The 72,089-nt window shown below is 36.0% G+C and overlaps 3 long non-coding RNA genes across 3 annotated transcripts; all 3 read right to left on the bottom strand.

Annotated features, from left to right (window-relative positions):
- Nucleotides 1-46,155: 46,155 nt before the first annotated feature.
- On the bottom strand, nt 46,156-47,297 carry LOC145107148 (uncharacterized). The gene is made up of 3 exons (XR_013707743.1): nt 47,094-47,297; nt 46,914-47,001; nt 46,156-46,460 (listed from the first exon to the last, which is right to left on the bottom strand). It is a non-coding gene; the product is annotated as an uncharacterized LOC145107148 (long non-coding RNA).
- Nucleotides 47,298-63,851: 16,554 nt separating this feature from the next.
- On the bottom strand, nt 63,852-64,975 carry LOC145107144 (uncharacterized). The gene is made up of 3 exons (XR_013707742.1): nt 64,395-64,975; nt 64,124-64,278; nt 63,852-64,010 (listed from the first exon to the last, which is right to left on the bottom strand). It is a non-coding gene; the product is annotated as an uncharacterized LOC145107144 (long non-coding RNA).
- A 4,684-nt stretch (nt 64,976-69,659) lies between these two features.
- On the bottom strand, nt 69,660-71,044 carry LOC145107139 (uncharacterized). The gene is made up of 4 exons (XR_013707741.1): nt 70,933-71,044; nt 70,256-70,308; nt 69,838-69,977; nt 69,660-69,760 (listed from the first exon to the last, which is right to left on the bottom strand). It is a non-coding gene; the product is annotated as an uncharacterized LOC145107139 (long non-coding RNA).
- Between the last annotated feature and the right edge of the window lie 1,045 nt (nt 71,045-72,089).

The raw sequence follows: 72,089 nt of genomic DNA, 5'->3' as shown, positions 1-72,089 counted from the left end.
TGAATTTTTATATTTAGAACCTTGAAGTATTTGAGTAGTTCAAATTACACCTTATGGACTTTATTAAATTAATTAAAGTGTTTAATTAAAAGAGAATTAATAATTCGATAATGACATGGTTTAAGTTTAATTAAATTAAGAGTATAATTTATTAATAGATTAAACCATCTAATATTTTAAAAGTTTAAAATACACCCTTATACTATATAAAATTAAAAGTTTAATAATTATATATGTATAAGTTAAAGAGTCAGTCTTACCGTTAGTAGGCCTCATTCACGAAGTCGGTCTATAAGGGGGGTATAAGGTTACTGCCTATAAAATGATGGTTTAATAGGTGTCCACTCTCACCCACCGCTTCCTTGACTGGTGGAGGGTCGTTAGCCGAATGGGTAGGATAGGACATTCTCATTAAAAGTATAATGAATACTTTAAGTAACTAAATGTCTTACAAATTCCCAATCTTAGTTACTTAGGAAAAATGTGAATTTGGTGCTAACCCATGAAACTGCACTTTTCACCTTGTTAAGTCGTTAGTGGAGCGCGTGTGGTTAACCGACACACTAATATGGGATTGACAGTGTGTGGCAAAGGGTAGCTTGATGTTAATCATAGATCAATGGAGCGTGTGTGGTTAATCGGCACATTGATTAGGTGATCTGTAACATTAAGTGTACCAAGCTAATTTGCATGGTTATTCACACCTTGTTTGTGATCCGCGACATCCCAGTCACAAACTTGAAGGGCACAATCGGGATTTAAACATGTCATTGAAAAGTTCAATGAATCTCAAAAGATCTAGGAATTTCAATTCATTTAAAACCTAAAGTTCATTTTTCGTTTTTCATGGTGGAAATTGGTAAATCGTCATTTACCTACCTTCAAATATTTTGCAATTGGATTACAGCATCCCTCTTCCGAATTGTAAAATACTGTGTTGGGTCCTAGCCTTAATATTTCATGTTGGGTGTTATATTAAGGACTTAAATCAACTAACTTGAATATTCTCCCTTATAGATGTCTAGTTCTGACAACTATGGTCTACCTTATCCTTTTGGAAAAAGCTTTCCTCATAAAGATGATATTCCACAAGACGATCAAGGTGAAAGGTTAATCCCTTCTTCGTGCTGTAGTGGAACTTCACTTCCTCCACCCCCTCCAATAATTCTCCCTGACCCACAAGTTCAAAGACTTGAAAAGTTCAAGGTCACTCAAGCCCTATTGGCTAGAGAACACCAAGATGGAAGGTCTATGTGTGTACATGTCTTGGAGATGAAGTCACACATTGACAGGTTGGGAATGTTAGGAGTTGATGTCTCAAGGAAGTTGGTTGTTGACCTTGTTCTTTAGTCACTCCCTGAGTCGTATAGTGAGTTCCTTAAGGACTACTATATGACAGATCACGACATGACCTTTATCGATCTTACCTATTTGCTTGTTGCTACTGAATCAGCAATGATTTGGTGTACTGGTAAAACAAATTTGATTGGAAGATCTACTCCCCAAACTTCGATGGACATTGACAATGGTAACACTGGAAGTCCAAAAACTTTCTCTTCCCAATCGAAAGGGATCGGCCATGGTCAAGTCATTTGACCAAATGGTAAAGAGAAAGGCTAAGTCTGAGATAGTCCCGTGTACCATTCCTAAAGAGTCCATATGTTTCTATTTCCAAGAGAAGGGGCATTGGTTGCGAAGCTGCCATATTTACCTGAAAGATCGCAAGGATGGTAAAGTCAAAATGTTTGACTCTGCTTCAGGTAAAACCCACTATCTAACTCTATTAAGTTCCTAATTGGAGATTCTTAATACATGATGTAATGTAATTACATTTTGATGTTTTGTAGAATCGAAGAAATGAAAGGAAACTTAAAGGAAAAGTAAGCTGATTCTGATCGTGAAGAGATGGATTTCGATTGCCTGGTTCGATGATCAGAATTTTGAGCTGCTGCTTAAGAGTTATGATATATTGCTTAGGAATAGATAACAACATAGTTTTCATATGTATTTGCATTGTAAGGACAACTTTTCGCACTTTTATAAATTAAGAAAAGTTTTTTTATTTTTATCTTATTTTAAGTTTCCTTACAATGACATTTGTGAAAATTGTTGCTTATATGTTTCCATTGATAGCAATATTGGAAAATGGACTTGATTCTTTCGTTTGTGGTAGTGTCATAATTCACCAAATAAGGAAAGATTCTCATCACCCAACTTTCAGTTGGATAGAAACTTGGAATCATGCAACTTGTATTGTGTGATGAATGAGAACTTCATCTTTGGGAAATTAAGACTAATCCCTTGTTCACATTTATATGTGAGTCAAGTGAAGGACTAGGAGATCGGGTACACATGGTTGTGCGCTGGTTAGGTCCACCATAGAGAACGATATGACTATTCTTTATGATTTACTAAAGTTTAGTAAATATGGTTATGCTTACAAGATTAAGTGTAATTCTGAATCATTGAAAAAGTTTCAATGTATGGCAGAATGAATAAGAAGAATCAAATTAGGCAGAAAGATAAAAGTTACTCCAATCTGAGAAGAAGGGAGAGTACTTGAGTATCGTGTTTTATGATTATCTTAGTGATTATGAAACCATATCATAATTGATCCTCTAAGGACATAGTGCATTTGTATGGCTAAGAAGAGGAATCGTGAATTGTTGAAATGGTTAAGTCAAAAGGTGAATCATACTTCCAAAATCAAATCTTAGAGTCACACTCCAAGATTGAGCTTTGAGTGACATAATCTTAAGAAAGGTTTATAACACTTATCAAATGTAGAGTAAAATGTTTTCTACTCTTTTACATTTGAAATTGGTAAGTTGTGATGTTTTGGATAAAACAAAGATCAGCTAAGGCCAATTATGTGAAGTGTTTGTCTTGATAAGAAACCGCACTAACTATTGAATATTTGTTTGTCAAGGAATGTTTTTTGACAAGAGAATATTATATGTCAAGAGGAAAGTGGGAGTCTTAATGATCTTGAATAGTTTCAAGAACTAATCAAGAGTAAACCTATTGTTAATCACTAGCACACGACTTGAGGTTGGTAACCTATCGTGTTGACATATTCTTGTTTCTGTGCCCATTCCAGTTAAAGTTGACTATGCATGTGAGTTCTATGAGTGCTCAATTGTTTTCATAACAACTTGGAAGCAATGGTAGGCCCTTGAGTTGCCAGGTGGCAAAAAATTAAGATTGAACAAGTTCAGTCCATATTAGTTTGGATTTTTCACTAGCCTTGTGTTGTGATTATGGTTACGACAAATTCACATGGATAGGAACACATATACCATAAAATCTATGTGTCATAAGGTTTCTCTCCAATTCATGAAAATGATTGTGAGGAAACGCTTTCACTAAGTAGATTTTAAATAGTTAGCAATTGTGATATTTGCATTCTCAAATTCCATTATGATTACGACATCCCTCTTCATAGTTCGAATTGTGAGAAATGGCAAAAGGTCTAAACATTTCAGACTTATGGCTATAAGTTCTAAAATTTTTTAGACACACATGTGAGCTATCTAAGGAAAGGTGTATGATTTTGAGAAGCCTAGATAAAGTCTTATCGAAGAATCTCGTATCAGAAATTTGAACTTTGGTAAGGAAGTCAATAACTATTGATTTATAGAAATCCAATTGATTTCTGGGTACATGACAAAGCTAGTGGGAGCATAAGTGTTATGCTAATAAGAATGTAATCATTATGCTAATGGGAGCACAAATATTACGTTAGGTATTGCAAGTTAGAAATGTTAATTATATAAAACAAGTTTCAATTCAAAGTTGCATGGTTTGACAAGTTGTTTTGCTATAATTAAGGGAGAGGAATTCATACTTCATTTCAAATCTAAAAGCTTAGATTGAGATTTTAGTCAAGAATATATGGAAATGTTATAACAAGAGACTGGTCTATATTATCACGTCTTTATGTAAAAAATTATGTATCATATCCTATATGCTTCAGATATAGGATCGATTACATAAGCTATAATATTAATCTGTTCTAATTTTCCAAATGCCTAGGGCATTAAGAGGGAAAAGGGACTAGAACAAGATATGACTAAAATGGTTAAGCAATTGTCGAGGACAATCTGAGGTTTACCAAAGATCGGTTGCTTATGGACAGTTGGAAGTATATTCTGAATTTTGGAAGGACCATATTGACATATTCTGAAAAAGAGGCAACTCTTGTTCAGAAGTGATAGTCAAAATGGAAATATGGAAATGTTTCCATAAGTGGAAGTTATTCTTTAACGGTATAAGATTAGAAAACTTAATGCAAGAAGGATGTTCAAAGGAATGTACTTTGAATATGATTCTTCGTTTCCATGGAATTGATCTCCATTGGAATACTTTGTAATGTCTGTTGCCAAGTCTCTGTGACTTTTGTGCATAGTCATTACAAGAGGATCATTGCATATACGTTTAGAATCTAAACAGATTATAGCAAATACCAAGAATTTGGTATTCTTACATTTATGATAAGGATTTAGAATTGTGAAATGAGCATCATTGAAATGTACCGCAATCTCAATTGCAATGCCCAAAACAACTATGGTAAATCAACGAATACTCGTGACAATATTTAATTCCAACATTCACTACCAAGAATGCAACCAATTGTGGGCTTTTTAACATAATTAAATATTTTGGAAGTTGGTTCAAAACATGCAAAAGTGAAACACATTATTTGACTTAACAAAAATTTTATAGAAAACTAAAAAACTCTTCTATGATGTATGACTTCCTTTTTAATGAATGTATAAGATTCAACACAAGGTACCAAATCAACTTTATTAACAACTACAATCGTTATAGTTATATTTTACATGTTAAAACATAATTGTGAAACATTTGTTGAAGTTTTCAAATATAAAGTTGAGATACAAACTAGTAGAAGTATTAAAGCCTTTATGATAATAAAGGATGATCTAAACCTTACTCGAGATGATTTACTTTCTAACTGGTGGAAATTATCTTCCTTTATCATTCTCTTAGGATTATACCTTAATCACTATCACTTGTACTTTGAATACAAACACCAACTAATAAGTAGATTAAACATTTTATAAGATTTTGTATGGAACGGCTCCATCCTTATCTTACTTAATGTTTTGTGGATTTGAAGCCTATGTTGGACTAAAGCTTCTAAACCTAAAATCTACTGATTACATATATTTAGAATACTCTAAAAGGTTGCTTAGATTATTTATACAAACCCACCAATAATAAGTTTCTCTTATTCCTATGAAAGCTAAGTTATTAGAAATCAAGCTTTTAATGACAAAGAAAGTGAGAGGAACATGGAACTTGAATCAGCTCAAGAACCATAGTCTGATGTAGCAATAGTTTACACTAGTTTCAACAAGGAATTGTTAAACATGAATAAAATCTATTAATAAAGACAAAATATTCACATATCTAGTAAAAATCATCGGTAACATGAGAAATGTGGAATCTCTCATTGATGGTTTCTGAAAAATTCATCAACTGCTAAAATGCTATGTCAAATCTTGAATCTGATAAATAACCTTGAGTCATGAACACTAAGATATAATCCATGTATTATAATCAGGTATGATCTTGATTAATCTTCCTCCCTATAGTAAGGCTAGAAGGAGTAGGTAATTCTTTTCGAAAGAATACATACATGAATACCTATACACATTTAGCAAAGACTTGTTATAAAAAGATTTTCTCACACTCAAGTCCTTGGATATGGTCTTTATGATACTCATGTCATTGACTACGATCAAACCTTTTCATAAGTAGATGTGATTAGATCACCAAGGATATTATTTACCATAACTGCATATTGTTATTATGAGATATAACAAATAGATTTCAAGAAAAACCGTTTTTCTTAATAGACATCTACTTGAAGATATCTATATAGTTTAGATCGAAGGTTTTCTTAATCCATGCATCATAACAAAATGTGTAAGACTTAAGATCCTTTTTATGGATATATAAATCAAACATCTCAAGGTTGGAATTGCCATTTTAATATGAAAACACAATGTATGCTTTTATATCAAAATGAAGATAACATTTGTGTTTACTAAGAACTTGTGGGAGCTATAATGATATTCCTAATCTTGTATAAATGAGGTGTAACATCCGAACTCCCAGGTATATTATTTATTTATTTATTTTGAGGATTACTGAGCAACACGACGAGTTGGTGTCACAACTCGTCGAGTCGAGTCGCGTGTGGCCACATAGGATTAATGACCTACTCGACGAGTCCGAGTGTCGACTCGCCGAGTAGACGCTAAGTGAGGAAACCCTAAATCCTCAGGTTTGGGACCTATTTAAGGGCACTTATAGCCTCATTTGCGGTTCATGAGCCGCCCAACTTCACTGAGAGAAAACCCTAATCGGCCTTTGAGCTAAGAGTGAGTATTTGAGCTAACCTTGAGAGTTTGGTGCATCTTTTGAAGAGAAGGGAAGGATTCCAAACCAAGGGACGAGAAGGGGATGTTAGATCCGTGGTTATTTCATCTAAGAGCTTATGTGAAAGGTAAGAGTCCACACCTTTCTCATGTTATTGGGTAGATCTCATGATTTTAGAGTTTGGGCTTTTTCCATCTAATATTGGGACCTTGAGTGTATTGAGTTCATAAGGAGGTTTAAACTTCAGATCTGGACCTTGTGAGGTCCCTAGAGTCCAAAGGTCCCTGCTTTATTCAGCCTTAATAGAGCTTTGACTGAAAAACCCCTAATAGAGCATGTTCTTGGCATTTCAAGCCCTAAGTGCCATGCATGGACGTAAAGCTCGTGGCTTTACGTGATAAATGAGCCTTTAGAGTTTAGATATAGAGTTTGGGAAGGTTCTTTGCCTTGAAACCGTCTGAATGAGAAAAGAGTCTGAATGGACTCGCCGAGTCGATGAGCCGACTCGACGAGTCTGTTAGGATTTGTTCCGATGAGCTTGATCATGCGATAGCTCGGCGAGTTGGGGGTCAACTCGACGAGCTGAGTTGGACGTTCTCGAGACTTCTGAGGAAAACGAGTGGACTCGATGAGTCACATGGGTGCACTCGGCGAGTCGGGTCAAACATGGACTGTTGACTCGAGTTTGACTTCTGTTGACTCTAGGGTTTGGTCGACATGAGTAATGGAGACCATGGAAGGGTAAAATGGTCTTTTACCCATTCCAAGAGTTAGAGTTAGAGAGAGAGAACAACCCTTGGTGTATTTTGTGTATGAGTAGAGTATTAATTAGAGACAATTATCATATGTGTTAGGTGGAGGCTAGTTCGAGATTTCTGTGTACGAAGTTGTTACTTGCTAGCTTACGAGGTGAGTCTTCTCACTATACTTTACCTAGAGTGCTAACTTTTGTGTGACCGGAGGGTCTTATGTGCTTATATTGAGTATTGTGATATCCTACATTATGTCTTTGTGATTTATGCTATGTATTATTCCGAGTTCACAGAGTTAGGACCGGAGGGTCCCACTGAGACACATTGACCGGAGGGTCTTACAAAGTTATAGCCTCGAGTGGCTAAAGAGTGTATGTGGTATTTTGGGGAACTCACTAAACTTAGTGCTTACCGTGTTATGTGTTATGTGTTTCAAGTACTTCTCAGGATCGCGGGAAGGCACCGGCTTGATTGTACACACAGCCGTAACTGAGATATGATTTCGGAGGATCCTGGATTTGTGAAAAACAACTTTGAATTTTGTATTAATAATTGATACTTGACATTTTTGGAAAATGTGACATGTGTTTCAATTTGTTTGAAAATGAAAATTTTGGTTTGAAAATTTACGTTGTCACATGAGGCATACATAATCATGGGAAACTATATTCTGACTATGCAAGGCTCTTTCGCCTTGACGTGGAAAGTGTTTCTAAGATGAAAGACTTAGGAAAGAAAAGGCACATTCTTGGAATGTAAACTCTATATAGATAGATAAAAAAATGAATGTTAAAGTGTTAAAGTCTTATGCATATGTTGACAATATCTTAAAAGAGATCAAGATAAAAGATTCACTTGGAGGAATCTTGGTATTGTCACATGGTACCATTTTGAGCTTAACTCAAAATAACCTAGCCCACATGTTTGAGCAAGATAAAATGATTTATATTCTATTTGCTTGGAAAATGAATCCATCATTTATTCCATATTATGCATAAGACAAGGTATATGATCATGTTATAAACATATCATTAGATACCAATAATATACATGGGTAAGTCAATGGATGACTATAAGGACATTCTAAGAGTACTTAATAGGAACTAATAGAATGTACATGTGATAATCAATTTAGAAGAATATCTTCATGTAAGGAGCTACATAAGATGTTAACTTCAAAACACACACACACACACACACACATATATATATATATATATATATATATAATTATGAATTAAAATTGGATTATGACTTCATTATGGAACGACAAGTAATTTTTTTTTGGAATGAGGTCAAGCAAAACATAACAGCACAATCTACCACAAAGTAAAAATACATTGCTACTTTAGAAGCTGAAATCAAATATGATCGGATGAATGAGTTCATTGAAAAACTAAGTTGATTACTTCTATTTAGGGATAAACTATAAATCTTTTGTGAGTTTAGGAGTATACTTAATCAAGCTAAGAGACACTAGATCACATCAGAACACTAATCATATTCTCCGAAATATTTAACTATACTTAGAATACGGTTAAAAATGGAGATGATAGTATTAGTAAAATTCACACAAAAGAAATTTAGTCATAACCATTAATAAAGTCCTTCCTTGTTTTAAGTATGAATGGTCACACTTCAGCTAATAGGACTTCATTATTCTAGAAATGAGATTTTGATTTGGTTTTAGTATTTGGATAATTGAATTGTGACATTCCTATTTTCATGGCCAGAAAAGACCAATTTATGCTTATTTTAAAATCAAAGTTTTAATTTACAAATGAGGAATTCATCCAATAAAATATTCCCGAAGGGATGTCTTTCATTGATTTATTAAAAACACGGGATGTCATAACTGATACAAGAAACATAAGTATAAACGAAGACTTACAATATCTTAATATAGTCTAAAGTCCCTCAAATCTCTCAGGCATCATCATTATTGTTTCCTGTGATACAAAGACGCTGGGTGGGTCAGGTTGGAAAACCTGGTGAGATACATAAGGTTTTCAACCCACAATATTATGATTTTTAATTATATAATCATCATCATTCAAATAACCCAATTACCTCAGTTCCCATCACTCTCACTTACTAATCCTATTATGATGATCTTGAGGGATCTTTCCTAAAGGATCTTTATCAGCAGACAACTATAATTCCTAAGTGATTAGGAACGATGGTATGATAATACTTGCGACAACATGGCAATACATTAGTACTTTTTGTATAATCACGGTAAGCAAGGTAGTACAAAGTACTTAGGTTTAGCACGACAGTACAAAAACACTTAGGTTTAACATGACAGTACAAAAGTACTTGGGTTTAGCACGACAGTACAAAAGTACTTGGGTTTATCACGACAGTACAAAAGTACTTGGGTTTAGCATGACAGTATAAAAGTACTTGGGTTTAGCACTGTAACATCCCGTTATTTTCTATTTTGTAAGTCAAGCAAATCGATCAAAAGTTAGACTTGTTTCTATTAACTTTTAGCTTTGTTAAGGGTCTATTTGAGAGTTCTAAGCCTAGTACACTCAAGGATTGTGTGTTAGGAAGTATTAACTTGAGATCATTGAACTGCAGTTGAGCCGGAAACACCTTCACAAAGAGTTCACGGCCACAAACTTGGGTTTACGGCCGCAAACCTATCATGGTCGTGAACTCCTCATCATAAGTAGGAGTTCCTTCATGATTATTTCATTTCTCACATTTTCAAGTCAAGAACTCTCAAAACTCTCTCAAGTATCATCAAGAACACTCCTCTTTCTCTTCAAAATCATAAGTGATTCTACCATATTCACTTGATATCCTTCTTAATTCACAAGAAACTCTTTGATTTCATCCATGAATTCAACACTTTTGGTTTAGATCTTCAAATCATCATCCTTTACACCAAGAACACAAACTTGTTCTTGGGCCGTAAACCCCCTAAAGACTTCCAAAACGTGAGTAACTCTTCTACACATCTTGTTATACATAAGAAACACTTGATTCCAACCAAGAAACAAACACCCAAATGCATGATCTTCAAGAGTTCAGGGCCGTGAACCCTTCATATGATCTTGAGGTGGCCGTAAACCCTTGATAAGATCATCATGTGGTCGTAAACTCTTCATGAGAACAAGTCTTGGCCATAAACACTTCATGTGTGTGACCGTAAACACCCCTATGTCCGTAAACACATATAGTGTGGCCGTGAACTCCCTTCTTTCAATCACATATGATTGTAACTCTTCATTTCAAGTGTTTCCTAACACCTAAGGTTGTTTACCTTACATGATTAGTTGTTATATACACTAATTATACACATATATGTGTCATTATATGCTTAATGGGATCCAATTGTGTTCAAGACGTCACTTGGCATTCTTAACATCCTATATCGATCTTACATTTAAATCACCTAAAAAAAGGTGAGTTCATACCCCCATATTGTCATAGTTTTTACTGTTTTAAGGGGGGGGGGGGGGATACAAGTCTAAAACAAAGATTTTTTTGTTATAAACAAATGGTTTCAAAATATCTTATCAAAATGGATTTCAGATATCATCAAATCAAATGATTTCAAAGATTGTGTTAAAATGACATCAAGTCACCAAATGTATTTCAATATATTAAACTCCTTTTAAAATGATTTAATAAACTTATATTTTTCCCCAGAAATCATATATATATATATATATATATATATATATATATATATAAGGTTTAAGAGGCTTACGACTAATAACTCACTTTGGTCCCTTTTCCTTGCTAGGATGTGGGCCTATAGTCTCGATTATTTGTCCGAATGTCGTTTAAATCTTACTTATATATAATTGTATATGTATATAAATATAAAAGCTATTTCATTCAGTTCAGATACCCTTTGTAACATGTTGAGCAAGGGGTTGCATTCATGAACACTCAGTATCAATTTATAAAGTACATATAAATTATAATAGGTATAATTTATGATTTACAGAACATTAATTCACGATTCAAGAATACTAAAGTACACTGTTTTACAAGAACAAGGGTTTGATTCAAAACTAAAACAAGAGTATACATCTTTCATATACTAATTCAGGGGCATACTATCAGTCATTCATTTCAGAATGATTGGGTTTTCATAACTATTGTACATGTAATGTATATATGCTTTTTATGAGTCATTTGGTTCAGGTTGTTTAATTCATTTAAACAACATAGTTAAAGTCCTGACATTTTAACCAGAATCTCCAGTCGGGGATCGAAACAATGTGTGTATAGATCTATATTGGGATTGACAACCCCGCACTCAGACTGCTAGCTACAGTCAGGCATATACGCCTACGAGTGACAGTTGTTATCAACAGTTTTAACGCACTCATAGCGTTGGGTTAGGCCATCTAGTAAGTATGGTTATAATAACTCATTAAAAAGATATTAACAGTACGTTACTGTATAATTAACTAAACATAAGTACATTTTCAAAGTACTAGTTTACAAGATACAATTTACAGTATTACATTACAGTTTATAATAACAGCTGGTGGAACCAGACACACTCACTGTTACAAGTTTTACAAAAAGGAATACAAATACAGAACATTGTTATACAAACAGAACGGTTTTATGAGATTAAAACTACTCTTCATATATAGCAGAAAATATAGGATTTTCTGGAACAGTTTACATATTCAAGAAACAGAAAACATACTTCCAAACATAAATACTTATGCACTCACATGGAACTATTTTGGTTTCAATATACAATGATTGAACACATGTAAATACTTATACTTTTTAAATACACTGGATGTTTTTACTTTGATTACTACGATGCATGTGTTGTGATACTACAAATGAAGTCATCCACCCCCAAACGTTTCCGCCGTCTGGTTTGGGGGTGTGACAAGCACGACAGTACAAAAGTACTTGGGTTTAGCAAGGAAGTACAAAAGTAATTGGGTTTAGCACGATAGTACAAAGTACTTGAGATAGACACGGAAAACATAACTTATTATCTTACACGAATCTCTCTTTAACCTATTGCAACAATTTTTTCACACAACCTCTCATTTATTATTTTGCACAGCCTGTCACTACCCAGTCATATTATTGAGTATGTTAAACATACCAATAAATCAAGTAGTAATCATATTTGTACAACTACATTAAACACAAAAAAGATAGCACACATAGCAGTTAAGCATTTAGAATACTTATATCTATGCGTACGCTTGAAAGTAACTATGCATTCACTTGTTAAAGTGATGACTCGAAATTCGGGCAAAGCTTCGCTTCCAGCAACTGACCTTTCCTTTGATGTGACCTAGTATCATTATCACTAAGTCTTAGTCTAATATTCTACACGACTAGAGATAATCTAGACCTATCAATCATTCTAATGAATAGTGATAGTTCTATCAAATAAGGATTAGCCAGGCAGGACAGTCGGGAGGCAGGGCCATTTCGACCTATAGTCTTTCTGAAATCCAATAACCAAGCCGACATGACCATTCTAGACACCTTTCCCGTAAGTAGATCAATCAATATATGACTTGGAATCACTGATAAATCTTAATTATAGGTTCATAACAATAAATATGACTATAATATAAATTACGTGAGGGCAGAGTAAGTGTAGCTCACTTACAAATTATGGATGAGAACCAGGGTCCAAGTAGGCAGAACTCTGACTCAAGGTCTCCTACCCAAAGGCTACTACTCGAAAGCGTACTCCGGGGTGTTGCAGGGCTTCACCTCAGGCTAGAAACAAAAGAAAAATAGGTTTACATGAGGGATAATGGAGAGAGAGTCGTTGTAGGAGTGTATGGAATGAATGAGGGACTTTTAGCTATTTATAGGGACAACAACACATATACACGCCGCAACTAAGGGGTGCATGTTGCGCAATTCAAACATATCGATTCATCGGTTGGCTGGCACGTGTCACTCATCGGCTGGAGCAGCGTGGCTGACTTCACATGCAAGCTACGCGCGTCGCATTGCGCGTGCCGATTTTCAAAATTTAGAAATTGTGTATCTCCTTCATACGAACTCTGTTTTTGACGTTCTTTATATCCATGGAAAGCTCTCGACGAGATCTACAACTTTCCTTTAGACTCCGTCGACTAGTTTTGACTACGTTTTATTTACACATGCTTAGCCTATTAAAGCACGTATAAAATGCATATCTCTCACATCCGACGTCCGTTTTCGATGGTTTATATTTTTGGAATCCTATTAACGAGACCTTCAAATCTCGTTTAGATTGTTTTGCCCAAAAATCAACTGATCTAAAACTCGATTTCCGTGCGCACACTGCTACGCTAAAATCTTAGAAAAATCATAACTTCTTCTATTGAAGTCAGATTTGGACGTTCCCTGTATGAACAAATTCGCTTTTTCCTAATACTACGACTTTTGTTTAGATCTCTAGGGATAATAAGTAACCTATCTCCAACTCACTACTTCCGACATATACTATAACTTTGTTAAGATTATTTATCCTAAACAATCTCTTATTTAAAAGTCATTATTATGTCTTATAATAACTTTATTTCCTAGCCTGAATTTACGAGTGTTACATGAACATTGTGAGAACAACTATTATATTGTTTTGATATATTGGGATATGATCATCACATCAATACTTGTTGTGTTCTATATTAACATGTTTAATCCATGAATAATCTTATTATTCTAAATATTCATAGTCGGTTATAATTGTGGGGGCAATTATAAAGCAAGACTAATACGAATGAGATTGGTTGACTCTCACCCGATGAAAGTAGGCAAGTAGTTGTAACCAAGATTCAAAAGTACATGTCAGAGAACAAGTACTGGACGCAAACTGCATCAAGATCACCTCATGGATTGCTATCACGTGTGATTCTTGAGAAAAGGTGCTATCTTTGTATCCTTTATACATGAGATACATAGTAGGGCTTAAGTGTAAGGAGTGTCATGCTTTGATTTGGTCAAATGTTGATCCATAACCGAGAAGTTAAAAAGGCCATTTTTAGGTGTGGTGTGAACAATGTCAAAGGCTTATGTCGTCAAGATGGGATATTTTCCTCTTATGTATTGAGAGTTAGACATCTAAGGTGCCTTACAAAAAGTTGGACACTTAATGAGATTGATTGTGATTCGTATCTCATGTTCAACTTGACGTCTGTGGCAAATGGATAACTGATAGCTTACCTTATACACCAATTATAGCTTTGAGCTTTTGTGGAATTGGATGTTGATATAATGGCACAAAGTCATATATTACTAGGGGAAGTGAAATGTTTCTAGATGTTCACCACTGTCTATATCAACCTATAAAGAGTCTTGTGCAAGTGGGAGATTGAAATATCTATATGCACATGAGTTATTATAGAATAATATTGCTAGATAATATATGATCCTAAATGTTCACACTAATAACAACATGATGCAATTGATTATTTATTAGAAATTGATTTTAATAAATATTCATAAACTCATAATTAATTGGAAATTATTTATTTAATGGAAATATTAATTTTCAATAGTGATGCGCCTTCGAGTTCACCTTCCATATGTTACAAGGATTGTTGTTCCCTTATCAAAATGGACAACCTAGAGACAACAAACAAAAGATGGTAGGCCGATTGACCAGGATGTGATCCTGGGACAATGCTCCGATGATTAAGTTAGCAAGAGGGATTACTTTATGATAAAGGTGATTTATGTAACAATGAGGGAATGAAAGTAATATAGGTAAGATCGAATGAGGAGTAACCCAATAGAAATGTGTGTACCTGGGAGTGTTCTTCGTCCTGTATTTATAGCTGATATTGAGGGGTCATACCCTCTTCCTACACCGAGCAGGTTTGCTATCATATCGCATTAATGGCCATACCCCCGAAGGTAAAGTTGAATGTACTTGTTAGCTGTTGTTAAAGCTTTAGTTCGTTAGTTTAAGGACCCATCAATCAAAAATCCTTATACAAGCTATTTTCTGTGAGTTCCTATATACTGTTACACTGTTGTGACGTGTTCTAGTACTTTGTTCGTTATTTCACATGGTTCGGCATATGGCTGGTTCGACATATGCATGGCCTGTCATATGGCTGGTTCGGCTTATCAATGGTCCAGTATATACATGGTCCGACATGTGAATGGTTCGATAAGTTAGGGGGATATATGTAGGCCGAGATAGGCTATATCCTATTCCCCCCCCCCCCCCCGGTTTGGATTATTACTTTTAGAGTAGAGTATCAATTCAAACTTTATTTTAGAGTAACCATTAAGGGATTAAACGTTGACGTGATGTTTGACGGCTCGTAGGTTTTATAATTACATATTTTTAACGACCCTTTCACCTGCTCTTGTGAATGGTTTCTGCTTGATCTTCTTAGAAGCAACTTATTCTTCCTGGTTATTTTCATTATTCTCTACAACTTTCTATTTCTTGCTTTACTCTCTCTCTTCTTTGTCACGGTTCAATATGGCTAACAAAGAAGTGTTGAATATTCACACCATAAAATCAAGGCTTTCCCAGAAAACTCTTATTGACATTGTCAAGAAGTATCACATTGATCCTGAGTTTCGCCTGTAACATCCCAAAAATACAGTCCAAAAATTTCGTTTTAAATCATTAATAAAACCATAATTATCCTTCAACATATAAAATCATAAATCGTGTATCTCAAGAATATCATAACATCTGTCAAATATATCAGAGTATAAACATCCCAGGCTGAACAAATGGTGTGTGCACTGCAATCTTCCCGAGCTTTTCTTTTGAAAACTGAAGCACCTGAATCCAAAACTGAAACTATAAGCACGAAGCTTAGTGAGCTCCCCCAGACTACCACATACCATACACATAACATATCACACATAAAACAACTATGGGACACCACCCAGCTGCATCGGGACGAACCCGACATCGGCTTACCCGGCATCGGACTCCTGTCCGGCATCGGGCTCACCCCGGCATCCGACCGCATCGGGCATCGGGCTCACCCCGACATCGGGCTTACCCCGGTACATACACAACATAACATACATCATAAACACATAATATAATCATATATCCTGCATCGGGCTTGCCCCGACATCGGACCGAAGCCCGGAACATATGACATATAACATACAAACTAGCATACATCGGGCTTACCCCGACACACATAACACATAACATATAAACTAACATACATCGGGCTTACCTCGGAACACATAGCACATAACATATAAACTAACATACATCGGGTTTGCCCCGGAACACAATACACATAACATATAACATGCATGAATCACAAAATATAACTGCTTCTCGGGTCCGCCCCGACATCGAACCGCAGTCCGGAAACATATAAACTGCATCGGGCTAACCCCGGCATCGGATCAAAATCCGGAACTACTATTATCTAAACGGGCCGACATTGTGGCCGTAGACCCCTTCCTACTAGAGGAAAACTCACCTCACACTGCTGAGGTCCCGCTGATGAAACCATAGTTGCTGGATGACAGATTCTTGATCTGTCAATATCAAAATAACACCCAATTAATAATTGGGTTCCAACGCATATCCATAAGTCCATACTTGGGGTAAAAGACTACTTTACCCCTATCTTAGCTTGACTCAAGCCCAAGGCCCAATCCAAGGCCCAAAAGTCTAATAATGAACTAGGGCCCAACTATGGCCCAATTTTCCAAATTAGGCCCAACCTCTACATAGTATTGCCTTAAGGCCCAATCATTTATTCTTTGTCCAACAATTGACATTCTAATGGTCCAACATCTCATAATCATCAAGGCCCAAACTATGGCCTTTCTATGGCCCAATTTTCCAAATTGGGCCCAAACCCTCACATGGGCCTTACCCTACAGCCCATTAAATTATTCTAGTCCATTTGATTGTTCTTGGATGACCCATTATTGGCCCAACACAAAGCCCAAGTGAAATTAGGGTTTCACATAAAATGACAATTACGGTTAAATGTTTCTCACTTAACGCATTAAGGACTTAATCCATTAAGTCCATAACTCTACAAAATAAATGATATGGAGTAGTTGGGCTTAATGTACAATCCAATCCCAATGGCCCAAAAGTGGGTCCTAATAAGTCCAAGGCCCACGTATCTAAAATTAGGGTTTTCTAAACCCTAATTTGGGTTTCCCACCCCAAACATGGCCCAATAGGCCCAAAACTAATCTTTAAGCCCATTAGGGTTTCATCAGGTCAATTAGGGTTTGCTAGTGGGGCACCACCCACTACCACCTCGGGTAGTGGTGGTCAATGGCGGCTCACGGCGGCGGCCACCACCTCACGGTGGTGGTTTGGTTCTTCTCATTATTCTTTTTGCTAATTACAATTACAATGCTTTAATCCAAAACTAAATACACATACTAACTAACATAAACACACACACAACCACTCTAGTGGTGGCCAGTGGTGGTAGAGGGTGGCAGCCACCACCTCACGGTGGTGGCGGTGGGTTTTCCTAGGGGTGGCAAATCATGCTATCGTTTCGTGTTTCTGTCTGACACGACACGACACGACAAGGTTTTTTGTAACACGACACGATGTCGTGTTTTTTTAACTACCACGAAAACGAACGAATTAAAAAAGAAAAACACGACACGACACGACAAATAAAACATATACTAAAAACTAGTTTATTTAATGAATACTTTATCAAATATAACACGATAAACACGACAAACACGAAAAACACGATAAAGAACTGCTAAATCGTGTCAATTTCTTGTCGAATTTTGAACACGAACACGACACGACACGACATCGTGTTTTTTACAACTAACACGAACACGAATTCAAATTTTAGTTTCGTCCCAATTTCATTTCGTGTCGTGTATTTTTGTCGTGTCGTGTCATAAATTGCCACCCCTAGGTTTTCCGCCCAAAAATCACAAATAAAACATCACAAATGCTAAAAACAACTCATATACGCCCATTGACACACACATCGTATTAAAACAGAAAACACACACACCCGTTTGCAAAACTCGAACACAGTCGTCCCTCCCCGGTGGCATGCGGTGTCCACGACTTTTGGCAGCAACTCCCGGTGAAACAGTCGCGTGGCGGCGACAGTAGTGACGAGACCCAATAGCAGCCATTTCGACCGATATTCCCACGAGCACAACATCGATCTCGACGGTCTTTTCTCGTCTATACAAGACGTCCGGCGATATCCCGATCGCTTGCAGCCCACACTTCGCCATTTACAGCTCGAAACCTGGTCTCGTTGGTCCTTGTCGCTCACGGTGTCGCCGGCAGCAGATGGCGACCTGGTAGGATCGAAAACACGAGTAGAAGTGAGGTGGCGGCTACCGGAAGTGAAGATGGAGAGGGTGACGGCTGGAGGATACCCGGCGGCTGTGAATAAGAATTAGGTTTAGGTTTAGCATGGTAACGGGTGAAGTAAGGTTATATACCTGGTGCTACTAAACATCATGCCATATCGACATAAACAATCCCTCCTCATGACATTTTCGTTCGAAATAAGGCCAATATTTACCATTTAAACCCTCAGCATCAAATCCATTACAATTTAGGTACCATATTTACCTAACAACCCTCCACCTTGAGAATCTTTGCAAAACTAATCTAGGATTTACCTTTTTTAACCCCTGATTCCATAAATATTTTTAATATAAATCCAGAATTTACATTTTATCCCTTGCTTCCATAATTCCTTTCATATTGAGTCCTAATTGTTACCAAGTAGCCCTGTCTTCAATATTGCTTACAAATTAAGTCCGGATTTTATACTTTAATCCCTGTCTTCTAAAATTATGATAGTTAACTCCTCGAGACCAACACCTTGCTATATAATTATTAATTTTAGGGCTACTATACATTCATTAATTTGTTTATTTATTTATTTAATAAACGGGGTGTTACATCGCCCTTGTCTTCCTGAACCAGGGACCACCATTGTTGATGTTCCGGAAGGCTTCGTTGGTGTATATCGAGTATTTTTTAAGTCTGGCTTACGTCCGACCATGTTTGATTTGCTGGAGGTGGTCCTTGATTATTATCATCTTCATATCGCCTAAATTACCCCAAATGGTTTTCAAAAAATCATTTGTTTTGCGATGCTATGTTCTGTACTTTAAGTTGTGCCTTCACTTACTCTTTTCCTCCATTTTTTGTTTCGATGTCAAATAGAGATTATATATCTTTCTAACTTCGTCATGGCTTAGTAGAAACTTGTGATGTCCTTCCTCCTTTTGTAAAGTGTTGGAAAGAGGAGTTCTTTTCTGTTTCTTCAACTGCTTTTGCTGGACCCATGGCGTATGGTGCTACTTCTGATAGCGTCGCAGATCGTTCTCCTGATCTTATTCCCGAAGAACAAAGTACTACAACCCTTTATCAAAGAATTATGTAAATTGGGTTGATGCCGATGAAATAATGCTTGGCACGAAGTTAATTGGAACAAACTGGGAAAGAAACCTGTTGAAAACCTTGCAGGTCACGAAGTTAATTTGTTGGAATGACTGCATTGCAAATGCTTGGCGGGCTCTGCTTTGGTTACCAAGGAAATTGCTATACCTAATTCCCCTTCTTAATCATAATCAAGTATGGATTCCACAGTCAATATTACTGGTCAAGATACATGTTTTCCCCTTCCTCCTTCCCATTTCGAAAAATGTTGCGAAAACGGAACCAGACAATAGTAAACTCCCACCATCATCCATCAAGGCTGCTCTAAGGCCAAAAAGGAAAGTGGTTTGGGGGAAGGTTGTTTCTATAGAGGGAGTCATGAATCGTCCTGAAAAGGTAATTGACCTATCCTTACAAAAGCGCAAAAGAACCACTCGTGGGAGCGAATCAAAATTATGTGGGCGATCTTCATATGGTGGTCATGATGGGAGCATGGGATAACTATTGTTTTAATTCAAGTATCAAGTTGATTAAACAAAAGATTATACAATGAATAATGTGTAATCAATATGGTGATTAAATAATAAGTGTTTTATTTATATTCATAAGATCTGAAACCATATTGGATTTGATTATTCTTGTGTTTCACTTTGCATGTTTTGACTTCTCGAATAACTAGGTTATTCAAACTATCCACAGTCGATCATACTTTGGAAGTAGGTATTGAGGCAAGACTATCATGAATCTGACTGTAGATTGTATAGGTGTTTTAGACATAGCACAAGTTTGCTGCAGCGTTCATGAGTACTCCTGGAATAAGATTCGAGTATTGGATTAAACCCACGCTCATCTAATCACTTCATGGATTTTATCACGAGTGATTTTGAGACGATAATATCTTATATTCTTGAAACCAAGACATGTGAGTTGTAATTTACAAGTCGGTTGCACATTGACATATGTAAACACACTAGTAACTTGGTGTTATAAAACATATTGATGTGTGTGATTTGATGAGTAAGTACAAGCAAGCATTTGAGTCGAAGTTTATCCATTCCTTTTTTCCCTTAGAGGGATAAAACCGATATCTGTGGGCCCCTCGATGATTTAGTGATGACACCCGAAGCGCTTGGCCATGCCTGGACTGATTTGATTTGTTCAATTAGTCAGTTGTTGTAAATCGGAAATCGGGAAACAACAGATGGACAGAGAGAACGATTATTTTCTGTTATATTTGATGCATGGCTTATTTTTCCAAAGCTGAAAAACTGTTTTGACCGCACCTACTCGACGAGTACATGCTTGGGCTCGACGAGCATGATGAATTTTGCCTTGAAATCGACGAGTCCATAGTTGGGCTCGACTAGTTGTATGACCATATTGCAATTTTTTGGGTTTTTTGACCAGAATTGGATTAGGATCACTACCACTTATGTTTTTATGAGAAGATTGGATTACTATGGTTTTATAATGATTTAAAACGAAATTTTTGGACTGTATTTTAGGGGTGTTTTATTGATTGTTCCCCGATTGAAAAAACGCATAAAGGTCCTCCCTACATGTCGATTCGTTGAGCATTGCCCGAAGATTTTCCAACTACATAATAAATAACAACATATATTAACTTATAAGTTAAATTATCAAACATAAACAAAAACTACCAAAGTACATGCATTTTATGATGCCAAAGTACATTGCTATTTTTAAACTAGAGACAAAAAACCAAACTACATTTCTATTTGTTGCACATAAAATATAAACACTTGAAATGAAATAATTTTACTCTATTTGTGCTAAAGAACCTTAAATACAAGAAATACCAAAGTACATTGCTATTTCTTGCACTTAAAATACAAGAAATACCAAAAATACATTGTTATATCTTGCACCTGGGACAAAAGCACAATTACCAAATCAACATGCATTTATTGATGCCAAAGTACATCGCTATTTTTAAACTACGACAAAAAAGCAAAGTACATTGCTATTTGTTGGACTTCGGACAAAAAACCAATTACCAAAGCTTTTATAAAATAATCACCACAAAAGAAAATTACCAAATCAACATGCATTTATTGAAATTAAATAATCTTGTTTTATGTGTGATGGCTGTGGTGGTGGTTACAATGGCTGTGAAATCGGCAGGATAACAGAAGGTTTCCGGTCGATGCCTCTGATATGGCCACGTCGTTCTCCTAACACTTTCTCGAAAGCAGCTCTTTCTTGAGCGAGTGTTAACTCTCTTTCACCTTCTGGCCCTTGCGTTTGTTCTAAGAGCTCTTCCACTAACCGATTTTTTATTTCCCAAAAGTGATTAATAATTATGTATAAATAAACACTTAATTATATGATAAAATTATAATTAAATACTTACATATTGTTGTTCCGCCTCGACAGTAATAAATACCCCATCGCTATCGGTATGAGCCTTGTGATACGTTTCCACTCTCTTAAGGTTCTGTTTAACATTAAAAATTAGATTATATTTTAAATAAATAATTACATGTATCGTACGTTACCTTGTGATACAACCCCCCACGATTCACAGTCGTTTGCATTTGACACACTTTTTTGTTCCTTTCTGAAGCAATTTTGTGTTCGTCCATTTGGAAATACTCAATTGTTTTCTTCTAATTATCAACATCCATATCATCTGGAGGGGTGGTGGCTAATGCTCTCGGGATATCCTTATACCCTCCGACTTCCAAAAAAAATTCTTTTGCATCAGCTTTACGTTCTCGATAACCTTTTAACAAAGCTGCTTCAAAACTCTCTGACAACATAGGAGCATCTGGATCCTGGTACATCCGATCCAAATCAAACTTTGTTTACAAAAAAAAAAAGTTAACCAAGTAAAAATCAGTCATAATTAACATCCTACTGATACCAAATACACATACTTTCACATACATATACCATATATACACCAAATACACATACATTCACATACACACACAATAAGATCCTACTTATACCAAATACACATACTTTCACATATATAGATAATAACATCCTACTTATACCAAATACACATACTTTCAGATATATATATATATATATATATATATATATATATATATATATATATATATATATATATAATAATAATAATAATAATAATAATAATAATAATAATAACATCCTACTTATACCAAATACACAAATATCACATTCATATACCACATATACACTAAACACACATACATTAATATATATACACCAAACTTACATAGATTCACATAAGTATATCAAATATACACACATATGCCAAATTTCACATAATTGATACAACTACACATATTTTGCAATTAAACTCGAATTTCACAATAAATAGAAGTAAATAGAACCTGTGGTGGCAGAAATCAAAAAAATGGTGCAGTGGTGGCGGTAGTGGAAACTCAATCAAAAACTGAAATTGACAATTTTTTGCAACTAATCACTAAAATAAGCAAAAAATTGATGTTACAAGAGAAAAGGGAAAGGAAACTAAGCTGGAAATACCTACTATTGCCGGAGATTAGTCTTAGTCGCCGAAAATTCATCCTCACCGGTCTATCTCTACTTTGCCCGCACGTATCTTCTTCTATGTGGGCGGAATTCCTTAATCTCTACTTTGCCCGATGGTGATGCTTGCGAATCGACGAAGAAGATGGAAAAAAACGCAGCAGCAGATGGAAGCGAACAAAAACAGAAAAGGAAAAGGGAGTCTATTTTTTTGGGTTAATTGCGTCGACCTTTAGCGGCGACACCTTTATCGGCGACACAAGGGGCTTTAGCGGCGAGTTTTATCAATAGCGGTGACACTTCGGAGGGAATTATTGTCGCATCATTTATTCGACATTTAGCGGCGACAGGGTTAGGTCTTTAGCGGCGACTTGTATCGCCGGTGTTGGTTTTGTGCGTTCCACGAGTACCCCAACCGTTGGATTAGAAACACGATCGAACGGCTCTACCTTACCGGAACGTGAAAACGCAGATCCGTGTCATGGCCCTTTAACGACGACACCAATAGTGGCGACATGTACCTTTAGCGGCGATAAATTGATACGTCGCCGCTAAAGAGCCATGTCGCTGCTAATGTCTGTATTTTTGGTAATGTTTGGGCAAGTTACTTAACACAGTGCCCAAAATTAATTCCTTTGACTCGTTAGAAATCTGTTGTGAGAGTTTGGAAAGATATACCAACCACAGTAAGGATAGTAAGGCAAGTAAAGGAGGCATGGAGTGTTTAACAACCGAAGGAGCCACAAAGCATCACCACAGAAGATGAAACTCAAAATCTGGAGTTTTGCAGCTTGGATGTTGAAATTATGAAGATTTGTACATGCATAAAAGGAAAACTTCTTTAGCTATGGTAAGCTGATCTGAGTTCCAAATAAGTTTTTTTCAAAAACAGCATACTTTAGAATAAGTACTTCAAGACTGAGAAAGAAATCCTTCAAACTCAAGTGGTGGATTGAAGAAACATCTGTCGAGTTTCAAATTTCTTAATTCTTGACAAGAAAATACATGAGAAGGAATTTTATAACGTCCATTTGAATTAGTAAGCATGAGTTCTGTGACACCTTTTCTTGATAATAATTGCATCCACTGATCGCCTTCCTTGAAGCTATTAAGAAACATGTTTGGTATATAGAGATGAAATTTCAAGATTGCACCTTTGTGAAGAGTCAAGACTTGGTTTATGACACTCATAAACTCCTTATGACCAAAAACTCCTTTTTGTGCAAACTTTTGGAGATCTGCTCATCAAAAATCAGCTCCTTCATGTTGGCCCATCTGTACCTCCACTTTTTTAATATAATGCTTGTCCATACGACGTCTTCATATGGGACCCGCTCTAAGATTGAGACTATCAAGTGCTCTGGCAAGTTACTGATTCTATCTTCTCCAACACAAGTTACATACATACTTTTATATTTCTGTCATTAGTTAAAAAAAAAAAAACTTGACTAAGTTATTTCAAAGAAATTGGAAGGAATGAGAGACATGGGCTATGTTTTAGTTACACTTACGCATAATAGAAACATAATACATTCTTTTACATACAATAACAATACATAACCTGAAATTTGTGTAACGTACTCTGCTTTTGTTCATAACATCAATGTACTTATATTTCTATACATATAACAACAATGACAATGTATTTACATTTCCTCACCCATGTACAATGCACTTGCATATTTTTATTGGTGATAACATTATGTAACATGAAACTTGTAATATTGTAAGCATTTTTTTCAAATTTCAGGTTACATATTGATCTTTCTTGGTAAATAAAATCATTAGGGTGAATAATGAAGTATTTGGATAGTAAGGTCCATATTGATTTCCGCAGTTTTATGATTGTTCTATGGCATCTTATATTACATTTTACTATTATCAGTTTTTCTTACAAAAAGTATGATATCTGAGGACAGGAGTTTTATGTTGGTGCTTTCGAAGGAGTGAAGACATAAAACTGGAATGAAAAAAAGAGATCATAAACAACAGAATTCAAACAAAATGTATCTAATAAATGGAGGTTTATGAAGTAGAAAATTACCCATGAGTTGAAGATACCCCTCACTCAGGGCAACCAAGTAGATTATCCCTCTGTGTTAAAATGTCAAAATTCTTAGATGAAATTGAAACTAGGACTCGTATCCATCGTGCAAGTTTTACATGACCGCATATCAATCCCTAAATTAAACCGGTGCCTAAATTAAATATAGACAAATTACATCATGGTCCCTGTGCATTATCATTTTTTTTCATACATATTAAATTATATTATAACAAGGTTCTACGCATAGCTCATATGATTCTTGACAGGTAACTGGTAATTTTTTTTTGTACAATGTGAATGACCTTAAATGATTTGGCTAGAAAATTTAACAATATAATCAAGTAATGTAATAGAAAAAAGGTTTTTATCTTTTCAATCTCGGTGATAGATAAGGTTATGGAGGTTAAGGATCAAGGGCGAATCCAGAATTTTAAAACGTTGGAGGCATACTATGTAAAAAAAGTAATTTTAGGGGGGGGGAAATGCATATTTGTATGTAAAAATTTTTAAACCATTGGGGGCATGCATGTAAGACAAGAGGAATAAAAAGAGGAATAAAAAGAAATAAAAGATAATCTAAATATACTTATAATGACGGAATTATAGAGCTAAATTGCAATGTGGTTGAACATCCTTACAAAATTATGTCTCCAGGTTCAAGTATAATATTTTTGCTTTCGGTGAGGCACGAGGGAACCACATAACATCTTTTGCAATATCAAATCTTTTTTGAGCATCAGTTTTCTGACTTGGTGTAATTGTCAATTTGTCGAGAGAAGGCGAATGAGCAAGAAGAAGCTTTATAAAAAGCAGTTCCGCTTTTGATCCTTCTAAACGTGTCATCTCAACAGTTTGCAACTGATCCAATGTACAATCCAAGCAGTTTGGGGATTCCAAATGATTTAAAGCAAGTCCCACGTCAACTCGAGGCTCCTGAAAAGAAAACATAAAGATGCAACCACAGTTTAGCATCCAACTCTTGTTTTATATATATAATTTTAACACTCTTCACTTTACCATAGAGTGCGTAACAGTCAGTTTTGCCAGATTCGGTGAGTTTCGAAGCGAGTTTCGAAGCAAACAAAGAGCAGCATGAAGTTGTTCCAAATCACCAAGTTGAAAACGGAGCAACCACAAATACTTTAAACTACTAATCGCACGTGGAAGCAATTTAGGAATTTTTTCTGCAACCAAAGACTGTGAGATGAAAGTTAGATTTTAACAATCTAACTTACCCCGTAAACATTAGTATTATTTACATAAGACGTGAAATATAGGACCCCTTTGTGCAAACTACAATTGGGGAAGAGCAAAGGTTAAGCATAAAAAAGTTTACCATCATAAAATTGCTGTCGGTAAAAAAGTATTCAAGTCTGGGCAAGTTACTCAACATTGTGGCCAAATTCATTTTTTCAACTCCTACAAAATCCTGTGTGTAATTCTGTGAAGAAATGAAAACCGAAGTAAGACACGGACTGTCCATTAACCCGAGCAACAAGGCATCAGGACAAGCAATGACAGTCAACTGCCGCAGTTTTCTAGCCTTAATGTTGAAATTGTAAACATTTTTGCACGTAAAAAGGGACAACTTCTTAAGCTGTGGTAGGTTGATCTTATTTCCACACAAGCTAGTCCCAAAATCAACCTCCTCCAGACGGAGTTCTTCAAGATTGAGAAATCCATTAAACTCAAGTGGCGGCTTATAGAGACAGTTTTCCAGTTCCAACTTTGTCAAATCCAGACAAGAAAACACATAAGAAGGCAGTTTATAGCATTGACTTGAATTAGTTAGGATGAGTTCCTTGACACCATTTCTTGATAAGAATTACATCCGTTGACCAATTGCTTGGAAGCTATCAACAAATATGTATGGTATATGGAGATGAAATTTCAAGATAGGACCATTGTGAAGGAACAAGACTTGGTTTATGATACTTATAAACCTATTATGACCAAAAGCTTCATTTTTTGCAAATTTATTGGAGAAATGTTTATCAAAAACCAGTGCCCTCATTGTGGTCCATTTGTGCCTCCACTTTTTTTATATGATGCTTGTCCTTACAGCATCTTCAATCGGGAGCGGCTCTAAGATCGAGTCTATCAAGTGTTCTGGCAAGTTACTGATTTTATCTTCCTCACCACAACTGACAACCCTCCTTTTATTTCTATCTGTTATTAGATTCACAAAAGAGACCAAGTTATATCAATATAAAAAGAAATCTGATATGAATCATGGAGCAATTTGACCTTTCAAATACTCTTCTTAATATCCTTTCATTATCAATGAAGCTTTTTGGTGTGGTAGCATACTAGCATAGGTCATGAGAAACAAAATGTCTCATTCACAATACTTATGATTTAATGGTCGTAAGCATTTTTAAGGAAACGTGACTCACAGGTCACATGACTAAGTTATTTCGAAGAAATTGGAATGAATAAGAGACACGGACTAAGTTTTACTTACATTTACCAATAATAGAAACATATACAGTGTATTACATACAATAACAATGCATAACCTGAAATTTGTATAATGTACTCTGTTTTTGTTCACAACAGCAATATACTTATATTTCTATACATATAACAGTAATGTATTTATAATTCCTTACCCATAGTAACAATGCACTTGCATATTTTCATTGATGATTGTTAATTGTAGTAAAAGCCTCCTTGATTAGGAGCCTTTATATATATATATATATATATATATATATATATATATATATATATATATATATATATATATATATATATATATATATATTACAAAAGGGGTCCCTACACTATACAAAACAGCAAAAACGTATATAAACTAACAATGATAACATTATCCAACATGAAACTTATACTCTTGTAAGCATTTTCCCAGTTTCAGGTTATACATATAGGTCTTTGTTGGTAAATAAATGGAAATATAAGTACTTTGCTATTAGGGGTGAATAATGAACTATATTGCCCACATTGGTATGGGGAGTAAGGTCCATTGCTAATTTTCGCAATTACATGACCATATATATAATAAATGGAAAACCCTAGCTTAACCCCTTCATACTTGCTGCCTTGCAAAATTAGCAACTATCCAGTTATCTTTCCAACACACATCTTCAGAAAATCAGAAAATCGGTTTACTGATTTATGTTTTTAAACGGATATGTGAAAATTGACAAAGAAATTCTAAAAACAGAGTTTATCGTATTCAACTGGAATGAACAAAAGAGATCATAAACAACAGAATTCAAACAAAGTATATCAAAGATGACATGTGCCGGATTTAATTTTCCTTAATAATATTTTCATCTTCTTGTCATGCTTGTAGGATAAGTAGGAAGAACTTGTAGGAGGATATTTAATTTCTCTATATCAAATAAATAGATCATGAAGTAGAAACTTACTCATGACTTGAAGATACCCTTCACTCAGAGCGATCGATCAAGTAGTTTATCTTCGTGTTGAAATCTCAAAATTCTGAGATGAAACTGAAACGAGGATTCGAGGGATCATCCACGTTTTATATGTAACGAGAAGGGTTTTGGAGCTATAATTTACCGCTTATCGATTCCTAAATTAAACCACTCCCTAAATTAATTATAGACAAATTTACATAAAGGTCCATGTACTTTATAAAAGTCATAGCTTCAGTTATTATTATTATTTTTATTTAAAGTGGATGGTTTCTGTTAATGGTATTCAATCTCCCGATCTGTTATTATGATAAACACCATATATATATATATATATATATATATATATATATATATATATATATATATATATATATATATATATATATATATATATACAAGACCTGGCCCTCACTATTTATGGATATACATTGAATAAATAATATTTTATATGACAAACAAACATTCCTTTATTTAAGGGATTAATATCTCTGGATTAATATCTCGTCTGATATACCCCTGCAGTCGAATCGGGAGGGTGGCGGACGTTGAGACTGTTCTTGAAGTCGTCGAAAAGTACGAGAGGTAACCCTTTAGTGAAGATATCAGCTACCTGGTAACGTGAGGGAATATGAAATACACGAACTTGACCACGGGCGACTTTCTCTCGAACAAAATGAATATCAATTTCAATATGTTTTGTTCTATGATGTTGAACCGGGTTGCACGACAAGTGGACGGCGCTTACATTGTCACAGTACACTAACGTAGCTTTGGCCGGTGGAAGATGGAGTTCCAATAGAAGATTTCGGATCCAACAAGTTTCTGAAACTACATTGGCGACTCCACGATATTCTGCTTCTGCGCTTGAACGAGATATAGTCGGTTGTCGTTTGGATGACCATGAAATGAGATTGTCTCCCAAGTAGACGCAATATCCAGAAGTTGACCGCCGTGTATCCGGACACCCTGCCCAATCGGCACCCGTATAAGCTAGAAGTGATGTGAGGGGCGACTTGGAGAGATGCAAGCCGTGATGTATGGTTCCTTGGATATAACGCAAAATTCGTTTCACTGCATTGAAGTGTGTCATGCGCGGAGTATGCATATACATACATACTTGGTGAACCGCATAACTAATATCCGGACGAGTAAATGTTAAGTATTGGAGAGCACCCGCAAGTTGACGGTACTGTGTACCCCCGTCAGGTAGTAAAGTGCCATCGGTGGAGCTTAATTTGGACTTGGTGTCGACCGGCGTGGAAGATGGGTGGTACGAGCTCATCCCAGCCTTTTCTAAAATTTCGGATGCATACCGCTGTTGTGATAGGAAAAATGAATCCTTGTACCGCGTCACTGAAATCCCAAGAAAATAGCTAAGGGGGCCAAGATCTTTCATTGCAAATTCTTGAGCCAGCAACTTCATAAAGTCGTGGCGTAGATGATCCGACGAGGTAACGAGCAAAATGTCGTCCACATAAAATAGTATAAAAGCCGTTTGAGTACCTTGTTTGTACACAAAAAGAGAGTGGTCACATTTGCTATGCTTAAAACCCAATGTAGACACGTAGTCAACAAAGCGTTGATACCAAGCCCGTGGCGCTTGTTTGAGGCCATATAACGATTTCTTCAACAAGCAAACATGGTTAGGATAGCGACTATCACGAAACCCGGGTGGTTGATGCATGTATACTGTTTCATTGAGATGTCCATGTAAAAAGGCATTCTTTACGTCGAGCTGATTAATTTGCCATGCATGCGATAAAGCTATGGAAAGAACCGTACGTATTGTTGCCGGTTTCACCACTGGACTGAAAGTTTCACCACAATCGATGCCTTTTTTTGGGACCTGCCATCACATACCAAACGAGCTTTGTATCGCTCTAAAGAACCGTCAGATTTAGTTTTATGTCGATAAATCCACATACTACGCACAACATTCATGTTATTGTTTCGCGGGACTAACTCCCACGTGTTATTGTCGATAAGGGCCCGGAACTCGTCTGACATGGCCTTATTCCAATCCAGGTTTTGAAGAGCATTGTAAAGGGTACGGGGTAAAGGAGAGATGGATATTGTGTTGTGAAGGTTGAAATGTTGTTTGGGCTTAGAAATACCCGACATGCTTCGTGTGTGAACTGTACGAACAGGAGGTGGATGAGCAGACCGGGAAGGAGTGGAGGTAGGAATTATGATTGGTTCTAAATGGTCCTGGGTTGATAAAGATGGTTGTACCGGGGTGGGGGCTGCGGGCCTAGGCCTACGTGAGTAAGTTTGTAGAGGAGGGGGATGTGAGTTGGTGACAGTAGGATTGGAGTTGTTTGGGGACGGGTTGGGATCAGACCATATGATGGGATGGGGATCCGAAGAGTTGTGGTTTGTTACAGTCGTAGGAGGTGTAGCTAGGGAGATTTTTGAGAAAGGGAAAATAGTTTCATCAAATACAACGTGACGGGAAAGGGTGATGGTTCGGGTTTGTGGGTTGAAGCATTTGTACCCCCGATGGTTTGTTGGGTGCCCCAAAAAAATACAAGGTGTGGATCGTTTATTTAACTTATGGATGGTGGTAGAGGGAGTTAGGGGATAACATAAGCATCCAAAGGTCCTAAGATGGGAATATGTCGGTTGGAGGTTGTAGAGAAGATGAGTGGGAGTGAGGTTATTAAGAAGTTTATTAGGAAGAATATTTAGAAGGTAGGTGGCATGTTGTAAAGCGTGATGCCAAAAATTCAATGGCACGGAGGAATGAGCTAGTAAGGTGCGAATAACGTTATTGATGGAACGTATTTTCCGTTCGGCTTTGCCGTTTTGGGGAGAGGTGTGTGGACATGAAAAACGGAATTGAATACCATTTTCGGAGAAAAAATTATGAAAATGTTGATTATCGTATTCGCGGCCATTATCTCATTGTACAGTTTAATGGTGTAATGAAATTGAGTTTTGATTAAAGAAAAGAATTGTTTGAAGGTTGGAAAGACTTGAGACTTTTTGGCAAGAGGATATGTTCACAAGAAATTAGTTTTATCATCTAAGAATAATAAATAATAACGATAACCATTAGAGCTCAATACAGGTGCTGTCCAAATATCGGTATGGATTATATCAAAAGGCTTGTAGGGCAGTGGTGTTAGGTTTAAGAATAGTATGAAGAAGGTCATTCGAGATGGTGCTATATATCCATTGAAGACAAATAGCATCAAGACGAGACCAGGATTCCAGTTCAGAGGCAGCCTTGGTTTTATCGGCTTCAGTTGCTGTGGAAGCGGGTGAGGAAGGAGGTTTTGAGTTAGGGTCAATGTGGTTTCCGACCTGAAAAGCCCGACAGTGAATACGGAACAATTCTGCCCAGGAGGTGTATTGGCCACTCTCCATCTCTAGGGTAAAGGGTATGAAATTTCTGATGTTGGTGACTGTGATGGCGGGATGGGTTTTAGGATCCATTAGAATATAGAAGATGAAGTATCGAATAGAAGGTTGAAGGAGAAAAGTTTGAAGAATCGGCGCTTAATCGGAAATCAGAGATTTGGTAGCTCTGATACCATGTTAATGGTATTCAATCTCCCGATCTGTTATTATGATAAACACCATATATATATATATATATATATATATATATATATATATATATATATATATATATATATAAGACCTATCCCTCACTATTTATGGATATACATTGAATACATAATATTTTATATGACAAACAAACATTCCTTTATCTAAGGGATTAATATCTCTGGATTAATATCTCGTCTGATAGTTTCTGTAGTTTCAACTTTCAATGAATCAATTCTTTGCGTGGATGATCCTTGACTCTACCCAATTGATTAAAAGAGTTTGATGGGTTGAATAGTTATGTAATTACGTAAACAGGTTAAAGATCTGAACACAACATGGTAAATTTGGATTGGGTTCAAGTTAAATTGACGGATTAGGTCACTTTTTGTCATCTCTAGATGTGATTTTTAAAAGTTACAACTCTATAAAAAAAATAAATCATTTTTCTATAAACTATAAAGAAGTGAAATAGGTTTTTGTTTTAGCCAATAAATTCTAGAAACACAATACAAGACAACAAATGCAAGTGTACCTATTTTAAAATATAATAAAAAAAATAAACATAACATTAAATCCTATTCCTATCATCCCCAAATCAATACCGCTTAAAACTTCATTATGCAAGGTAGACGTGCAAACTGCAAAGGCCATGGCCATTTGCAATGCTGAAATCAGCATGTTGCCTAAAGGGGTAATATAGTGATCCAAAGTATAAAGCAAAAGAATCCATACTTAGCATTTTTATCAAAATCACCAAGGGGAATAAAGACAAAACAAAAATAAGGATGCAAGTATAAAGCTACATTGCAATATAGTTGAACATTCCTCATTACAGAATTACAGATCGGGATTCAAGTAGAACATTTTTGCTTTTGTTGAGGCTCGAGGGAACTGCATAATATCCATCGCAATGTCAAGTCTTTTTTGAATATCAGAAGCTTCACTTGGTCTAATGGTAAACTTCTGAAGATAAGGGGAATGAGCAAGAAGAAGCTTTATAAAAAGCAGTTCTGGTTTTGATCCTTCTAAATATCTTATCTCAACAGTTTGCAATCGATCCAATGTACAGTCCAAACAGTTTGGGGATTCCAAATAATTTGAAGCAGGTCGAGGCTCCTGAAACAACACAAAAATGCAACCGAAGTTTAGCTCCCAACTCTTGCATTATATAAGTAAAATAATTATATAATTTTAGCACTTGTTACTTTACCATTTCCAAGTGCATCCCCAGTGTCTTTAGATTTGGTGACTTCTGAAGCAAACAAAGAGCACCATTAAGTTGATCCACGTCACCAAGTTGAAATTTTCGGAACCACATACGCTTTAAACTATTAACCGGATGCGGAAACCACTTTGGAATATTTTCTGCAGTAAAAATCTATGAGGTGAAAGTTAGATTTTAACTTGCCTAAACTACATGAAAAATACATCTTTTGTTCAAACTCCTTTTGAGAATTATACCTCGAGAAACTGAGCATCGACAAAAAAACATTTAATTTTGGTCATGTTACTTAACATTGTGGTCAACATGGCATCAGGACAAGCAATGACAGTCAAATTTTGCAGTTTTGTAGTCTTAATGTTGAAATTGTAAACGTTTGTGCACTTATGAAGGGACAACTGCTTAAGCTGTGGTAGGTTGATCTTAGCTCCACACAAGTTAGCCCCAAAGTCGATACGTCGGAGAAAAAGATCTTTAAGATTTAGAAATCCTTCAAAATTAAGTGGTGGTTTAAAGAAACAGTTTTTCAGTTTCAACTTTGTCAATTCTAGACAAAGAAACACATAAGAAGGAAGTTCATAACATAGATTTGAAGTGGTAAGACTGAGCTCCTTGACTCCGTTTCTTGATAAGAGTAGCATCCATTGATCGACTTCTTGGAAGCTATCAAGAGAAATGTCTGGTATATGGAGATGAGATGAAATTTCAAGATAGGACCCTTGTGAAGGGTCAAAACTTGGTTTATGATCCTTATAAACCCATTATGACCAAAAGCTTCGTTTTTTGCAAATCTGTTTAACTGTTTATCAAAAACCAGCGCCTGTTTTTCAGTCAATATGTACCTCGAGTTTTTAGATATAATGCTTCTCCTTATAAACCCATTATGACCAAAAGCTTTGTTTTTTGCTATTTTTTTTGAGAAGTGGTTATCAAAAACCAGTGCCCTCATTTCGGTCCGTCTGTACCTCCATATTTTTGATATAATGCTTGTTTTTACAGCATCTTGAACAGGGATCCGCTCTAAGATTGAGGCTATCAAGTGCTCTGGCAAGTTACTGTTTCTGTCTTCTCCAACACAAGCTACAGACCTCCTTTTATATTTTCCTGTCATTAGATTGAGAAACAAAAATGGGACTTGGTTATTTCAAGGAAAATTGAAAGCTTAAGCAATAAGAAACACTAAACAGCTTGACATTTCTAATACTCTTCTTAATATCCTTTTAATATCAGTGGATGTTTGGGAGTGGTAACATAACTCATTATAAAGACAAAACTGCAAAAATGGTCCCTGTGGTTTCTCATTTTATGTGGCTACGGTCCAAACGTTTGAAAAGTTGCAGATTTGGTCATTTTCAACAAGTTTTGTTGTGGTTTTAGTCCCTCATCCGTTAACTTCCCTAAAATGACAATTTTAACCCCAGAGACCATTTTCGCAGTTTTGACTTTTACTATACTATAAGGACCATTTTTGCATACATTCTTTTTTATTTTAATGAAGTATTATATATTAATAGATATTATTTTTAATATATAATATTATATATTAATAAATATTTTTTATTGGATTATTAATTTATTTTAGTTGATTTTTTAAAAAAAATTGTTGGAGTAATTCTTTTTTATTGAATTATTATATATCAATACATATAGTTTTTAATATATAATATTTATATCATAATAAATATTATATTATTGGATTATCAAATTTTTAGTTAATTTTTGTAACTTTTAATTATTTTTTATTGTATTATTACTTTTAATTTATTATTTTCTTCATATACTAAATGTTGTTTTATTGTATTATTAATTTATTTTAGTTATTTATATATTTTTTAATTTTTTTGTCGGAGTATTTTTTTTATTGAATTATTATATATCAGTACATATAGTTTTTAATATATAATATTTATATCATAATAAATATTATATTATGCGATTATTATATATTACAAAACATTATTTTATTGGATTATTAATTTCTTTTAGTTGATTCTTTTTATAATTTCTTTTTTGTTGGAGCAATTTTTTTTATTATATTATTATATATCAACAAATATTATTTTTAATATATAATATTTACATCATAATAAATAATACATTATTGGATTATTAATTTTTGTAATTTGTTTTTTTGAATTATTAATTTGTTGAAATATTACTTTTAATTTATTATTTTTTTAATACAATAAATATTATCTTATTGGATTATTATTTTATTTTTAATGTATAATATTAATTGTTTTTAATTTTATTAGTTTCACCACAAAGTCGTCGAAATACGTAAAAGTGTCGCTTATCATCGTCAAAAATTGGCAGGATCACCTCCAAACACCTTCATTGGAGGATCAATAGATACCCTACCCTATTCCACCTAGCGTTTATGGTAGCCACATGCGACAACCTCTTCATAATCCACTGGAATCCTTCATATCACACATAATGCGCAACAAACCCATATAACATTTATAAGTGGTGGTGGTGACCGAGTGATGGTGGTGGTATTTTCCCTATGGTTTCTCATTATAAGCTAGATTAAATGAAAGTGTTTGGCAGCGATCCTAACGATTTCGATGATGAGAGACGACGGTTTTGCGTATCCCGTGACTTTGTGGTGGAACCAATAAAATTAACAAGAACTATTATTATAATTAAAAATAAATTAATAATCCAATAAAATAATATTTAGTATATGAAGAAAATAATAAATTAAAAGTAATAATACAATAAAAAATAGTTTAAAAAACGAAATTACAAAAATTAACAAAAAGATAATAATAATCCAATAATATAATATTTATTATGATATAAATATTATATATTAAAAACTATATTTATTGATATATAATAATTCAATAAAAAATAATTACTTCGACAATTGTTTTTTTTTAAAAAAAGAATTAACTAAAATAAATTAATAATCCAATAAAACAATATTTAGTATATGAAGAAAATAATAAATTAAATAATCCAATAAAAATAATTTAAAATAAAAAGAATTAAAAATATTAACTAAAAGAAATTAATAATCTAATAATATATTTATTATGATATAAATATTATATATTAAAAACTATATGTATTGATATATAATAACTCAATAAAAAGAATTACTCTAACAATTTTTTTTTTTAAAAATCAACTATAATAAATTAATAATCCAATAAAACAATATTTATTAATATATAATATTATATAATAAAAATAATATTTATTAATATATAATACTTAAATAAAATAAAAAAGAATGTATGCAAAAATGGTCTTTATGGTATGGTAAAAGTCAAAACTGCGAAAATGGTCCCTAAGGGTAAAATTGTCATTTTAAAAAAGTTAACAGCCAACCAGTTAAACTTAACGGATGAGGGACCAAAACCACAATAAAACTTGTTGAAAAGGACCAAATCTGCAACTTTTCAAACGTTTGGACCATAACCACATAAAATAAGAAACCATGGGGACCATTTTTGCAATTTTGTCCATTATAAATAAACACTTTTATTTGCAATAGACAAAACTGTAAAATTGGTCCCTGTGGTATTCAAAAAACTTTGGATAGGGTCCAAAACGTTTTTAACTTGCATGGAAGGTCCAAAATCAAGAATTTCCTTTGGTTTTAGTCCCTGGAGGACTTGAAAAGACTGTTTTGCCCTTTCCATTTCATTTTTTTGTATTTTTTTTATATTTTCTTTAATAATTTATTAATTAAAAATTAAAAATGAAGGAATTGGGTCCACACCCACCACTACCGATACTCTCTCTCTCTCTCTCTCTCTCTCTCTCTCTCTCCCCTAAACTCTCACAGAACATACACACTATTAACATAAACACACGAAAATCGATTTATGGGTTTTCTAGGAATAACTGCTAACATAAACATACATAAATTGATGGATGATGGAACCTAAAGAAGAAGAAGCAATGTATTTGGGTTTGAAATCGGATGTAATCTATTTGGGTTGTGTGGATTCCGATATGATATTCTACCTTTCCCCATGGAAGAAGAAGCAATAAATTTGGGTTATGTTTGCAAGAAACAAAAACCACAAACCACAAACAGATCTGGATTTTTGTTGATGCTACAACCAAACGACGTTAATGGTGGTATTTGTGGATGGATCTCCAGGGGATAGGAGGAAGACACTCTTCCTACGCCCCTGACTTCAAATCGTCATCGATGGTGGATCTCGTCAGTTCGTCATTGTTCCAAGTGATGTTCATCGGGTGTGTTCCAGGTGGTGTTCATCGGAGCTCATAGTCATTTCAGGCGGTGTTCTTCGAGTAGAGTTTTGTATGTGATTTTCGTTTCAGATCTGGCATTCTCCATCACTACTAGAAAAAGGTCAATAGAGTACGGTCACTACAAGAAAATCACCCTTTAGCGGCGACGTTATTACCGGCGACGGAGGCCTTTAGCGGCGACTCTAGAGATTGTCGCCGCTAGAAGTCCATGTCGCCGGTAATAGCGTCGCCGCTAAAGGGTGATCACCCGAATCCGCGTTTTCCCCTTCTGTTACATCTAAACCGTTCGATCAAATATCCAATCCAACGGTTGGGGTCCCTTATCTGAACTAACCTAAATACCGGTGACATATGTGTCGCCGCTAAAGGTTGAAATTGTCGCCGCTAATAGTTCACTAAAAAATGACGCAGTAGCCTTCCCTCCAGATTGTCGCCGCTATTGATAAGTGTTGCCGGTAAAACCCTATTTGTCGCCGCTAAAGGCGTTGCCGATAAAGCCTCTTGCAGATAAAAAAAACGCACGCAGTAGACTTCATTCTTCCATATTCTACTTTCTGTTTACCTTCGCTACCCTTCGCCCCTTCCAGCTTCTTCCGAGTTCATCTTCAATTTGCTTGTTCCATCCCGATTTCTCCCCACATTGTGTCATATTAAGGATATTAAGGATGAAGGTGTGATTTGGGACCGATTTCTAACTCAATTTCTTGAAGAAAGGTAATTTGATTTGATAATTTCTTTGATAATTTCCTTGTTAATTTGTATGTTAACACTGAAAAAGTGTTGATTAAATTTCTAAGATTTGGTAATTTAATTTATATGTTACCCTTGCAAATATTGTTGAAGAGATTTGTGACATCTTGGATGGCTCCCAGGTTTTGTTGGAGGACATTTGACCTTACAAGCAAGGAAAAATCATCTTTACTGTCGATTTGTAGCTTCATCGGGTGAATAACAGTTTTTCCGGCTACATATCCGTTGATTTCCGCCACTACAGTTTCTATTATTTCATTTTTTTGTGAATTTGGTATTTGTATGTGAAAATTATGTGAAAATTGCCATATGTGAAAATTGTGTGTATATTTGATATTTGTATGTGAAAATTGTGTGTATATTTGATATTTGATGTATGTGGTATATGATGTATATTTGATATTTGATGTATGTGATATTTGATGTTATTTTGTGTATGTGAATGTATGTATGTTTGTTGTAAATGTGGTATATGATTGTGGAATTTTTGTATTTGGTATAAATAAGATGTTATTATCTATATATGTGAAATTATGTGTATTTGGTTTAAGTAGGATGCTATTTTGTGTGTATGTGAATGTATTTGTATTTGGTGTATATGTGGTATATGTATGTAAAAGTATGTGGATTTCATGTTCTTATGTATTATGTAAAAGTATGTGGTTTTGGTATAAGTAGGATGCTATAATCGAAAAAAAAATAAAAATAAATTATTGTTATAATTGCAAAATAAAAACACAAAAAAAATGTTATAAAATTGTTAGGGTACTATACCATGGCTGCTGTCATGGGTCGTGGACACGGGGGAGACGGAGCTGAGGACCCACCTATCCCAGGTGGTAGAGGTGTTGGTCATCACGAGCAGGACGGTAAGTCTTATTATGAATTTTTATTTAATATTTTTAATCAATTATTATAAATTAAATATCGTTTCTAATAATTTTTAATTATATTTGTAGTTGAGGAACGTGCCCGAAGGAAAGTTCGAGGCAAAGCGAAAAATATAAAACTAGAAAAAGCAATCTTATGGAACCAGGGGAAACCAATTAGCATGCAATATGATAGGGATATCACATTTGATCCCGTAGGAGAGCCGAAAGACATGTTTTCCCGAGAAGTTGGAAAAACAATGTGGCAGATGGTCCTTTTTGACAAATGGACTTAGAAAAGAGTTTCCCCTTCAATACGGGACACCGTATTACAACATTTAGCGGTAATTATTTATTTAAATATATTTTATATGGTTAACTATAATTGTTTTTTACTTGGTTAACTTTTTTTTTTTGTAGACAAAGTTTGATTTGGATCAGATGTACCAGGATGTACAAGCTAATCTGTTCACAGAGGGTTTTTAAGCAGCTTTGTTAAAAGGTTATCGAGAACGTAAAGCTGACGCAAAAGAATATTTTATGTTAGTTGGAGGGTATGATGATATCCCGAGAGCATTAGCCAATCCTCCGGAGGGTATGCTAATTGATAACTGGGCGAAGGCAGTTGAGTATTTCCAAACGGACGAACACATAATTGCTTCAGAAAGGAACAAAAAAGTCTGTGAAATGCAAACAAATGTGAATCGTGGGGTTCGAGCTCGTATAGCAGTACTTGCTATAAGAAGGTATCGTACGATACATGTAATTATTTATTTAAAATATAATCTAATTTTTAAAGTTAAACAGAACCTTAAGAGAGTGGAAACGTTTCGCAAAGCTCATACCGATAAGAATGGTGTATTTGTTACTGCTGAGGCGGAACAACAATATGTAAGTATTTAATTATAATTTTATCATATAATTAAATGTTTATTTATACTTAATTGTTACTCACTTTTGGGAGTAACAGAATCGGTTAGTTGAAGAGCTGTTAGAACAAACTCAAGGTGAAAGTGAGTTAACACCCGCTCAAGAAAGAGCTGCATTCGAGAAAGTATTAGGAGAGCGACGTGGCCATATTAAAGGCATTGGCCGTAAACCTTCTGCTCTCCCGCCGATTCCACAGCCTTCGCAACCATCACAACAATCATCACAACCATCACAGGTAAAACAATCTACTTTGGTTTTTGTCTCAAGTGCAAGAAATAGCAATGTACTTTGGTTTTCTATCTTTGTTTAAAAATAGCAATCTACTTTAGCATTGTAAAATGCATGTTGATTTGGTAATTTTGGTTTTGTGGTGATTATTTGCTAAAAAGTTTGGTAATTGGGTTTTTGTCCCAAGTGCAAGAAATAGTAATGTACTTTGGTTTTTCTATCTTTGTTTAAAAATAGCAATCTACTTTAGCATTGTAAAATGCATGTTGATTTTGTAATTTTGGTTTTGTGGTGATTATTTGCTAAAAAGTTTGGTAATTGGGTTTTTGTCCCAAGTGCAAGAAATAGCAATGTACTTTGGTTTTCTATCTTTGTTTAAAAATAGCAATCTACTTTAGCATCGTAAAATGCATGTTGATTTGGTAATTTTGGTTTTGTGGTGATTATTTGCTAAAAAGTTTGGTAATTGGGTTTTTGTCCCAAGTGCAAGAAATAGCAATGTACTTTGGTTTTCTATCTTTGTTTAAAAATAGCAATCTACTTTAGCATCGTAAAATGCATGTTGATTTGGTAATTTTGGTTTTGTGGTGATTATTTGTTAAAAAGTTTGGTAATTGGGTTTTTGTCCCAAGTGCAAGAAATAGCAATGTACTTTGCTTTTCTATCTTTGTTTAAAAATAGCAATGTATTTTGATAGTTTTTGTTTATGTTTGACAATCTAACTTATAAGTTTATATATGTTGTTATTAATTATGTAGTTGGAAAATCTTCGTGCAATGCTCAGCGACCCGGCATGTAGGGATGAGCTTTATTCGTTTTTTCAATCCCAAAATAATCAAGGAAACGATGGGAACGAAGATGATGGTATGTAAGGATGCGTTTTATTTGCATATGTTGTCACGCTTTAATTGCTACTTGGTAGATTGTAAAACTTTGGTTGTTTTTTGTAATTACCGGGCGACATTATTACTTTTTATATTTAATCGGATATTATGACTTTTGATATTTAATTGTAATCGAATGTTTGTTTTGTAATTAGCGTTGACACTATTATTTTTGATATTTAATCGAATGTTTGTTTTGTAATTAACGTCGACACTATTATTTTTGATATTTAATCGAATATTGTTATGTAATTACCGACGACATTATTACCGGCAACCAAAATCATTAATTAAAAAAAATTAAAAAAATGAAAACTGTTATTACCGGCGACACTATTACCGGCGACAAGACTCATTACCGGCGACATAGTTATTAGCGGCGACACGACTCATTAGCGGCGACACGGTCAATAGCGGCGACGTTTCTCATTAGTGGCGACAAAGTGATCAATAGCGACGAAGCAGTAGCGGCGACTCAGTACCGGCGACAAGTCGTCGCTATTAGTATTACCAGCGACATTTTGGACTTTTACTGGCGACTTTTGTCGCCGGTAATGGCCTTTTTCCTTGTAGTGGGTTGAAATCATGAATATAGTACGTACATAGAGGGCGTATTAGTAGAGGGGTGTATTAGATTACATGCATAATATAGTACGGCTATTTAACCGTACTATATGTATCCTATACCATCGCATACAATCATTACATACAATCATCTAATACGCCATATATACACATCTAATACACCAATACACAACCGTACTTGATGTCTCAAGTATCATCTAATACGCCATATATACACATCTAATACACCAATACACAACCGTACTTGATGTCTCACATCCCCATTCCTTTCAGCCATTTTGGCTTTGCATTCCAGCCTTATTCCAGCCTTTCCAGCCCATTCTGGCTTTGCATTCCAGCCTTATTAATCAACCAATTCCACTCCATGGATGCTGCAGCACACATGGATCACCATTCCAACTATTCCAACTGAAACAAACTCTTCAATTTCTGCAAAGCTTTTACCATGTGAATTGTAACCGAATAATCAATCTCTACAAAATACAAACCTACTATATGATTCCATTCCAACCATAAGAAGTGAGATATCACTGATCATGTTTTCATTTTAAGAAACAGAAAAAAAATTACAATAACCATTTAGTTCATTAAACATAAAAACATTAATATTCATTCAGACTACAATCTATACAATCTAAAAGACTGTCATTTGTATATCTAGTTCATTAAACATAAAAACATTCTTAAATTTGTTAATGTCACACCTCTGACCTCTCTTTCTCTTTTGTGGCTAATTCATTGTATGCCTACAAAAACAAGAAAACTTAGGATTCAAAATCTCAAATAACTTTTAATGAAGAAAACTCAAATTATAGGACTTTCCTGCCATTAACAACTTCATCTATAGCAATACAAGGGTGAAAACTTCTCCACAACATAAAAAATATGATCAAATACAACATGAAATACAAGGGATGTTTGTGTACCTCCATAACAGCAACCTCCATAACTCGAAATCTGCAAACTTCCACAATAAAACACAAAATATAGCATCCTACTTTTGTATATCTCATTTTCCATAAAAAAAAAAAACTTTCGTCCAATTCCTCACTAGAAAATGGTTTTTTGAAAACATAACCAATTATAACAATGTATATAGAACTAACCATAGAATACAACTAATATCAAGTTGTTCGTTGTTCAACATCTCCATAATGGCCTCTGAACTAATCTCGGTTTCAACACTCAGAAAATGATGAGGGTAATGATGTGTTAGAGATTATGACTTAATCCAACTAATGAGAAGATTATGACACTTTTTTTATATATGAAATGAGAAGCAACTCTGATGTTCTGTATAATGTTTGCATAGAATGTTTTGGTAATTCAAGAATCCATGAAAGAATCTTGAAAAAGATGCATCACCTAATCTTTCCACATACAACATCCAAAACATAAAAAAATCATACCAAAAAAGTGTGATATAGTCATTTCATTCAGGTGAAAAAGCACTTGTTTTCAAGAATATAAACAGTTCACTTGCAGCATGGAGAGGCATAAGCACGCTTGTAACAGAACTAGCAGTGATAACAGATTGATCATACCAATCCGTGGACCCCACTGACCTCCCACCTTCTGAGAAAAGATCACCAAACAAAGGTGTTCTGAAACACAATGCTGTTGCAGAAAATTGTGTGAACTAAGTGGAGAAACGCCTCCTGTAGCAACAATATAAGGCTTTCGATACTGAACTCAGTAGAAACATTGTTTGTGGCAAACTCGTATCTACTTGCAAACAAACTAGACAACAAGTTGATAAATGATGCAAAAGATCCCAACAGCTTAGCATAATATTCAACATATCAAGGAGACAAGGAATATGAAGGAAACAAAATAGAGTCAATGATGTTTACAAACTATATGAACAAATGTTGGATGCTAATGCCACTCCAAAGATGTACAAAATAGAGTTGATGATGCTTTCTAGGGTTATCAACCATCAATATGAAGTAATATGTCGTACACAAAGAAGACATTGTCATAAACACAACATTAATCAACGAATCAATCAACTACACCCAAAGGCCGATCGTACCTGTAAACAATGTGAAAGAAGGAGGAGGCGGAAGCATCTGTAGGCCAGGGTAGGAGACTTCGTATGTGTCATCGACCGGAGACCGGCGACGGAGGCGTCGTTGGCCGAAGGCGGAGGCGTCGTTGGCCAGAGGCGGAGGCGTCGTTGGCAGAAGGCTTCGTCGTTCTCGTGATAAGCAAACAAGTATATGCAAAAGTGAGGAATTGCAATTTTGAATTTTGGGTCAATTTTGTTAAGTTTGAAAATTCTTTTTACCCTTTTTTTCTTTTGTATTAGTAAATCTTTTTTTTTCTTCAAGGAGCTCAAATGGTCTCCTTATTTTTACGGAAATTTTATTCCAGACAAAAAAACCCACAACTTTTATTTCGAGTGTATAATTATTTTGTTCGAATCTAACTCTTTTTGTTTTTTGCATGTTTATTGTGATATTTTTTTCTATAATAGTTTAATAATTAATTTAAACTTAAGAAACCCCCAACAAAATATTTTTAGTTTTCTATATAACTTTAAACATAACCTGGAAAAAAAATCACTATTAGAAATTGAACATGTGTTGAAATTTGAACATTAAAATCATAAATAATGAGAAATTCTAAATATTTTAATCTTTGAATATTAAATAAAAAAATAAAGGAAACTATAAATATATCAATCTTTCCATATTATCTTATTCTGTGAATACTACGAGTTATCTTCATTCTTATATAAATATGTAATTCGGGAAAAAGCCCACAGGGGCATTTTAGGAAAATTGCTTTTATTATGTTTGTTTCCCGGTTTTAGAGTATGACTCAAACTATTTTTTCTTTTATTATAAATATGCTACCTTATAGGTATTTAGAATAAAAGTTTTTTTTAGCAATAAAAGTTTTCTTTTCCACCAAGCAACATCAAAAAATCTCGTTTTTCTCTTCCCCTGTTATCACCAGTTGCATGCAAGAGCATGGCGTTTTGTGGCTTTAAGTGCTTGTTTCCTCAAGAACAGGGCATTTTAGGAAAATTGCTTTTATTGTGTTGTCTCCCATTTAACTCGGTAACTCGGAACTCGGTTTTATTGGTTAATAGTGATGGCTTTGAGGAGTTATTAGCTTCTGTGATGAACTCACTTTCATTTGTTTCTGGATTTTCTTGGGATGATGATTGTATTTGTAAGCCATTATTTTTGTTTGAAAAATCTTCATCAACCTCAATTTCCTTTAATTTTGTAGGATTTGGATTATGATTATGAACTTCAATATATTTATTAGGTTCTTCCATACATTCAGTTGATGAGCTTTTCTCCTTTTCATGTTCCTTACATGTCTAGTCTTTTGATTTACAAGTAGTTGTTTAACAGAATGGCACACCAATCTACATAATTACAGATCCAAGAAAATGATGCATAAAGTATTGATAATAATATATTTAGTTTCTGCAATAGTCACTGAAGAATTAATGCATTGGTATGTACGTACTGCATGAAACTATGAATGCCAAAAGATAATGCCTCATAATTTTTTCTTTTTCAATGGTCTACATATTTGTTCTTGAATTTCATATTGAAGACCATTTATGATTCTTGCTATCAATTCTCAGGTGATAATGGTATGTCCTATTACATGACACTGCTCAATGGATCCTGAAAGCAAGAATTTTTGAAGAGGTAATCTTGAAGATCAAATACTTTCTTTTTTTCCACTTCCTATTCAGTTAAAACAATGTCAATAAAGGCCAAGAAGACATTGATACTATAATCACTACAAAAAAAATTCACAATAATGGAACAATTGTGAAACTTTGTTACTTTATTACACAAGTAACTATCTGCATTGTGGTGTGTTGGTAATCTAGGACCAAGGGAGCTCACTAGTGCTGTGGATCTTATAAGTTACTATAAATTGTTACCATAATATGAGTTCTTTTGCAAGAAGTCACTTCCTTTGTCAATTTGAGATACACATTACCTTCATGATGTTATTTATTAATAGATAATAAATACATTATAACATCAATCTATCCTCAACTAGAAACTGTTTTCAAGAGACTTGATCTACTCTGTTTAAACTTCTGGACCATGTTGTAAGCCTTATTTTTTTTATGACATCACAATCTGAAATTTCAGCTCATGTCAAGATTTATTTTTTTGGAGGATGGAATGGAAACGGTAATGGAATGAGTTATTCCATTCCATTTCTTCCCTGATTCCATCATTACCAAAGACTGATTCCATCGAATTGCTATCACCATTTTGTTCTTTTTTATCATTCTCTTGTAATCTGTGTGTTTTCGTTCATTAATCCCAGAAGAATTGTTATCCCAGCAGTTTGTGGTGTTATTTTTATCTTGAGGGAATTTGAGTTCATAACAGTGTCACATAATTCACATTAATCTTGATGCAAAATACAACATGCAAAAGTTGTAATAAATGTTGATTTGTATCCAAATTCCACCATCAGTAGTAACCAAAATGACCAAAAGTAAAATGACTATATCCAAACAACATTTATTTGTATGAAAGATCTGGTATGTAATGACATATTTACCCCTGATTACGTAACAAATGGTGATGCTGAACTACTCCATGACTCAAAATTCTATCAAAATTACTATAAGAATTTTTTGAGACTGTTGATCCGGAATCCTCAAAGGAAGATATGCCAAAATGACCATATTGTCCTTTTTAATTCTCTAATCCTTCTTTGATGTACCTGAAAGAAAGTGAGCAAACCAAACCATGAATGAAAGGGCATTTTGGTCATTCGATCAACACTCAACTCAAGACATTTTTAATGAATCCATTAGTGGCATTACACTAGGAAAGTTTGATATTGGAATTAACAACACGTGCACAAGATTCCAAACATAGAGTCGGTAAGAAGGTATACGTATTATGTTTGCACTATATGTCTGTGTGTCTCATGGAACTTAATCTGATATTTTGACAGGCTTGATGAAAAAGGGAATGTGGTCTCTGTGAGTAAGAAGTTGATATATTGAAATTGATTGGTATGATCTTCGTACTCAAGGAATGTCAAGTAGTATTTGTCATTCCAATGTTCATGTTAATTACAATTGATTTTAACAAGAGGGTGTTTGAATTTTAAGATTTCAAGGTCATACGGTTAAAATTAAACAATAAGTTTTCAAAATAGAGATCCTACCATTTGATTTTGCATCTCGATCACAGCCAAAACGCTCCCTATCTTCGTAAAACAGTTGTAGTTCCTTTGTATTTCTTCCTGTGTTCGTCTGTTGCAAAAACAGAAATCAAAGCTCTTGCCCTTAAATTTGAACAACTGCCTGTGTTTGTCTATTGCAAAAACAGAAATTAAAGCTCTTACCCTTTAAATTTGAACCGCATGTGTGGTTAATTTGTATGATGATGATGGTTCGTTTGTAGGATTTTCAGGTTGGTTGAATTATTGGAGGTGCGAGGCGACGCTGGCCGATGATGATGGTGTTGCGACAGGGGAGATGGAGATGAAGGACCGATTAGTGGTGTAGAGATGGAGAAAGGGTGGTGTTAAGGTGTTCGGTTGAGAGGAGAGAAGTGTGGGAGGAGGAAGCTAGCTAAGTATCTGAGGAGGAAGCTGGTACTTATTCCGCGTATTCCATTTAGGTATTGAGCCATACTTAATCAAAATGGAGCGTATTTTATTTAGGTATCTGATCTTTGTTTCTAGTACGTCTCAATAACCGTATTAGATGTTGTAATTGGGCGTATTATATTTATTTAACCCTTTATAATACGGTTTTTATTTACAACCGTATTAGATGTGGGTGTACTGTATAACCTATTTTCCAGTAGTGCGTCTTCGTTTCAGATCTGGAAAGAGCAAACCCACCTTCAAGCATAGTAACCTTTTTGTTCATGTGTAAAATTGGAGGTGGGAATTATAAAGCTTGTATCTTGATGCAACTTTTAAAGATTATTGAAATCGATTTTTACAATCTATGGTTCAGATGTAGGAGGGAGAGAGAGAGAGAGAGAGAGAGAGAGAGAGAGAGAGAGAGAACCTATGGGTAGGTTGGACCCGACATATTTTGAACTAAAATCATAGGAAATTCTTGATTTTGGACCTTCCATGCAAGTTAAAAACGTTTTGGGCCCTATCCAAAGTTTTTTGAATACCATAGGGACCAATTTTACAGTTTTGTCTTTGCAATACTTATAGTTAATGGTTGTTAGCATTTTTTTTAACGAAATGTGAGTCACATATTACATTTTGGTAATAATCCAACTATCTAAATGTCTTCAACAACATAATGGTTTAAAAGAGGCCCACAGAATAACGAAGAGAAAGGGACATGAATTCATAGGATATCAAAAGCGTCTAGCAATAATTTTATTCCATAGTTGTAAGAGTGTGTCCAACCTAGAGCAATATAAGATCTCCAAAAGCAAAATTGATGTCAATTAAGATGCATTACAAGAAACTCAGGCAACTAATCAATTACATTGTACTAAAGGGAGACCCTATAACAATAAGAGTTCTAGAAGAGTGACATCGTGTATGTAGTGATGGAATACCTAAAACCCTAGAGGGGGTCACCTCTTGTGCTACAAGTTCCATCAATGGCTTCCCCTGGCAAAACATAACTTAAATCAACTCAAAAGTAAAGAAATTACATGAACACAGGCAAAACCTAGCTTAACCCCTTCATACGTGCTCCTTCCAAAAATAACAAGTATCCAATGACCTCTCGAACTGCAAATAATAAATCTTTTCAAAATGAGTTTCTTGACTCTGTTTCCAATGAATAGGTGATAAATGACATCCAAAATCCAAAAAATTAAACAGAGTCAACGTATTGATTAACTATAATGAACAAAAGATATCAAAGACGGCATAATTCAAAGATAATCTCTGAAAAAATTGATATAACAAGTAAAAGGATATCAAGATTTCTCTTGCGACTTTCAAAAAGTCAAACACAAGGAGGTTTTTGAAGTAGAAACTTACCCATCATCACTTCGACATAGGCATAGAGCGAGAAGTAGTTTATCATGTCATCGTTAAAATGCCAAACAATTTGGGAACTTAGGGTTTACTTCCCCACCGACGAGTTTTTTACATAAACATAGTTATCGAAAATTTTATTTACCAAGTAAAGGTAGTTTCAACTTTATTTACCAACTAATTGTATTTTTAATTAAAAAAAAAAACAAAAAAAAAAACCTAGTAGCCTCCGTTTCCTTCACACGATTTTCTCTCACGCGTTCCCTCCTTCTTCGTTGTACTCGTCTTCACTGTGCTTCTATCGCAAGAACCGCCTACGGCTCTTCTTCCACCGTTGGAATACCCTACAACCGCCCTAAGTCTGCCGGTCCTAGGTAAGTCCTTCTAATCGGCTTCTGTTGGTTAATGCTTTATTGCATAATATGTGTGTTTTCCTTATTGTTATAGGTTTCTTGTATATCTTTTACTCCACTGTAATGTATGTTAATGGTTCTTTCATCACTTCAAACATGTTGCTACTGTACGTGAGTTTCATTGCTTTTGTATTTAGTTTTTTTACTATATAATATCTTTAAGATCTTGCAAAAGTAACTTATGTGATTCTTATAATACCTGTTCTTTTTTAGGGTAGTAAGTTTTGTAATCGATGCATGTGTTTTATATATTAATATAATGTTAAAAATTTGTGACGGAGAAGAAGGTATAACTTACAACAAGTCTCCGAATAAAGCTCTCAAGGTTCAATGCGGAATACAGTTCAATGAACTCATCGATCAAATCCATATTGCTACGTCGATTGATAAGCAACAAAAGCGCATTAAAGTAATTTGCAGATATCCATCGGTTGTTGGAAAAGTAATGAAATATATTCCTCTCTCAATTACGGATGACAATGTCATTGAGATCATGTTTGATGCGTTTAGTCTCCATCAAGAACTAAGTAATATTGATCTATACTTAGAAGTTGAAGTCAATGGCATTAACTTATGTGATTCGTATAATACCTGTTCTTTTTTAGGGTAGTAAGTTTTGTAATCGATGCATGTGTTTTATATATTAATATGATGTTAAATCCTTTGAAATAAATACTTTTGTTTTTATAGATTTTCATTGCCATGACATCAAAATTTATTACATTATTATGTTATTGGGATGGAAAAATTTGTGATGGAGAAGAAGGTATAACTTACAACAAGTCTCCGAATAAAGCTATCAAGGTTCAATGCGGAATAAAGTTCAATGAACTCATCGATCAAATCCATATTGCTACGTCGATTGATAAGCAACAAAAGCGCATTAAAGTAATTTGCAGATATCCATCGGTTGTTGGAAAACTAATGAAATATATTCCTCTCTCAATTACGGATGACAATGTCATTGAGATCATGTTTGATGTGTTTAGTCTCCATCAAGAACTAAGTAATATTGATCTATACTTAGAAGTTGAAGTCAATGGCATTAAAAATCACACAGAGACAGTATTGGAAACTAATTTTCTATATTGATTTTCAAAGTATTGATAAAAATCTTCTATATTAATTTTCAAAGTGTTGATAAGTGTGATAGTAAAATTAAAAGTCTACTCAAATTGGCCAACATTACTATAGTCTAGGGGCCAATTGTAAATAAAGAAAAAATGGCTTTACACCACATTTAGACAGTACCAACGTAAAGTTTTTGAGTTATTTATTTTTTGTTATCTCACTGTTTCTATACATTCATACACAAAAATAAGGAATAGATATCGATCATCTTTGTTCCATCTCTAAACTTGATATCTTCATAATTAATTTTCATTACTTCCACGACAATGCTAAGTTTTACTTTTATTTTTGTTGATTTTTTTTATATTAACTACAGATGTCGCGAAACTTTTTCGAAAGAACAAGAAAGGGACACAACTTTATCACCGACTACGATTCATACTAATGGCGTGTCAGACATGATTCAAAATGAGGACTTTCGACATGATTTCTCAGTTTGCCGTTGTGAACAATGGAATGGATAGTGGATTTGACATGGACAATGAAGAAGATGAAATTGGTCAGGAAAATTTATATGATAATGAAAATGATAATGAAGGAGATGCAAATGTAAAGGGAGATGGCATTACCAACTAGTTTTACAAGTTTAGAAGGAATAGATGTGGCTAATGTTGACAATTGGATGATGTCACAATCTGAGAATACAAATGATTTAATTCAAGAGTTAAGAGAAAACTCTTTTAAAAGTAAGGAAGAACTTATCAGAGCCATCAAGCTTTACACGATTAAAAAGCATCGACAATATGAGTTTATCGAAACATGTCCAGCTATATGGAAGATAAGATGCAAGTTATGTTCACAAACCGGTTGTAAGTGGCAATTGTGTGCATGTAAACGCCAACGTAGTGGGTATTTTGAGATAACACGATACACAGGTCCACATACTTGTTTTCAAAATAGGATTACTCAAGACCACCCAAATCTAGATGCAAGCTTGATAGCTCAAGAAACAGAGCACCTTATTAAGGAACAACCATCTATTAGTGTCCCTACTTTGAGAGCCGAAATAATTGATAAATTAGGATACACTCCTTCATACATGTAGGTTTGGTTAGGAAAGCAGAAGGCGATTGAACGAGTATATGGAAATTGGGAGGAATCTTATATTATTTTACCAAAATTTCTTACTGCACTCCAATTTTTTAATCCTGGAACAATAGTTGAATGGTGCACTACGAGATCAATTGATGCGGATCAAATGGAGTTCAGACGTGTTTTTTGGCCTTTTTCTCCATCTATCAATGGATTTAAGCATTGTCGACCTGTTATTAGCATTGACGCGACACATTTATATGGCAAGTACAAGGGAAAGATGATGATTGCAATGGGAGTTGATGGTAACAATCAAAATTTTCCTTTAGCATTTGCTATTGTTGAGAATGAGTCATATAGTAGTTGGCATTGATTTCTTAATCAATTCAAGAAGAATGTGGTAAAAGAACAAGAGGGCATTTTGTTTAATATCTGATCGTCATAGTGGAATACTAAAGGTTGTTAATGAGCGAGGATCTCCCTGGTTGGAGCCATATAGTTTTCACAGGTATTATTTATTTTATTTCATTAACCACTTTTATTTTTACAGGTATTGTTTGCGACATTTCGTCAACAACTTCCATGACAAGTTTCGTAACTCACAATTGAAAGTTTTAGCTTACCGTGCTGGGAGTCAGAACCAAGTTCGTAAGTTCAATTCCATTATGGAAGAAATTGGAAAACTAAGGGGCTGTTTGGCAAGATCTTAATTTTTAAGAGGTCTGAATTGCAAAGAGGGTCTGAATTTTTAAGATCTGAATTTTAAAATGTTGATTGGTTGGAACCTCTGAATTATTGTGTTGAACAATAAAAATGACTATTTTACCCTTATGTATCATTTCTTTTAATTACAACATTATACTTCTTATTAAAACATCGTACTTTAAAAACTATGACCAATTATTCTAATTAGGTAGAAATAGGAAGTACAATGCTATGACAGCTAAATAGAGGACAAATATACTGATAAAAATCCATGAATCGTACGTATATAAACAATTTCAAAATCAAAACACTTTACATTTTAAATTCCTCTTTATATATATAAACAATTCCACATAAATTGTAATCATCTCTAACCTAATTGTAATCAAGATTACAATGTTTACAACTTTGAAAAACATACATATTAAACACCATGAATCTTGATATGCTCTTTCTTCACTTTTTCCAGTCTCTTTTACAAAGTGAAGACTAATAATAAATAATTAGAAACACAAAATCAATAAGCTTTAAACTATTAATAGCATTGAATTATGGCAGCCCCAACACAACAAAAATTGCAATCAACAATGAGAAGAACAAGAGCTAATTGCAAACTGAACACAACTCAAAAAACAATAACAGTTCATAAAACTACAATTCATATCTGAAACATAAGCACCACATTTGATTCAGTGTTTCTTTCTTAACTGCAACCAAATTCGCGATCTAACAGAATAAAAAAAGTGGAAGCTACACATACATTAAATTAAATAATCACATAAAGCATGAGATGGTGAACTGCATCAACAAATCAGCAAGATAGCAGCAAAAAACATCAGAAAAATCATGATTTTCCGAAGAACAAAACAGCAAAAACCAATATTTGAAACAATACAAAGCATCATTACCGATTTCAGCAAAAACCAAGAGAAAAGAAATGAAGAAATAGCGATTTTATGAAGAACGAAAAACATACATGCTTATGCGATTAGGGCAAAAACGAAGAAAATGATCGCGCCGGAGTGAACGTGGGAGGGTGGCATACAACAAAAGCACACAACAATCAAAGCAATTAGAGGAAGGTCTCCATTGTTGCCAGCCTCGAACAGGGACAGTTGCGCAAGGTGAAGATTAGGGGACGGCGACACTGAAGGAAGGATAGAGAACAGAGGCGGTGGCGAAGGGAGGTGTCGGAGGTGGTGTTGATGCTGGAAGGAAGTCGGAGCCTCAGAGGGTGTTTTTGTGTCTTGTGTGCGATGGATGGGAGCCTGTTTATGCGATTAGAGCAAAATGGGAAGCAACCCTTTTTTCTTCTTTCAGATGCGATAACATGTCTGACCGAATAAGATATAAATTTCATATTCAGATATAAAATTAATAGCTAAACAAACACTCTTAATGGAAAAGATTCAGATATGCCTCTTATTAAGAGGCAATAAGAGGCAAACAAACAGCCCCTAAATGCACAAGCTCGCCAATGGCTTGAGGGGCACTCACTTTGTAGATGGACACTTGCACATGATTGTGGAAAGCGTTATGGATTGCTCACCACAAATATGTCAGAGATTTTCAACAGTGTACTTAAAGGTGCTCGTTTTTTACCAATCACTTCATGTGTCCAACTTACATTCTATAGATTGGTTTACTACTTTGATGTCAGACGTCTTTTAGGATCAACTGCTCAAGCTAAAGGAGATATGTTTACACCCGATGTGCTTGTAAAACAAGTAGCATCAATGTCAAAAGCTACTGCACACAACTTGAAATCATTTAACTGAGCAAAAGGAATTTTAGAGGTGGTTACCCAGAAAGGAAAAAATGTGTAAGTTGTTGATTTTGAGAAAAAAATGTTCATGTAACAGAGTCTTTTTAATGCTTTGATATTTTCTAAAACCCTTAAGGTCATCAGTTCGAAGACGCAAAGACATCTCCTCACATTTATTCTGAAAAAAGAAAGAAAAAAAATCATAAGATAAAATAGTATGAAACTGATTTCCCACACGCCATTTATGCTTTTTTTAATAAACAAAAAGAGACCACAATAAGATATAAGATTATTGATTATAAAATATATTTATAAAACTATACAATACCTTATTCATGACAGCTGCAATTCCTCGATCTGCAGCAAGTGTGTGTGATGCGACATCGACCTCCGACGTGTCTTCCGGTCTTCTGTTGCGGCGGAGATCTGGACATCACAATCAGAGAGATGCGTTAGAGCCGTCCCAGAGATTGTGCCCCGGGAGCGGACTCCGACGATCAAGTTAGATCAGCTGATAGATCTGAGACAGTCCTCCATAGCTGGAGAGAACCATCTTGGTGCTGGTGGTGGTGTATGGTGGCTGACGGCGGCGGGTGGCGGCTGATCCACCCGGCCGGAGTATAGTGGCGGCTGTGCCATGGGGAAGAGTCCTAGGGAAAGGTCCTAGGGAAAAGGTCTAGGAGAGGTTCCAGAAAGGTCCTCCTTCATGGAGGAGACACTATTCTATTTATAGTGGACAATTAGGTCAAGGGGAATTAGGGCAGGCCTTGGGCCAGCCCAATTCAGGCCCAACTAGCAAGGAGCTGGGCAAGGCTGGCGGGCGCGCACCAGGAAAGACTGGCAAGGGAGCGCCAGGCCGGGCCGACGGGAGAGTCCCCAGCAAGGCTGGCAAGGGAGTCCCAGCAAGGCTGGCAGGAGCGTGTCAGGCCAGGCTGGCGCACTGGAGCAGACTAGGCCATGCTAATGGACCATATATCATCAAGTCCCCCCCAGTCTGGTGTTACTGGTACGCGGCCAATGACATCGGACTGGACTTAGTCATATAAATTGTGCGTCGTCAAGTCCCCCTAGTCTGATGTGATTGGGTTGCTGACAATCGAATCGGACTAGATAAAGCACCAATACATTAAATAATAGAGAAAACGACCGAATCTCGCCCACGAGAGCCGTGGGGTTGTGTGATGAGCCAAACATTGCTTATACAGCTTGAGATGGCTTGGTACTCCTTCATTGAGAGGAGTGTGATCCGTCGGTGGGATGCGGCATAACTGTTGCTGGCAATGTTATGCGCAGCGGGGCTGCTAAAGAGTGTTACGCGACACTGATGTCGATAAAATGTCGGACCGGGGTAGCTAAGAAGCGTAACCTCGCCATACAGTCTCTAAGACCGTTATCCGATGCAGTTGTTGTTATTAGTCTATATGGAATGTCGTCGATGACCACCTACACAGTCTACATTAATAACCGTCTTGAAGGTGTCTCCAAGATACGCTATACCTAATTGGATTCCCCCCAGTCTGATGTGGGTAGTGTAGGTAGCCGGATCAGACTATTACAAATAAGGCAAGGTTGCTATGTCAATTCGCGATGAAGTGGCAAAACTCTTTGTACGAGATGGATGTTGTCAAACCGATGAGCCGTAAGGTCGTTGACTATGTAACAAGTGGTAGAGGTTACAGGCGTTGGGCGATTAGGTTGGTAGCGGGGATCACGCGACGAGACTATTGCCAATAGCCAGACAATAGAATCGTTGCGAGATAAGCAGTGAGGCTATAGGTTAAGGTTGCATAGCGAGACCATTGTCGGGAGCCAGACAACAGAGATGTTGAGGGATGCGCGACGAAGCTACAGGAAAGGGTTACGCAGCAAGGCCGTTTCCGAGAGCCAGGAAACAGAGATGCTGAAAAGGTAGTAGGTAGCAGGGCCGCTGTCGAGATAACCTTCTTGTTGGAGAGTAACCTTACTATAACAGGATGTAGTGTGGATAACACTTCGTTGACCGTCCGAGCACAAGAGAACCCTGATGATTGTGAGAGAAAAAACACCAAGAGCACAGTGTCAGGCGCAAGATAACCTTGAGGTATGTGTCTTATGGTGCGCGACGATGCGCGACTTATGTTTCACGACTTTGAAGAAAAGCTTAGGCTTAGCAGTTAATGATCATGGAGATGTCACGCGGGAGAGCATTGCGTGGAATAGATCAGGCTTAACTGCCAGCGATCTTAGATGCATCACGTGGGAGAGCATCACGTGGAATCATATAGGCAAAGGTTGTGAGCCTTTGAGCCTTGTTGGCGGAGCACGCCGCTGGAGTCGAGCTAAGAAGCTAGGCGACTCAAGGCAAGGGTGCTTAACCTCACATGTGGAGCTTGCCACTATAGTGGAGTCGGGCTGAGAAGCCAAGCGACTCAAGGCGAAGGTACTAAACCTCGTATGCGGAGCTTGCCGCTATGATGGAGTCGGGCTGAGAAGCCAAGCGACTCAAGGCGAAGGTACTAGACCTCGCATGTGGAGCTTGCCACTATAGTGGAGTCGGGCTGAGAAGCCAAGCGACTCAAGGCGAAGGTACTAAACCTCGCATGCGGTGCTTGCCGCTATAGTGGAGTCGGGCTGAGAAGCCAAGCGACTCAAGGCGAAGGTACTAAACCTCGCATGCGGTGCTTGCCGCTATGATGGAGTCGGGCTAAGAAGCCAAGCGACTCAAGGAGAAGGTACTAAACCTCGCATGCGGTGCTTGCCGCTATGATGGAGTCGGGCTAAGAAGCCCGGTGACTCGAGGCGAGGGTACTGAACCTCGCACGATTGGGCGTAACACCCTACAATCTGTGTCTAGCTCGTGTGATCAGTCTAGGTTAAAGTGAAATGGTACCTGATGCTTTGTTGCATCGCTAGTAGTAGTGATGACTGATGCCTCAGTGTCTTGTCTGTTTGCGGTGAGCTATGTGGCGGTGCTACTTAGAGCTTGATAGTGCAGCTGCTGTTAGGAGGTGCGTAGCGAAACTGCTGTCAGGAACTGGTCAGCAGGGCCGCTGAGGCCCGGGCAGCAAGCTGCTGGCGATAGGTGAGTAACGTGACTATTGGGAGTTAGGTAACAAGACTACCGAGAGTTGGACCACGAGGCTACTCTTTCAATCCGAAATACCAATGTCACCTCGGGGATGCACCATCATGCATAGTGTCAGTTCTTCATGTATACATCTTCCCCTTGGGAATAGAAATCACTTCTTCATAGAGACGTAGCAACCCCACTCCCCCCTCTCCCTCTTTCTTAGAGGAGGCGAGGAATGAAAACGATGGATGCATAGTTGCATGAAATTGGGCGAGACAGCTACTGAGGAAAGCTAAGCGACCCAAGTACTAACAAAAACTGGGTAGCACGACTGCTGGGAGTCAGACAGCGTAACTGCTGATGAGTAGGCTTTGCATCTGCTGAGCTGGGTCGCATGGCCGGTGAGGGTCGGGCTACACGACTGCTGAGGTCCAGGCAGTGCGGATGTTGAGAGCTGAGCAACGATACTTCCTGAAGTTGGTCAACATAGCTGCTGATAGCCGAGCAACACAATTGTTGAGGGTTATTTCATAACGCTTCACGAGTAGTAGTAGTGTACTACTCTGCCCCTTCCCTTTTTTTTTTTTTGAAAATATCGAGCATATTCTGAAACGTATTTTCTAAGCAGGGCTTGCGGCACATGAGCGCTAAATGGTTGATTTTTGTCTTGTAAAACTGGGCCATCTTTGTATTGCGGAATTAGCCCATTAAATAGCAATATATGAAGCCCAAATTGCTACAGCCCCAAAATCGCTATTATTTTTGTTAGAGCCCGCGAATGATTAGCCCAAATTCATATTCTCTTATTATTATATATTTTTTCTTTTCTTTTGAACACATCAACAAGGCAGGTCGCAGTGTATCTTCTAAAGTCAGGTTTTGTCCCGGGATTCTGATGAGTGAACCTTGAGTGGCTGTTTTAAATTTAGCTAAACAAATAGCCTGTTTTAATTAATGTTGATGTAGCTCAGTGTAATGTAGAAGCCCATATAAAGAGCCCACTTGCACCATAAGCCCAATTTCTTTTTCCCTTTTCTTTTATGGATCGTGTACCAGGTCATGGACTACTCGCCTTTCATCTGCTTTGAGTCCCCTTCCAGGTATCCCACGATTCCACGAAGTCAAAAGAGGGAAACACCGAAGATCATTATTGACTGTAGCGAAATCGTCGGCGACTTAGGGCTGTTAGAAGGATATCGGTGTTGCCCGCAGCGATTGCTCTGTTCTGGTGGGTATTGTCAATGAAGTTGTTGTTTGCAGTGGTTTGGCGTTAACTAGTGGTGACCGGCCGACGATTGGAGCTGTTGTCGCTGGGGTGCGCTGGTCTGAAGGTCACGATGGGCGATTGCTTGCACAGGTTTGGGTTTTACATGGATCGCCGCCTGCTAGAAATGATCGACAATGGTCGGGGGAGGTGCTCGCTTTTGGGGCCATCCCACCGGAGGCGTTGCCAAGTCGGGGTCGACCAGCGATGGCGATTGTCGATGATTGGTGTCATTGCTGTTCGGAGGTCGTATGCTTGTTGACGGCCGGCTGAAGGTCTAGCGATTCCCAGTAGGGTTGATTTGGTTGACTGCTTCCGAAAGAGTCATGGACCAGGTGGGGTTGAATATGGTAGTGGCCGGCAGTGATGAGGCGATGCCTCAGTCGCTGTCGCTTGTATTTTGTCCACCGAGGAAGGGAGTCGGAACAGCAATCCCGATTTCCAGCGGTGGTGCTTCGGTTCCAGCCGACCACAGCGATCCAGGAATAGGGGCCGAAGTGGCAGCTAGCGCCCAGTGATCAAGCAGGAATACGAAGGTTACGATCGGTGTTGGAATTCGTCACCGGAGATTGCAACTAGGTTCCACTCACCGGAGTCTGAAGTACCCGGTGGTGACCGTGGCGTGCTAGCTTCTGTTTCTGGTGGTCCACGAGTGGTTTGTTGGTTGTGTCTTGCTGGGATCGATGGTAGCTGCTGGGTCACTTGTTGCAGGTTTTGGTGAGAGCTGTTGGAGACGACCGGTGATGATCGGGGTCCGATTACCGGTGAATTGATTTGGGAGTGCTGCTGGTTGACTGGAAGGGATGAGTCGGATGACTCCAAGAACAGTTGTTCACAATAGACAGACAAAGTATGAGCTGTAAAGGTTTTTCTCTTTGTGTACACACTAGCTTTTGTCTGCATCTTTTTTTTTTTTTTGAAACGTACAATCACTGTAATTCTCACTCTAACTGGGTTTAGGGTAAATATATTTTTGAGGATAGATAATTTTGGTGAGAGGAATAAACGGGTTTTGTTGTTGTGAATATGAGCTGTTTGCTTTTGTATCTATCTTTTTTTACAGATCAGTTCTCCTTGTTTCTTGTAGAACTCCTTTCTACTCCTTTTTTTTTTTGAAAACCATTAATTAAAATGGTAAAACCATAGGGCAAAAGTAACTTTACCAACTTTTGAAAATATTTAAGGATTACAGCACAATGAAAAATGAGTTTTCTGGAATTGAGAAGATAAAAAATTAATTGAAACTTATTTCTTCTTTCAAATTTGCAAACAACTTGAATAATACTTGAGAATCCTAAACCAAATAGGATTTTCTGAAAAATATATGAACTGAAAGTGGGTTAAGACCCATCAGAGCTTCTCATCCTTTCTATTTTTTTTATGAGGGTTTTGTAAAATGTACAAGCCATATGGCTGAATGTACAAATAAATGTTTCAGAAATTGAAGTTCTATATATAAATAAAAAATCGTTCTTCTTTTTTTTTTAAACATATACACTAAAAATGAAGTAGAAACTTCTCTTCTTCTCATATTTCTTAGAAAAAACACCAAAATAAAAACAAAAATGGGTTAAGAACTAATGAGAAATTCCTTCTTCACTACTTGCTGAAGAACCCATCAAAATATAGAGGAAAATTAGATCTTATGAAGTCTTTTAAAACATGAGTGTTGCTCAAATGATCTAAAACGAAACATATCTAGATATCTTAGCAAGAAACTCAACAGATCTGAAGATCTGAACGGGAAAAACTCAACAGATCAAAAGATCTGAACGAAAAGCTCATAAAAATTTATTTTCTCTTCATCCTACTCAACAAAACCCCCAAATATGAACCGAAAACAAATCTAAGAAGATTTGTGCACACTTGGGGAGTGTTTGAGTGAAGGAAATCATATAGATCCATAGATCTGAACTAAAAAACATGATGGATCTACAGATTTAAAAGATGGTGAAGCAAATTTGATCAGATCTTGTCAAGTAACACACAGATATGAACAAATGATACTAGAAATTAACAGATCTGAGGAAACCTGAGATGAAAACACATCAGATCTGAGGAAGAACGAGCTTGAAACTGACTGAGGCTTTTGCTACTTGCTCGAATTCGGGATGACGCCAAATGATGCGACATCGACCTCCGGCGTGTCTTCCGGTCTTCTGCTGCGGCGGATATCTGGAGATCACAATCAGAGAGATGCGTTAGAGCCGTCCCAGGGACTGTGCCCCGGGAGCGAACTCCGACGATCAAGTTATATCAACTGATAGATCTGAGACGGTCCTCCATAGCTGGAGAGAACCATCTTGGTGTTGGTGGTGGTGTATGGTGGCTGAGGGCGGCGGGTGGCGGCTGAGCCACCCGGTCCGAGTATAGTGGCGGCTGAGCCATGGGGAAGAGTCCTAGTGAAAGGTCCTAGGGAAAAGGTCTAGGAGAGGTTCCAGAAAGATCCTCCTTCATGGAGGAGACACTATTCTATTTATAGTGGACAATTAGGTCAATGGGAATTAGGGCAGGCCTTGGGCCGGCCCAATTCAGGCCCAACTAGCAAGGAGTTGGGCAAGGCCGCCCGGAGGCGCCGGGCGGGGCTAGCGGGCGCGCCCCAGGCAAGGCTGGCGGGCGCGCACCAGGAAAGACCGACAAGGGAGCGTCAGGCCGGGCCGGCGGGAGAGTCCCCAGCAAGGGAGCGCTAGGCCGGGCCGACGGGAGAGTCCCATCAAGGCTGGCAAGGGAGTCCCCAGCAAGGCTGGCAGGAGCGCGTCAGGCCAGGCTGGCGCACTGGAGCAGTCTAGGTCATGCTAATGGACCATATATCATCAGTGTGCATTAGTCTTGGTGCTTCTAAAAAGGTGGAGGATTTAACTATAAAACACATAGAAATTATATAATCATGTCAATTTTCATTAAAACTAAATGAAAGTATATAATTACCTAATAAGAAATAACTTGCAAGTAAACTTTATATTTTATCTTAATAACCATAGACAATTTTAATTTTAAATTATTCAAAAGTACCTATTCTTACCGTTAGAATGTCATGCCTCTAGTTATAAAACAAAGTCAATGAAGACTCTGTTTGATTGGCTTTTATGATTAAAACAAAGCCAATGAAGATGATTATGGGAACAGGAAAGCCAAAATATGTATAATCATGGAGGGAATTAGCATTTTAAACAATCACCTCTTTCATAAACAACCAAATGTAAATGAAAATTTGCCAAATAAACAGTTCAGTAAGGTTGACATAAAAGAACTAAAGAATACTACAATTGGTAAAGTGTTTTTTTTCAACTTTCACAAGTAAATTGGTTGTTTAAGACTAAGGATCGAATTGATGATTACTTATAATCATAGATAACGAAAGCTACCAATATAAACAACAATAAATTAAAACCCTAGAAAATTAGGATCAAAGGATCGAAACTACATAAATCAATATATTGAATTGATATCATTGATCTAGAATAACTGCTTTAATCACGAAATTTTGCATCAATCATCAAAATTCCTAGGAGATTTCACTTAAACAACACTCGTGTAATCAAGTCCATTACATGGAACACATTGAACGAATCAATCAACTAACCCAAAGGCCGATCATGATGCAAACAACGTGAAAGAAAGGGGAGGCGGAAGCAACGGGAGGCCGAAGGAGGAAGCTTCCTCGGTGTCGTCAACAGGAGAACAGAGGCGGAGGTTTGTCGATCAGTTCCTTCGCGAAGCATTGCAAAATCCTAGGGAGCGCCTTTCAGGTTTGTCTTTTTTTTGACGTTTATATGGTGGTCTTTACGCAGGCAATTTTATCATCTGTCATATGTAATCGTTATTAAAAAGGTTGACGTGGAATTGATTTTGCAATCTATTAGTGAGCCTTATTAGAAAATGGATAGTTCTATACTTGATTTCAAATTGAGCCGTTTTAGATCTCGGTTTTAACTGTATTACATTTCAAGCTAATAACATTAGTAAGTCCCCGTATTCAATTCCAATTCTTACCGTATTAGCCATATTATATGCCATTAACATTAGCCATTTATATTACGGATTTTTATTACAACCGCATTAGATGTGGTGTACTACATTTGCTATTTTCCAGTAGTGATTGTTCGCTTGGAGCATTAATGAACGATCAAGAGGACATGTTAAATCGGTGGTTACATGAGTTGCTTATGTTGATAAAGTTTGCGTTATGCTAAATTATGTGATGTAGTCTTGGCAAGATCTACCACATCGGGTATGTCTATCTAAAAATGGTGGTGGCTCAAACACGATCACCCACCATTACAGTTTACACCAAGTTTGACGGCTTCGGTGATGACATCATCTACATTTAACTTCATTTACACTATTTTCTCTGCCAACAATACCAAATCCAGCAACCGTGACTCTCATGTTGTGGTGTTTATGGTGTACTTGGCTTCGATTCTGATGACTACTATAATTGTAGTTAACCCGGAGGTGCTGCCAATAACTAGAATGGTGAACCACTTGGTCCTACTAGGCTTAAGTCCCACAATAATCAAAATAATGATAGTGAACTAGCAGGTGGGTCACTTAGGGTTTTCGTTCTAACCCAATGAGATTTTAGAACATATAGGATTGCAGGAAAATGCGACTTGCGATTGGTTCAATTTGGGTGAGAAATGTATCATAACTAAGCAAGAATAACAAGGTAGAAGATAGGACAGCAATAGAAGAAAGGAGGGCGGCGGAAGGGGATATCATCATTCACGGGAAGGTATGAGGGAAGAAGGCTTAAGAAACGGAGCCAAGTGCATAATTAATTTCATTTTAAATAAAAAGTACAATTATTCTTTAAATAAATTATAAAGTACACTAACTTGGTAAATATTTTTCTAAACTACAATTATATAGGCAAAAACCCGCTTTCCAAGGAGGGAGTGAAACATAAAATTAGTATAATGGAGGAGTATAGTTCTTAAACTCTTAGTTAATTAATTCATTCTTATGTGCATTGATTTTAATATTGGTCTATCCTCATGGAAAAACCTAACTTATAGAAAATCAAAATTAACCACTATCCAATCAATCATCTTTTGAACACATGTACTACACCTTCACAAAATCGGTTTGCTGATTTGTATATGATAATTGACAATGAAATTCCAAAAACAAAGTTTATGTATTTAATTGGAATAAACGAAGGAGGCCATAAACTATAGAATTCAAACAAAACCTATTAAATAAATTGATATAACATTGAAAAGGATACGACTTTCAAAGAATTAAATAAATGGAGGTGTATGAAGTAGAAACTTACTCATCACTTGAAGAGAGAGACGAAGTAGTTTATCTCTCCATGTTAAACAGAACAACAACAACAACAAAGCAACAAAACCTGGAATGTTATAAGGTAAAGGGGAAGTAGATGTAGGCATATTAACAAGAAGATAACGATATAGAGAGAGCACTTAGCAACTATAGTAAACGTGCAAAGGCCATGGCCATAGTCTGGATTTTTGGAACGAGTTGAGAACCCACGGTCCATATCGGTCTTGCTTGAAACTAAAAAAATTCAGACCCAAACCCACCCTAGTCCAGTCTGAAAAAGCCCAACATACTACTCTTTTGTGCACCTCTAGCTATGTTATCCTTTTGCAATACTCAAATTAGCATGTTGCATAAAGGGGTAATATAGTGATCCAAAGTAGAACATTTTTGCTTTTGTTGAGGCTCGAGGGAACTGCATAATTTTCATCGCAATTTCAAGTCTTTTTTGAACATTAGAAGCTCTACTTGGTTTAATGGTAAACTTCTGGAGAGAAGGGGAATGAGCAAGAAGAAGCTTTATAAAAAGCAGTTCCGGTATTGATCCTTCTAAATATCTTATCTCCACAGTTTTCAATCGACACAATTTATAGTCCAAGGAGTTTGGAGATTTCAAAATACTTGACGCAGGCCCGATGTCAGCTTGAGGCTCCTAAAATAACATAAAAAATTCAACCACACTTTAGCTTCCAACTCGTGTATCGTATAACCAATATGTATATATATATATATATATATATATATATATATATATATATACTTTACCATCTCCAAGTTCATAGTCAGTGTTTTAAGATTTGGTGAGTTCCGAAGCAAACAAAGAACACCATGAAGCTGATCCAAGTCCCCAAATTGAAATTTTCCGAACCACAAATGCCTTAAGCTATTAACTGGATGCGGAAACCACTTTGGAATATTTTCTGCAGTAAACATCTATGAGGTGAAAGTTAGATTTTAACTTGCCTAAATAGCATGAGAACCACATTTGAGATAAATAGTAGTACATCTTTGTGCAAACTCTTTTTGAGAATTATACCTTGAGGAACTGAGCATCGATATAAAAAAAACGAATTTTGGTCAAGTTACTTAACAATGTGGCCAACATGGCATCAGGACAAGCAATGACAGTTAAATTCCTCAGTTTTGTAGCCTTGATGTTGAAATTGTAGACATTTGTGCATGAATACAGGGACAACGTCTTTAGCTGTGGTAGGTTCATCTTAGTTCCACACAAGTTAGCCCCAAAATCAATATCCTTCAGAAGAAGTTTTTCAAGGTTGAGAAATCCTTCAAACTCAAGTGGTGGCTTAAAGAAACAATTTTCCAGTTCCAACTTTGTCAACTCAAGACAATAAAACACATAAGAAGGAAGTTCATAACGTTGATTTGAACTAGTAAGAATGAGTTCCCTGACTCCATTTCTTGATAAGAGTAGCATCCATTGATCGACTTCTTGGAAGCTATCAACAGACATGTTTGGTATATGGAGATGAAATTTCAAGATATGACCTTTGTGAAGGGTCAAGACTTGGTTTATGATCTTTATAAACTCATTATGACCAAAAGCTTCATTTTTTGCAAATTTGTTTGAAAACGTCTTATCAAAAACCAGAGCCCGTATTTCTGTCCATCTATACCTCCATGTTTTAGATATAATGCTTGTCCTTACAGCATCTTCAAATGGGACCCGCTCTAAAATTGAGTCTACCAAGTCCTCTGGCAAGTTATTGATTCTATCTTCTCCTATACAAGTTACAGAACTCCTTTTATAATTCTCTGTCATTAGATTCAGAAATAAAAAGGGGACTTGGTTATTTCAAGAAAAATGAAAAGCAATAAGAAACACAGAACAAGTTGACATTTCTGATACTCTTCTTAGTATCCTTTTATTATCAAAGGAGGTTTTGGGTGTGGTAACATAACTCATGAGAAAGAAATTGTTTTATTTGAAGTACATATAATTTAATAACTGTAAGCATTTTTTATGAAATGTAACTCAAAAGTTAGTATTTTGTAACCTTATTAGATGATAATCCAAGTTTCTTAAAGAAGATAATGTTTTAACAAGAGGGCCACAGAAACTAGCAATGGACCAGAAATATGGTAGGGGCTGCATATATCATATCAAATGCAAGAAGAGTAACAAAGGGACATTGACTTGCTGTTTGTGCAAAAAGACATGAATGCCCTTTCACTCTCTTTCATCCAAAATAGCCCTAACAGCATGCCCTGATTGTTATGGTTCACATCTGTTTTTTATAGCATTTAGGGGATACAATTTCTTAACAATCATTTAATTATCGTTCGAACGCATGTAATATATCTTCTCAAAACCAGTATCTTGATTTCTGTGATCCAATGATACGTGATAACTGATAAATGACAAGAAATGAAATCCCAAAAATAGAGTTTACGTATTCAACTTGAATGTACAAAGCAATCATAAACATCATGATTCAAACACAATCTCTCAAATAAGTTGATATAGCAATAAAAGGATATCGAGATCTCCCATACGACTTTCAAAGAAAAAAAAAACATGAAGGTTAACGCCTTAATGGAGTAAAAACCTACCCATCGTACCCTCTGCCGACCATCTGCGGTAAAAAGAGACAGAGTTAGGGTTTACTCTTTACTGCCCACGGCACTAAATTAAATATAGAGTATATTTAGTTATTTACCTTAGATGGTCCTGATGTATAGTCAAAGTTGCAACTTTAGTTCTTTTTTCGTTTTACACTGTTCGTTCTTGTGGTTTTATTTATGGCAGTAATTGTCCTTCAAACGTCAAAACTAATTTTTGGTTGTTTATTTTTATAGAATGATGAATTTGTGTTTTTTTTTTAAAAAACAAAAGTAAATTACACGAATGGTTCCTGTGGTTTGGAGTAATTTATTGCATCTTTGGTCCTATCAAACATAAAAATAAATTTTGTATTATTTCGGTTTGTCAATTTTAAATTAAAAAAATAGAAAAAAATTAAAACACCCCCCCTCCACTCGCCATTTTATCCCCACCCACCCTCTCCTATTACATTTTCACGAATTTCCCTAAACCTTTTTGTCCGACGACAGAACACTAACACTTTTTTTGAGAGAGACACCCCATCAACCGCCATGTGAGCTTTCTTCATCTTATCCTCTCTTCCTGAATCTCCATTCTAATTCTAGTAATTTTTTATGGGAAATTAGAATAAATGCTAAAAATGCAAATTTCGAAGGCATGTGGGAGATTCAACAGATTTTGTCGGAGACAAAAGAAGGAGCGACAGAGGTAAGAAATTTCCTATTCTTGATCCTCTATTTTCTCACCGTTAAGTTTGATTCTGGCACTCAAGATGTTGGTCTTATTTTTGGTTCGATTTTGATCTCCCTTTAGTGGGGGATTTAGTTTTGGTAGGAAATTTGGTTTTTCATGTTGCAAAATTTTTGGTTTATCAAGCTACAAATCTCGGTTTCATTTGGCAAAGTCGAAGATTTTCAAAATTGATGTGGGTGTGGCAGTGAGTGTTGGAGGTGAAGGATTAGGGACTTGACAAAATCTTTGTGACATTCCAGGGATGAAAAGAAAGATGTGTAACATCTCGTTTTTTCGGTATGTTAAGATTTCTGTATTTTTATTATTTAATTTAATTATTTTAATTTTAAAAATGAAGGAAACAACATAATAACCTAAAAAGAAATAGAAATGGAGAGGGTGGGTTGAAAGGGCCATATTTAAAACTTAAATTGTTAGACTTCTTGGAACTTAGGGACCATTTGTGTCAAATTTGCCAAAATGAAATTCTATTATGGTTTAAAATCGAGAATGGCCTATCTTTCATCACTATTTTCGTTCTAGGGGCAGCCCCAAATCCTAGAATTGCAATCCTTGAAGAGTAAGAGTTCAGACCAAAAAGAAAATTTCTGGAATTCCTATTTTTGAAGACCTTATAGTAGTGTTTGGACGATCCACGGAGATTAAACCGTTGGATCTTCACAAAATTTTAAATGAAGGTTCCTACGAAATATATGGAAGTTTTGACCGGAGGTATTTCAATTTCATTTTGTGGAGTTAGAGTTACTGGTTTTCAATCAAGGTAGAAGTTTTAGGAAGGTTTATGGAAATCGTTTTTGGTACAAGCCTTGTCTGTAGCATTCAATCTCAATGGCCTACGTAAGATTTCATCATTATTGAGTGTATTATAGATGTAGAGACCTTATGTGTTCATATGGGGATCAACCCTAGTCAATAAGGTTAGGTGTACATTGGATCGAAAACCCTAACCCTAGTGTTGAAATGTGGTTGAGAGAATTACTGTTATGTATTGTTCTTAGAAACATTAAAAATAATTCATGGAAGGTCTTTCGGACCTAAACCCATGCCCAAGGTTCAAAAATTAAGTATAGTGAATTTCATTAGATTTGACCTAAGCATGGAAATGGCTTTAATTAGGTTGATAAATGTGATTTTCACTTACTTGTCCGGATTGAGTTGCTATGATATGTTGTTTTCAAAAATTCATAATAAATAATAGAAAATCATATGAACAAGTGTAATAGGTACCTGAAAAGTTATAATGTTGAATTTTCGTTGTAAGGAATAATGATACATAATTGATGGTTTTAAGGAGGCTAAAGTAGTTTCGAACAGACTACTATTTTAGGGCATATTCTAGGAAAATAAACCAAATAGCTAATATATATATATATATATATATATATATATATATATATATATATATATATATATATATATATATATATATATATATATATAGGGTTAGGATCAAATGTGAATTGCATATATTGTGTGAGTGTATGACAAGTTTTGGACCATTAGATTAGATTTGTATATGGCTAAGATTCTAAGGTGCATAATAGTTAAAATGGAACACATGTACACACATATTTTCCTTTAATAAAAGAAAATTAGAAATTATAATTATAAGGGCATAACTGACATTTTAATTGGCTCCCAGTAAGGAAGTTGAGAGAATTAAGGAGAACATAATTATTTAAATTCAGAAAGTTATTTAGTTATCAAAATAATTAGGCTATAACCCGTGGGAACCACGGTTACAAATATAAACAAATATTGATAGTTAAAAATAATAATAATTAATTATTTATTTTCAAAATATTATTATTTTATAGAGTTATGAGATTTTGATGTAACATTAATGTTGGATTAAAATAAACATGTTAAACATTTTTTTTAGGATACATATGATATTCTTTTTTAATAATTTGTTTTTTTTTATGTAAAAGTATTTTATTATTCTTATTAGTTACAATTTAAATTCAATGCATTGGTAGTGAATTAATTGTTTTTTATTTTCATTTTCATAAACTGATAAATAAATTAAATTTAAAATATATAATTATTAATGTAAATTGGAGCAACATACATTTATTACAGACTCAATTAGGCTACACTTATGGTGCTTACAAGCTACAACGATGACGATATGTAAACAACCATAATAATATAAAAAACGTTCAAAACTAACATAGCATTATTTGCCTTACTATTTTTTGCTAGTTTGATTACCTCTCCTCTACACCCATTCAAAAATTGGCGCTCTTATATACCATAAATAACATATTATTAAATAATTAAGTAAAATGGGTTGAATTAGATACACAAATAAAACCTTTAGAACGCACTTCAACAGTTAGCTCACTTATGCACCATGTATAAATATGGGTTTAGCATTAGCATCAGAACTCCACTATGCACATCATTACAATCTATTGATTTGCTAGCTGTTAAAAAAATGAAATCACAAGAAAAGTATCATCAACTAATACTTGGATGAAAACAAAAGAAGAAAAGGAAAATAGGATGATTATGGAAAGGCTAACAAAATCTAAATCAAGTACAATACAAAAATTAACCTGAAGTTGCAAAAGAATTTAAATAAACACCAGTAGATATAATAATAAGAGCAAAATGAACAATGAGTAGAAAAACAACTTAGCAAATGGCTTAAGTTATTATCTTTGAGAACACTTGTAGACAACAAAAAAAAGGTCAAGTTATTTATTTACATTTTTGCAATAAGTCTAGAATTTCATTACAATTTATTTAACAGCTGGATAAACGTATCAATATACAATGCTTTAATAAAAAAATTATAATAAAAATGTTGTAATTTAAAGAAATAAAAGTAGGATGCTATAGAATGAAGTAAAAGAAAGTATGTTGCTAGTTCTTGCAGTTAAACCAAATATTTATAATCAATCAAATATGTAGTTTGTTTAATTAATAATCGTAATCCCCATTTGGAAAACCATAAACTTAAGTAGAATAATTACATACCCAACCATCTGCATTTAGCTCTTCTTTCATAAAAAAATCGATCTGTTGGTCTCTTTCTTGTTAAAAGCTATAAGAACTCATCATAATTATGCCCAAACCTACAAAACACAGTACAACTTCATAACTTGTAACACCGAAATTTTTCAAACAAATTTTTTATTTTAAAATCGCATACTTTTCATAACATATTGTATAGAAATCTCGTTTATTCAAATTACAAAGCACAACTCCATTAATAATCCAGGATCCTCAAAATATAACTCTTTCTCTGGTGTGTACAATCAAGCCGGTGCCGTCCCGTATTCCCGAGAAAACCTGAAACACATAACACATAACACGGTAAGCACGAAGCTTAGTGAGTTCCCCAAAATACCACATATAACACATATTAGTCACTCGAGGCTATAACTCTGTGGACCCTCTGGTCCTAACTCTGTGAACCTTCCGGTTCTAACTCTGTAAACTCTGGAACATACACAGCATAAATCACATAGAAATAATGCAGTGCATCACAATCACATAAGTAGCATACAAGATACTCTGTCATATAACTCTAATTACCACTCTAGGTAAAGTATAGTGAGAAGACTCACCTCGGGTAACTCGGTAAATCTCGAACTCGGTAAAAATCTGGTATAGCCTCCGCCTAATCACATGGAATAAGTACTCTAATCAATACAACTCTCAAGGCTAGACTAATCCCTCTCTTAGCCCTCTCAGAAGGGTAAAAGACCATTTTACCCCTCTCATGGCTCAAAGACCCAAACATTGACCAAACCCTAAAAGTCAACAAAAGTCAACTCTCCGGGTTATGTTGCGCGTACCAAACCTGTACGCTGGGCGTACCCGGCAACCTCACAGAATCGGGGAACGCGACCCCCTACGCTGCGCGTATTGGGATTACGCCCCGCGTAAGTCCCAGTTTCATGCTCCTTTGCTTTTGGGGTCTTAAACGGTTAAGACACACGTCCAACTCCCAGATCTGACTACCCCTAAGCCTCTTAATCCATAAAGTTGGTGACTTTAAGCCTTTGCATGGCTGTAAGAGTCACCAACACCCAAATCATTCCACTTCCAACACTTTAAAGCCCATAACTCAAACATGACTCCTTAATGACGACCAAGTTGGGATTTTTATGGATCTACAACACACATATCACTGAAATGGGACAGATCTAGGTCCATGGAGCCCCTTTTGCTCATAAAGTCTCCATCTTTGGAACTTAAACCCTAGAAATGGACAGATCTAGGTCCATGGAGCCCCTTTTACCTCTAAGTGAAGCTTCTTCCTCTGAAGAACTCAGATCCAAGCTTGAACTCCAAACCCTAGCCTCCACAAGCACCTCCCCTTCTTCTTCACTAACACACGAAGGCACTTTTAGCTCAAAACACTCACACACAAGCTTTAGGACGAAGGAATTGCTCTCTTAGGGTTTCTCTCTATGAAATGGTGGCTGAGGATAAGGCCATATCATTCCTTATATAGTGCACAAGTCTCATTTAGGGTTTGCATCTGGACCAGTTAGGCCCAGCGTAACTTTGGTACGCCCAGCGTACCTTAAAGAGTCCGCGTCCATTTCAAGCGCATGAGTACGCCCAGCGTACTCTCCAGTACGCCCAGCGTACTCATTTGGAACATTTTCCACTCAGGGACCAATCTTGACAACTTGACAAAAGAGAAGGGTTAAATAGTTGTACCTGAATTTCAGGATGTAACAATTCTCCCCCACTTATTTTGATTTCACCCTCGAAATCGCTCCTTAAACCACACATAGATTGAATTCAACAACCCGAAAGGCACCACCAAAAGGATCTCATGCCGCACAGAAACTTTTCCATGGACACCTGAAAACACACAGAAAACTCCCAAATCCATAACTAATCCAACCCTTCTGCCTCTAATATACTCCTTCTCAAAATCTCGTAACTCTGGTGGCCTGACAGCCGTCAGATCGCCTACTCAAGCGATCACCATGATATTCGCTCCTCGAATATCAAACCCTGATAACTCATTGGTCCTTTGATTTTCACAAAACCAATTCCAACAATCGGCTACCGTTCACTCATACCAAACATGCCGAATGATCTGATCACGCCCCAAGAAACGGGGGGTTCACACCCCACCGGGGTTCATCCACTAAACTGCTATCAGACCCCATCCGAACAAAGAATCCCCAACACTCTGTCCTCAGACATAAGAGAATAACCATGCTCGCTTAGAAGTGTCCTCAGACATCACCATGATAAGCTCCAGTTTCGTCTCTCATATCCCCTTTTCAATACTGAGCACCAGATCAATTCCTGAGTCCACCGATGAACCTCCAAAGGTAACCCATAACATGTCCCGAAATGTCTCACTGACTCCTTCCCTACAACAACTATCTCGGCCCAGTGACACACAAGTCACGAAGTTCTCTTTACCCCAAT

The sequence above is a fragment of the Lactuca virosa genome, chromosome 1 (assembly GCF_052849685.1).
Source record: "Lactuca virosa cultivar CGN04683 chromosome 1, Lactuca_virosa_CGN04683_v6, whole genome shotgun sequence".
Lineage (NCBI taxonomy): Eukaryota > Viridiplantae > Streptophyta > Magnoliopsida > Asterales > Asteraceae > Lactuca > Lactuca virosa.
The sequence above is the reverse complement of the archived record's forward strand: the minus strand, read 5'-3'. Positions and strand labels throughout refer to the sequence as shown.